Here is a 72,089-nt window from a genome sequence, read left to right as displayed (position 1 = left end):
GACCTGTTTCTGTGCACCTTTGTTACCGAATTACCCTCATACTTATGTGATACTAATGATTTCCTGGCCAAGATACATAATATTCTTTGGCATAAAGATTATCTAATGGTCACTATGGACGTGGCTTCTTTGTATACCTCCATTAAGCATCAATATGGGATACAAGCATGCAGATACTTTTTAAGAGCACGGCCCATTGAGTTCTTTGAACATACAGAAATGCTTTTGTCCATGCTACAGTTTTGTTTGACCCATAACCTTTTCATGTTTGACAATGAATGCTTTTTGAAAAAACAGGGGATGGCTATGGGTGCTTCCTTTGCTCCCACTTATGCTAATTTATATATGGGTTGGTGGGAGAAAGAGGTGGCTTGTTCTGAGGTTAACAACATTTACATGGACAAAGTGATATTGTGGGTGCGATACATTGACAATCCTTTTATCGTCTGAGATGGCTCTGATCAATCATTATTGGACTATATAAATGTACTCAATGAAAATGAGTTTAACATTCACTTTGAAACTACTTTCAGTAGAGATACTATTGAATTTTTAGATATTTTACTGGAGGTGAAACGATTAGAGACCACCATCTATCGCAAACCCACGGCGTGCAATTCTATTCTGCATGCTAATAGTGGACATCCCATGACATTAAAATGGAGTATACCTTATAGCCAATTTCTGCGGGCTCGCAGAATATGCTCTGATGACAGTAGGTATGATATGGAAATCCTGACAATGACAGAAAGATTTTTAAGTAGAGGATATCCTCTTAAAATCTTGGTTGATGCTTAGAACAGCGTCAAAGAGAAAAGCAGGGATGAGTTACTTTTTAAGAACACACCCATAGACAACGAGACCAAACAATCACCTCCTAGAATATTTTTAGAATTCAATCGACAACATGGTTCATTGAAAAACATCTTACAAAACAATTGGCATATTCTACAGAATGATCCAAATATCAGGGATATTATTGGCCAGCATCCTTCCATAACGTATCGTAAGGCTCGCTCATTAGGAGATCATTTGACTCAAAGTTTCTTCTCTATGAAAGATAACACATCTTGGTTGAGCAAAAAAAAAGTCTGGGGTTCTGGAAATGTGGCCATTGTAAGGCATGTAAATATGCACAGAACATGCTAAATTATCAAACATTTGATGGACGCCATTGTGAGATTAAGGATCGGATCACATGCAAAACTGAATATGTGGTCTATGTTGTTGAATGTGGATGTCGAAAAAAATATATAGGTAGTACCATCCATAAATTGAAGATCAGATTTTTACAACATTTTAGAGCCATCAAAAATCATGATAGAACGTGTTCTTTGTCTAAACACTTCTGGGACACGCATAATGGCGATTGTAGCACTTTAGTATTCTATGGAATCAAATTTATCAAAAACAATCCTAGGTTAGGTGACAGAACATTAGAACTTAGACAAATGGAATCCAAGATGATTTTATTACTTGGATCTGAATCTCCTTGGGGTCACAACCTTGATGCTGAATTACATGTTCATTTATGAAATACTAGAGGAATTGAATTTTAATTAGAACTTGATTACAGTGGAAAATGATATTTATTGTTGAAACAGTCAGCATCTATTGGACTATGTAGACAGTACAATGTCTGCATTTGCTATGAATGAATGGGGTCTTGAATTTTTCTTTAGGTTGCCTTGAGAAACACAGAAAAGCATATTTTGATTTTTGATTTAGATTTTTCTTCCTATACCTGTATGATATTAAGGGAAGAAAATTGTCCATTATTGTTTTTAACATGTGACGTTCACATTATTTATATAGATGTGCTTTTGATTTTTTGCACTTTATCTAGCGGCCCCCCTTTTTTTACATGTTTACATTAGGCAATTGAACAAGGGACGAAGAATCATTGTATTGCGCTCTAAATTTCATGGCATGTTCGGGTCACCAGGCACTTTGAATGACAATTGTCAATTATAAACTCTAAGACTTCAAAGTTAAAAGGCTCTCCAGTATGAGTCACAGTGTATGATGTCACCTGTGCAAGATGGCTCCAGACTAAAAACCCTTTGCTCAGTTCAGTAGTATATCTAGACTATTTATAAATATTTACAGCACGTGACACTTTATTTGTAATCGCGATTTTAGAAAATTGTGATTTTATCTATTTTCTAATTTGATTTTAAAAAATAGTTAACTGAAGTATTTAATTATATGATAATGATTATTTATATTCTCTTTGACTGTATTTAAAAATAGTTGATCAAAAATGTTGATAAAATATCTGCTGATAATGTTGAATAATACTCTGCATTTGAGTTAATTATGATATGGAATTTGAATCAATCATGATATACTGTTTGGGGCTCTTATATAATGTGGTAGAGCCATCTTGATTGGTAATAAATAGCTTCTACCTTCATTTCATTGTTTGGAACTATTATGATGATTGATGTGTGCCTTTCATTGTTAGAATCTCTATTAGTGTCCATGTCAGCATGAAATAATATACGCAAATTACTGTGAAGGCAGCATTATGCTAATAATATGAATGCTTACGTTAGCCAATTGCATGTTAAAAGATGGCCACACTATTAGTTTGCACTAGCACGGTATGGAAACAAATGATGTTTTTTAAACTATGTATATAGGATGCTGTTTTATCGGCCGAGTTTGTCCAGTAGAAGGTGTTTGCCGAGACGCATTGACATTCTTTGTAGGAGACTATGGTTTAATTACATGGAATAAAGCTGATGAAATTCACCTTTGAACATTGATTCATCCTTGTCCTCATGAGTCGGTGAAGGAATTGGTGCAGCCGTTTGGTGGGTATTGTCCCACCAGTTGTGGATTAATATATATATATATATATATATATATATGTATATATATATATATATATATCACCTCCAAAAGCCCGATACCGAACTTCATCGGCCCATGAGGGGTGGTGCGAAAACCAGCACGAGCAGACCGGCAAATAAATAAATAAGAAGAGGAAATACTTCTCGCACACTCAGGTCTCCAGGAAAAGCAGAATTCCTTTAATCACAAACACAACACGTTTCGACTGACACAGCAGCCTTGGCCACGTGATAATTACCACCAATAGACATCAACTAAATACTAACATACCATGAACATAAAAATAAGACAAAAATCACCAAATACAAAACAGACAATCCTTGTCATAGTACATATAAAGAGTAAAGGGTTATCCGACCTAAAGTATTTTTATGTATCACCTGCAATTATAATATGGCTATTTATATACACATATTAGATATTAAATACTATCAAAACAAACGAGAGGAGAATCATATTGTAAAATATTTGTTACATTGGACCATAATATATCTGATAAAATAGCATCATTTTCGGCCCCAATGAGAAATAATCAATCAATATAAATTACTCACTCACAACCACGATTTTCAACTAAAAACAGTCTGATATCAATGATAGTCCTATCATTAATTTGTGTATACAAATTAATTATGAAAGTTAACACTACTAGGACAGACAAACCATAAACTATGAATGGAGGATCTCTTTAAATCTGTACAAGGAATGTCATCACCCAATATTAACGTGCAAAATAGAGAGACCGATGTCAAACAGGGCTCAGTAGTTCTTCATCCAGCCCACCACATCTAAAAAAATATATACAAATAAGACAAATAAATATATAGAAAATACATAAACAACCCACAATGTCTTTATATCATTGATATCGGACTGTTTTTAGTTGAAAATCGTGGTTGTGAGTGAGTAATTTATATTGATTGATTATTTCTCATTGGGGCCGAAAATGATGATATTTTATCAGATATATTATGGTCCAATGTAACAAATATTTTACAATATGATTCTCCTCTCTTTTGTTTTGATAGTATTTATTATCTAATATGTGAATATAAATAGCCATATTATAATTGCAGGTGATACATAAAAATACTTTAGGTCGGATAACCCTTTACTCTTTATATGTACTATGACAAGGATTGTCTGCTTTGTATTTGGTGATTTTTGTCTTATTTTTATGTTCATGGTATGTTAGTATTTAGTTGATGTCTATTGGTGGTAATTATCACGTGACCAAGGCTGCTGTGTCAGTCGAAACGCGTTGTGTTTGTGATTAAAGGAATTCTGCTTTTCCTGGAGACCTGAGTGTGCGAGAAGTATTTCCTCTTCTTATTTATATATATATATATATATACATATTGTATTTGGTGCATTTGCATTATCACAGACTAAGGAAAATCAAGGGACTTACTTAGTACCACTTTCCTCTCTGTCCTCATGCCCCTCCTCCACCGCACTTTGTAATAACTACTTTTTTCTAAAAAATACATTTGCTTTGCAGTAAAGAAAGGAATCTTCTTAGCTTACTCAACTACAGGGTAAGGTAGAGGGGATTAGGATGGGTAGGAAGAGTACACACTTTACTAATCAATCAATTCCTCACCATCGTCATCATGTGTCTAAGGTTTGGCTAGAAGTGTGACTCACTGTGGTTGACAAATGTGGAAAGGGGAAAATTAGAACAGAAATAAATCCTTTATAGAAGACATAATTAATTATATTTATATCACTTGGCTAGAATAATGTGGCACAAACAAAGATTAGATTTTTCAAATTATTCACAAGTCTGGGACAGCACGTCAGAAAGATTAAAGGAGTGTTGAACTAGGAAGCGACTGACCCAGTGGGCACTGGGAAGAAAGGGATACACACCTTGTTCTTGCATTGCCATGCATTAAAAAGTATTTGACACATTAACTTAAGCTTAAGCAGATAGATGCACATTGCACATCCAACATTGCAGTGCTGATTCGGCCGACTTGAACCATGCAGTTGTTAGGTCATCATGGGTGGCACTGGTGAAAGGCCATAGCGAGGGAGGGAGGGGATGGTTAATGGATACTGGGATACATATTACCTGCCTTACTTGAAAAATACTATAAGTCAAGGGAATATTTTGAAATACCATCCAACCATTTGAATCAAACTTTAGATAAAAAACATTCCAAGCAAATAAAGTAGAGGAGAAGAACGCCCTTATTCAGAATAACTCCCTTGTTTCTTCAGTCCAAACAGTTATCTATTCATCATTACAAATGTGTTGTTCTAGTACTCCTATTATTCATCCTTGCCTATGGTACACACCATTTAAGCTTTACATTCTCTCATCCAGAACTAACTATTGATGAATCTGAGGGCCTTATTTATACTTTTTGGTGCAAAACTGCACTAACGCAGTTTTGCACTAAAAAGTTTTGCACCGGCTTGCACTGCTTTTTTAGCACCAGCTGGGCACCATATTTATGGAATGGTGCAAGCCGGTGCAAAGGGTAGGCTAGCTTTAAAAAGAAATCACGTTAGGCAGGTTTGAGTCAAAATAAATGATTCTAACCAGATTAGCATCATTTTTTGACACTAAGGGGCATATTTATACTCTGTTTGCACTAAATTAGCATCATTTTTTTTTAACTCTAATTCAGTGCAAAACTAACTTCATATTTATACTTTGGTGCTAGACCCGTCTAGCGCCAAATTTATGGAGTTAAAGTCATTTTTTGGAAGTGGAAACCTACCTTGCCTTAATGAGATGCAAAGTAGGCGTTCCAGTGCAAAAAATGACTCTATGGCCTCAACGCCATATTTATACTCCCATGCAAAAATGGTGCAAAGGAGGGGTCAAAAAATGGGGCAAAGCTTGCTTTGCCCCATTATTTAAAGCCTGGGTCAGGACAGGAGTTAGGGGACCTGTGGGCCTAGTTCCATGGTGGAATACCATGGAATAAGCCCACAGGTGCCCTCCCCAGGCCCCAGGGGCACCCCCACCCACACCAGAGGGACTGCGGAGGATGGGGGACCCCATCCCAGGTAAGTACAGGTAAGATTGCATTTTATTTTTGAAAGTGCCATGGGGGCCCTGAAATGGGACCCGTACATGGCACAGGGTGCAATGTCCATGCCCAGGGGACCCCTGTCCTCTGTGCTGGCCACTGGGGTGGTGGGCATGACTCCTGCCTTTTCTAAGGCAGGAGTCATGTGACATGGTAGGTTTAGCACCATAAAATGACGCTAATCTGGTTAGAGTCATTTTTTTAACTCTAACCTGCCTAAAGTCATTTTTTGGTGCTAAACCCTCTTTTTCTATACTGCCAACCCCACCCGACTAAAGTCATTTTTTTTACTCTAGCGCACCCTTTGCACCGGCTTGCACCATTCCATAAATATGGTGCCCGGCTGGTGCCCAGAAATGGTGCAAGCCGGTGCTAAACTTTTTGGTGCAAAACTGAGTTAGTGCAGTTTTGCAGCAAAAAGTATAAATAAGGGCCAATATTTTGTAAGTTTGCGCCACTTTTGAGTAAAAAAATTACATTAATGAGGCGCAAAAAAAGTATAAATCAGGGCCTTGGTGCTAGACGGGTCCTGCACCGAAGTGAAATATGGAGTTAGATTTGCACCGAATTAGAGTAAAAAAAATTACGCTAATTCGGTGCAAACAGAGTATAAATATGCTGCAGAGTATAAACATGCCCCTAAATATGGCGTTAAGGCCATAGAGTCATTTTTTGCACGATAACGCCTACCTTGCATCTCATTAAGGCTAGGTAGGTCTCCACTTCCAAAAAATTACTTTAACTCCATAAATTTGGCGCTAGAGGGGTCTAGCACCAAAGTATAAATATGGAGTTAGTTTTGCACCGAATTAGAGTAAAAAAAAATGACACTAATTCGGTGCATACAGAGTAAAAATATGCCCCGAGTTTTTTAGGAGCAATGAAAGGGTGCAAGAATTGGTCAATGAAAAACATATGGTCTTGGTTGGGTAATGCAATGGGGCCCTCCTCCTCATACTTCCAACACTGGTGCGCGGTCATCATCTGCTAGTATTGCAATCATACATACACAACATTGGAGGGTGTACAAACAATTACATGACCATGTTCAAAAACACATTTTTTTAATGATTGAGCTGAAGCAAGAAAAAGAAAGCCTTCTCACGAAACATGTGTAGAATACCTTACATAGGCATGCAATCTTCAGTACACGGGTTCTCTGAGCCTTACCACCACTCCACAAGATAAGATATATAAGGGGAGAGGAAAAGCTCACTGACAAAAATAGAAGAAAGGAAGCTACAGTCAGACTAGAACAGCCAGACAGTTTGAAGTAAAGAAACTTGAAATAAAGAAAATAAGTAAATAGGATTATGAATGGATAAGAAGAATTTATGAGACGGATAAATCGAAGTGGAGTTGGAAAAACATTAGGAAACAGGCACAGTAAAAATGTAGAAATAATTCTAAATGTGGAGTGGTAAAAGTTAGGGAAATAAATATTAATATTAATACCAGCAGCAGGACATAATGGGGCCAGTAGAGCCATCTGCCCCGGCACTTTTGGAGGGACCACCTCCAGCTACCTCACTCACCTCATCAGTCCTCTTCCTGCTCCTGGATGCTGGATGATGTAAGAAAAAAAATAGAAAAGATTAGTGGTATTTGTATAAATAACCTCTCCAAGAAGATTATTTTTCTTAAAGGAAAAGGCAAAAGTAGTAACATTTCTACATCAGAGGTTCAGAGTGCTTTTATAACAGTAATAGTAGTAGTATCATGGAACATCCTATTCCAAATTTCATAATCCTATTCCAAATTTCCTAAACTACATTTTGGAATTACTTAAAAAATCCTCCACAAAATCCTGGACATCCACAACAGCTTCATACCACACACACCCAGCACACATACCCCTCACTCACCCAACTTGACCCCCACTCAAGACCCCCCACCACACTATCCACATGGACCCCCACCACACACGAAGAAACCGAAAAAACCATGAACTCCATCCACTCCGGTTCCCCCTCCGACCCCTGTCCACACCGCATCTACAACAAAGCTAGCCCTACCATCGCCCCCATACTCCACAACATAATCAACTCCTCTTTCGACTCCGCCACCCACCCAGACCCCTGGAAGCACGTGGAAATTACCGCCCTACTAAAAAAAAAAAAAAAGCCAACCCGGAGATCCTCTCCAACTACCGCCCCATCTCCCTCCTCCCTTTCCCCACCAAGGTTGCAGAGAAATTAGTCAACACCCGCCTATCCCACTTCCTTGAAGCAACCAACACACTTGACCCCTTACAATCTGGGTTCCGCACGAACCACAGCACAGAAACCGCCCTCCTCGCATGCACTGACTACATCAGGACCAAAGTCGACAAAGGCGAGACCGTCGCACTCATCCTCCTAGACCTCTCCGCAGCCTTTGACACCGTCTGCCACCACACACTCCGCACACGCCTCCGCAACATAGGAATCCACCACAAAGCCTTAGACTGGCTCACCTCCTTCCTCACCGACCGGACCCAGAGAGTCCGCCTTCCACCCTTCCACTCCAACACTACCAAGATCACCTGCGGAGTCCCCCAAGGGTCCTCCCTCAGCCCCACACTCTTCAACATCTACATGATCTCCCTGGCCAACATCCTCCAAGCACATGGAATCACTATCCTCTCCTACGCAGCTGACACCCAACTCATCCTCTCCCTCACCCGCAACCCCACCACCGCCAAAAACAACCTACACGCCGCTCTCCTTGACACTGCCAACTGGATGGCAACTAACCACCTCAAGCTCAACTCAAACAAAACCGAGATCATCATCTTCAGCCCAAACAAAACCACATGGGACGACTCCTGTTGGCCCACCGCCCTAGGCCCTGCACCCACCCCCGCAATCCACGCACGCAACCTCAGCATCATCCTCGACCCCTCCCTCTCCATGACACAGCAAATCAACGCTCTAACCTCCTCCTGCTTCCACACACTCTGCACTCTAAAAAAATCCTTCAAATGGATCCCCCCAGAAACCAGAAAGACAGTCACCCACACACTCATCAGCAGCAGACTGGACTACGGTAACGCCCTCTACGTCGGCACCACACTCAAACTCAAACGCAAACTCCAAAGAATCCAGAATACAGCCTCGCGCCTCGTCCTTGGCCTCCCCCACCACAAACGAATCTCACCACACCTCAAATCCCTTCACTGGCTCCCCATAGACAAGAGAATCACATTCAAGATCCTCATCCACGCACACAAATCCCTCCACAACACCGGCCCAACCTACCTCAATGAAAGAGTAAACTTCCACACTCCCACACGCAACCTCCGATCAGCCGACCTCGCCCTAGACACAGTCCCCAGCATCCTGTGCACCACCACAGGAGGCAGGTCTTTCTCCTACCTCGCCCCCAAAACCTGGAACTCCCTCCCCACCGACCTTCGCAGAACCAAAGACATACTGGTCTTCAGAAAGAACCTCAAGACATGGCTGTTCGACCAGTGACCCTCCCTGGCCCCCCCTGGATTTCCCCCCCTAACGCCTTGAGACCCTCACAGGTGAGTAGCGCGCTGTACAAATTGTTTGATTGATTGATTGAATTAATGATTTCTACAGTTCTATTCACATTCTCAGTCTCTCCATGCATAGATTGGATGCATGCATGCAAAACTACTACACATCACTGGGAAATTGCTTGGCAGTTGGCACTGTATGAGCTACAAAAAATAAAGGCACACAGAAGTGAGAGAACATGCTAACTCACTAATGCTACCATTAAGTATGACTATCTTAGACAGGGCACAGGAAGAGTCCTTGCATTACTTTTTAATCAGCCCAAGCAAACACCAAAAAAAAAGTCCAATTAGGTAGTGTTGAGCATCTGTCTAGATGGTGATCACATAATATTATGTTTGTAACATAAAGTTAACTTACCTGTGTGTGAGCAGCATGATTGATATTTGGGAAGAAACTATTAGAATAGAACACAACTAATAGCAGGTCGAGCAGGTCCGTTCCACAGTCCATGATATCGGCCCACATGTGCTTAAGCTGTTGCTGGGTGCACCAGACCCCAGAGCTGTGTAGCACAGCCCAGCACACCCTCTCCCAGTGTTGTTGGCACTCCCGGAGGCCATTCCCAGACCCAGGCCTGCCACCTGCTGACAAGTTGGAGGGTAGCTGGCACTGCACGTAAAACACAAAGGAAGCTACCTCCACCTTGGAAAAAAATAGCACAGGGCTTAACCCCTTCATGTCGCCGTTGCCATTGCCCACAAGAAAGACAGCTGACGGCAGTGGTTGGGGGCCTGGTGCTGCCGCTCCCCTGCTTTGTCATGGTGCTGGGGACTTTGGTGTGAGAGATACGGAAGAAGGAATGCAAAAAAAAGAAATTAAAGCACAAAATGTAAAAAGTAAAATAGTTGCAAAAACACAAAAAAATAGGAGAAAAGTTGAAATATAAAAACACAAAGAGAAAAGGTCATAAAATTAACAGAAACTAGGGGAATATAGGTTTTAAAAGTGTGGGATGGGACAGATATAGAGGGATATAAAAGTAGGCCCCAGCACCATAACAAGCAAAAAAAACTAAATCGCTGCGCCCATGTGAATAGTGTGGTGCTGTTTGCGCGAGAATTCCAATGCGTGGATCTACTTCACGTTGCCAGTGACGTTAAATATCATACGAACAGGCGTGGCAAGAAACTCCGCCCACTAGCTGAACTCAGCATAGCAAAACAGATTTTTTTAAGACTTTGCGGAGTTCCACCTAGCAGCTACGCAAACTCTGCCCAGGCCTACTTGCACCCCCACAAGCATAGTTTTCTCATCAATAATTTTATTGCAAATGTTGCAGTGATAATATCAATGATGCCATAGAAGGTGTCATCAAGGATATAATATGTGGAGTAAATAGCTGTGTACTGCAAAGGCACGAGTTATAGTTACCTTACGGAGCAAGTTATAATTATTTGAGTTAACCATAACTATAACTGCTGACTTTCTATGGTTTTGTGAGTGTAAATTCAGAAAGTAACTATAACGTCCCTTTAACCTTTGCTTTTTCAGTGAATTTCTATGTTTTTTTTTAGCACACACATCTTAATATAACCAGCATCACACAAGGCCTTTGGCTGTGCACAGCAGGTGTTGGCCACAGGGCCTGGCCTTTGGCCATACATAATATGAGGCTGGATGAAGTGGGAGGTTTTTATTTTTTTTATTTTTCTCTGGATTCGGGGTTCCACCACGTGAATACATGGATTGGATGAAAAAAGAATTGGGCATTTTTTTGCAGACAAGGGGCTCCTAAGGTTATCTGTATCCTAACCCCTTAGGTGTTTTTGTACTCTTCCATTCCCACCACCCAGTTAATGCAACAAACAAAATGGCAGACACAACTTTTCTGTCAGGTTGTCTGACTATAAGGACCTGGCTTTCCCCCTAGAACCGTGGATCCAAGTCCGGATATGAGGATCCTCTGTGTCTCTAGATACCTATATTTTTAACCTTCAATAACTCCAAAATAATTGAACGCATTTACAATAAATTATAACCATCACAATCTGCGCACCAAGATCTAGATTCCTGCCAAGTTTGGTGTAATTCCATTCAGTCGTGTGGGCTGTAGGGATGCCTAAAGACCCTATGGAAAAATGAATGTAGAAAACATGTTTCGGGAACCCCTTTTTCTCAGCCCCTATTGATGGATCACCCAGAAACTTTCAAGACCTCAGCTGAACTGACTGAAGTAGAAGTTTGGAAAATGTCATGAACATTTGTCTAACAGTGCCAAAGTTATTTGCAAAACAAAAAGCATTCTTCCTATGGAAACTATGTCCAAACTATAACTACTTACTGTTGACACATATATATATACATTCACTTAAAAACCCAAAGGTTACAGGGATGTTATAGTAAGGCTCACATTTTAAATATACCAAATCATAGAAATTCACCAGTTTTAGAGTTATCTCAAGTAATTATAACTCATGCCCTAAAGTAACTATAACTCACACCACCGCCATGCACAATTTTTTCCTAAAAAAAACTTTACTGCAAATATTACATCGATATTATCAAGTATGTTATCAAAGATGTCATGGGTGCCGTAATTTGTGGGGTAATTAGCAGTGCATTACGAGGGCCCGAGTTATAGTTACTTGAGATATCTCTAACTAACACTGGTGAATTTCTATGGTTTAGTATGTTTAAAATGTGAGCCTAACTATAACATCCCTGTAACCTTTGCTTTTTTAAGTGAATTTCTATGTTTTTTTAAAATTCTATTTCCTAACTATAACAGCCGAGTAACCTTTGTTTATTTAAAGGAATTGCTATATATTTTTTTAACGTATAGTAGTTTACATTACTATACGTTAATCAAACCACAGCTGCGCACCGCCTTCAGCCTGCGGCCAGGGCCTGAGGCCAATCCTCTATAAGCAACCAACCTTAGACCGTGCATGGATTTCACCCATGTGCAGCAGAGGATGCCCGCAAAACCTGGCCTGCAGCCAGACCCTGCGGCCAAACCCCTAACTACCCAACCCCTTTTATAATTTTCTTTTTATTATTGATAATGCCCTTTACGGGCTATCTAGCACTTTGGGTGAAGTCTTAAGGCTTCCCTCATGGTGCCACTGCTTTAGCAAGCATGAAGCAGCTTTAACAGCAGCTCCCTGCTTGCTGTAGCATTTCATCTCTGTTCCTTGCGCACATGCAGGTGACAGAGATGACAGCTTTGGGTTTTGACAGCAGGATCTGCTTTCCCCCCGCAAATTTAACTACAGCCTTGGGGAGGTGGTGATCCCTGTGGCAGCGGGTGGGTGCGCAGTACCCCACATATCTAATTACAGCGCTGGAGAGGTGGTGTTCCCTGGAGGCCCCTCCCCCAAATTTTTAAGCAAATACCCCTGGAACTTGGCCCACCCAGGGCTTTATAATTACGAAGAGCAAGAGCCTGCGCTTCATTTAAAAATAAATTTGGGCAGATCTGCAGTTCCACCGATACAACGCTGTAAAAGAAAAAAAATGCTTCTCAGCCCTGGGGGAAGGGTCCCTTCAGGGCTCCACTACCAGAGCTAAGGGGTCAGGGTGTTTGTAGCCAAGATGGCTGACAGCACTTCAATGGGCTTCTGTTGCTAAAGTGTTGTCAGCCAATCAGATCTCAGCACGAGTTTGAGAGAGGTTGCGAATCCTTTGCATCGCTATGTATACAAAATTGTTTTTCTTTTCATTTCTCAAAAACTACTGAATGGAATTACACCAAAACAAAAAAAAGACGCTTTGTGGACCAGGTTCTAACTTTCTGCCAAATTTGGTGTAACTCCGTAAAGTAGTTTTGGCCCTATTCTTGTTCAAAATCCCTATGGGAAAATTAATAAGGAAAATGTGTTTTGGCACACCTCCTTTTTCTCGCCCCCCCCCCAAGGACAAATCATGCCAAAACCTTCCAGACAGCAGCTGACATAACTGGCAAATGTTTTTTGAAAGTTGCGTTAAGATTCGTGAAGCCTTGCCAAAGATATAGGCAAGTAAATAAACACTTTTTATATAGAGACTAGGTCCTAATTATTACTACCTAGTGGCGACCTATACATATACATATATATATATATATATATATATATATATATATATATATATATACATAGAGAGAGAGAGAGAGATAGCGATAGATATATATATACACATATGTATATATACATACATACACACATACATGAGTGTGCAACAACATCATTGTATTTATTTACCATTGCCAGTTGTTCCTCTTCTATCTATAGATTTGTTGACAGTGCCATTTAGCCTAATTCACTACATTAAACAGGAGAAGGGGAGTTAACAGGTACCTATTGTAGCTATCGCTACACGCACTTAGGAGGAAAGTTAAAAGGTGGGTTTATATGTATCAGATTGCTTAAATGTTACTTATCTTTATCCATAAGAAGAGACACGTATATGAGCCTTAAACAGATGTATCTCCTGTAGTGCAGTCTTCCTGTGGACGTCCTCTGGTCCTCTGTTTTTTATTTCTCCCTTCCCCTTTTCCCTGCCAATTGGGTTTAACTTTGACATTGTTTGGCCTTCCAGTTTGGTTGGGAAGAGGGGGCATTACGTCATGACCTCTATCTTCACTCTCCCCAAAAACGTCCAGGTGAGATTCCTGACAATGCGTTGGTTCCTCTGGAGCAAACACCTTAGGCCCTCTAAGGGTCCAGGACTGAGTTGGTACCACTTGGCAGGGCAGACTAACAGATGACAGATTCATGGTGCAGGAGCAGGGTGGCTTGAATATTTTAGGACCCTGAAACTGCAGGTGAGGCCGCCAACCTACTAGCCCTTGGAGTCACTCTGGTTCCTGGGTTGAAGAGATGCAGTTTCAGTCCTTCTCACTTCCAGGTAAGAGGGCAGCAGGCTGCAAGTCAGCACAGCAAAGAAGGAGTCCAGCAAGGTAGCAGTGTGGCAGCCCTTCAGTAGCACAGCAGTCCTACTTCCTGGCAGAGTTTCCCCAGGTCCATATGTTTACTGAAGTGATGGTATCAGAGGTCCAGTACTTATACCCAGTTGGGCCTTTGAAGTGGAGGGGGCTTTAAAGACATGCCTTTGAAGTACATAGAGTCCCTGCCCTTCCTGCCCTGGCTCAAGACTCACTACCCCGGGTTATGCAGCCCTTTGTGTGTGGACAGGACACAACATATTTATATAAAAGTGGGGCTGTGTCCAGCTCCTCCCTCCCATCCTGACCAGCATGACCCATCAAGGCCCATCTGGTCACACCTAAGCTGCCATTTTAAGTGGATGCCTAAGACAAATACATAAAGCCCAACTGTCACCCCACCCCAGACACATGGGCAGAAACAGGCAGCAGGCGATAGTAAGAAAACACCAACTTTCTAAAACTTGCATTTTCAGCATTGCAATTTAAAATCTCACTTCACCATGAGTTGTGATTCTAGCGACAAAAAACTTGGAAAATACACCTCTTCCGAATTGGAAGTGATGCTTATAAAAGTTTATAAGGCAGATCCAATGTTATCCTATGAGAGGGATAGGCCTTGCAGTAGTTAAAAACAAATTGTAATAGTTTTTCACTATCAGGACTTGCAAAACTTAAAGGTGCATTTCCATCTTTTTAAATACACTGCATCCTGCCCATGAGACTGTCTAGGGCCCACCATAGAGGTGACCTATATGTGTCATAAAGAAAGCTTTGGGTCTGGCAAAATGTTTAATTTGCCATGTTCGCATGCCTGTTTAAACTGCACACACAGGTTCTGCAGTGGCAGACATGAGACATTTTTAAAAGGCTACTTAACTGGGTGGCACAATCAGTGCTCCAGGCCCACTAGTAGCATTTAATTAACAGGGCCTCGGTAAACAGATAAATTGGATATGCCAACTGGGGATAAGCCAAAGATACTATGTTTTCGGAAAAGAACCCAAGCACTTTAGCACTGCTCAGCAGTGGTAAAGTATGCAGAACCCTAAGACCAGCACAAATGGACTAAGCAAAAACAGGAGATGTGACGGTAGAAAGAATGGGAAACCTATATCAAGGATGCCAGATCTGACACTTTTTCTCTGGAGCACAGAAGGAAGAGTGTTTAAAGTGAATCTGCAACAGATAGGCAAGTTTTGCCTCAAGCTCTCTTTGCTGTTTGAAGAATTCTTACTTCCACCTTTGTACTTCATCTCAGGACTCTCTGGTTTAGAGGAATAGTGATTAGACTGAAAAATTTAAACATTTTGATAGTGGTGTACAACACACTCAACATGTACATTCCCATGATCTGTCTCTTGTGAAAATGCAGTTCAGCTGCCCTCAAACAGGCTGTAGCACCCCTTTTAACAATTTTATTTAAAATTGGCATTTAAAATGTAAAATTGGCAACAGGATATACAGTATTAATAGCCCAGGGTGAACAAATCTCTGTATTCCTCTCATCAAGGGGCCACAATCTCTAGGTAGTCAACACTTCTATGGGAGTGTTAAACATAAGATAATGATGATCTATCACTAAACACTCACAGCTGGTTGAAACAAAAATATCTTCATCGTATGTCATCATGAGCCCGCAGGATTCTATTACTGCATTTTGAAGTGTCAAACACTGTAGAATGCATTCTTGCCACTCTCACAAATTCCAGTGGACCCTGGACTCTTGTGGTGACCTCCGTTCTCTTGACATATGTCACAAATGGGTCTAGGTCTTTTCAAGGGGAATCATCTGGTATCTCAATATTGTAATTAATGTCTTTATAGTATGGGGATTCCATACTTTAGTCTATCTTATTAATGTGTAGGAAGGGTCAGAGCATTCAATTTTGTGCAGTTGCCAATGGAGCTGCCAACAGCAGATGGGTGATGCCATTGACTGAAGAGAGTGGGAATATACCCTCCTCATCTAACTGACTTAGGATATATTTGTGGATCCATTGGTAGCATAGTGCTGGTAATGCATTTAAGTATATGTCATACCTCATTCCAGAAAGCTTTGATTTTTTATACAATCCCACCAAATGTGGTCATATGATTCTCTTTCTCCATAGCCCTTCCAGCACATTATAAGATCCCCCACACATTGCTCAGAAACATACTGGGATTAAGTATCATTATAACAATTTTATAGGAGTTGGCTTTTAAATTGTGCAGAGATACAACACTTTTCCCAGTGACACAGCGATGTCAAACAATCTAGGTTTCTAAGCCATAATCCAAAGTCATTCACATACTTTTCTCTACCTTCAGGTGTACCCCTTTTAAGAGCAACCCTAATCGTATCTCTCTTTCTATAGTGTGCTTTTTTAGAGACAGAGCCATCTTAAGATATACCCCAGGAATGCCAGAATAATCCATTTGAGACTGTGAAATCTTCTGTTTATGTTCATGAAGCCTTGGCCTTGAATTAAAGAAGCTGGGGGATGAATACGCTTGAAGACTGAATAATCCATATGTTTTTTCAGAATATGAGTGAGTGGTATCCTAAAGCAGCAGATCTCTGATATCACTAGTATTTAACTAGGAGACTGTGACAACAGTTCAAGCAGGTGGAGTTGAACTGTTAAATTAATAAAATGTCTGTTTACCTGGTGAGTGATGAGGTGTATTAGCTTGAACTTGTTTTCTGGGACTGCACACTTGATAGGGAGGTCCCTTTACTGCACCATTTTGGATGCCAAAACGTTTTTTCGATTTAGATAGAACTCTACCCCATGTCAAGAGTTACCTGGCTACCTGCTGTGTGTTAATCTATAGGTTTCTCACTCTTTGTGTTCATATAAACTGCTGAGGCCTGACGCTCCTTGCTCATACAGTGCATGATGATCCTCTGTGTACCAGACCCTGTGTTGCCTGTTTGCTGACACACTCCTGCTTTGTTATTGCCAAAGACTCTCTCCTGCTTTAATGCCTCTGCTGATTTCTCCCAGTCATTTGTTGCATTTTTCTCTATTTTCTGTCTCTTGATTGCAGTCAAGTGCAGCACCTGAGGTGCTCCTGCTCCAATTTGCTTAACGTTTGTTCCTTATTGATTATTCTTTGTGTTCCTGTTTTAAGTTTCTGTATCTGACTGCAAGCACCCTTGATCTTGGTTTATCTACCCCCCACTTGTTTTTTCCCTCTGGCCAGTGCTAAATTTGTAAGTGAATGCGCAATGGTGCCCAGAGCTCTGCTTAGAAGCTAGAGACTAGTACACTTAAATGACAGTGTTGTGATTGCCAAAGCTGTGTAGTCTTAAATTCACCTTAGGCCCCATTAATCCACTACCAGACACTCCCTACCCTGGCTTGTTCATTCTCTGATTTGTGCTTGATGGTTTGACACTTTGCCCCACTTCTTAGGTTTCATGTGCTTTTGTCTTGAGAGTTCTCTGGTTGTAGTAAGGACCCTTGTATCTCTACAAGACAGCTGGATTAAGGAAAGCAGCCCCTATGTAGGTGAGTGAGTCACTCCCACAACAGTTGGCAACTGCAAGCCCAACCCTCCTGGCTATCTAGAAGTACCTTGCCAAAACATGAACAGTAAAGGTGATTTCTGGCAGCCTTTTCTCTCATTAGAAATTAATGTCTGGTAGCCTTTTCTCTCATTAGAAATTAGGGCCATATGTACGAAAGCTTTTTCCCATAGACACAGAATGGGTAAAATCCTTTCGTACATCTGGCCCTTAGTCTCTTACACACACAGAGGTGAAGAAGAAGATGCAGAGAAGTTTTCAATATCTGTATTGAAAAGAATGCAATCTATTCTAAAATACATGAGCTGCAATGATTAGGATAATGACAAGAGACAAAATCAGGATTGTGAAAATAAGCAATGTGAATATGAACAATCCTAATGTTTTTCAATACACATGAATACACAAACTCCTCCCTAAAAGTGTATTATCTACCCTAAAGAGAGCAAGGTGTGATAAACCTAATATGCCCAAACCATGTCCATGAGAAGTGTCCCTGCCCCTGTCACCTTGGAACAAGGCCCATCTCCAGTCGACAAATCAAGCAATGTAGAGATGCAAAGGCTGAGGTTTGCTACAAAATGTTGTGCAGTGTAGATGGAATCTCCTGGACAAAACCCCCTCTAATGACCTTGGTCTCAAACAGTGTTTATATAAGGCCCATGTTATTGTTCACACAGACATCCCAACGTGGGTATGTACCTAAGCGTTAGATTAAGTGCGCAAACTTGGATCATCACTACTATAACAAAAATGCCTGACATATTCATATTCTGTAAAATAGAGGGACATGATGACAATTCAATACGTACATTACTGATAATGGCGCTTTCACAGAATCGTAACTGATTATAACGTAAAGCATTTCTTATAAATGCAGGAACTGCAAGTAATGTTAAAAAGAAAAAGGATTAATAATAAAACAGAACATGCTTATCTAGGTAAAAGGGCACAGGCTAAGCTAAACTCCTGTTCCCGAACAATCTAAAACGGATCCACAATGTGGACAGATTTCAGGGTCTTCTGCCTTGTGTGTGCTTATTTACTTAAAGCACTTTATTGGAAATTTATCTGAAACACTGCTAAAAAGAAATGCTGATATTTACTATGCATTAGTTTTTAACACTCGCAGGCTGCTTGGGCATGTGTATTTGTCATCTGGGGGAATGCTAATTGAAAGTTGAAATGTGATTTTGTGGTGTACTTACGCCTGTGAGAGCAGGTCACCACCAGCTGCCATATCTGTTGTCGATCTAGTCTTCCTCAGTAGGAGAAGAATACATAAGACTGATGCCATTGTGACCATGCAGTGGGTGTGCAGGGTGTGCACAGCGGGTAGGCCACAGGCAAGACAAAGGCACTCCAAAGGAAAGCCTGTACGCGCACCAACCGCGCACAGTGCCAGCAATGCTGCCAGTCACAATTCAGATCCCCAAGCAACCAGACACATCATGGTATACTAGAGAGCAACTGCTTGAGCTTGGTAAGGTGATGCATTGTGCTCCAGCAATAACTCCTCCTGTTGAAGTTACTACATGAATCTCTGGTGGAGTTGTAACTGCTGAATCCACTTTAAGTTGTGGACTTCTTAATCTTAGATCACTGGTGAATAACTGAGCTGAACTATATTTATTACTTCAATCAGGGGATTAGAATGCTTTGAGCCAGATTTACAACTCCCTAAAGCCATTGGAGCGTCACTTTTAGTGATGTTCCGGTGACGCTGTGCAATGCATCACATTTACTAGGTGGCGCTAAGCCACTTTTGTAGCTTAATGCCGTCTTGTAAATGTGAGCCCCTCCGACACAGTTTTCTTCATCAGAGGGGCGCGCAATGGGTGTTGCTGTGGGCGTTCCATCGCAGCACCCATTGCTTTTGATGCTGTCACAGATTTACCAGAAGCAAACAAACACAAACATTCACTTCCAGTAACAGATCTGAGGTTAATCCATCAATTCTTTTGCTCACCATGCCACCCCAATTTGGACCCAGCCATATGCAAATCATTCTTGATCCTGTTCCCCGTGGGAATAGGCCAGGTCCTCCCTGGACTGGAAACAGGCATCTTGGGACCAGTTTCAGGGTACCACCCTTTATCAGCCAAGCTAGCTTGAATCCAGTAGCATTGTGAGCCCAGGACCCACGTCTGGGCATACCCGCCGCACTTAGGGTGACGAAAGCAAACAAACGCAAATGATAGATGCTATGCTATGCCACCAGATTCGAACTAGCATGTCTGATGAAGGGTGATACCCTGAAACCGGTCCCAGGATGCGTGTTTCTGGTCAGAAAGGACCTGGCCTGGTAGTTCAGGTTGAAATGCTCCCATGGGGAATAGGGTCGAGACTGATTTGCATATGGCTGGGTCTGAACTGGAATGGCACGGCAAGCAAACAAACTGATGGATTAAACACAGATCTGCGACTGGGGGTGAATGTATGATTTGTTCTGCATTCCGTCCATCATTTGATGTTTTGCAGATTTACCAGAAGGCGTAAATCTGTGGCAGCGCCAAAAACTAACCCCACCCCAGGGACGGCGGTACCATGGCACAACAAGGAGGAATACTTTTATTCCTCTTCGTTTTCTGGCTTTTTCCATTTGTGCTGTATTCTGTAGCACACATAGAAAGAGCAAAAGGCCATAAATGGTTGTTTATGTGCAGTAAGGTGTCCCATCCTGCACAAACAATCATTCAAAAATGAAGAGTTGGTACTTCTATGTGTGCTGCATTCAGCATACATAGAAGTGTTAAATCGCCATTGTAGATTGTTTATGTGCAGGAAGGGACACCTTCCTGCACGTAAACAATCCCTCCCCTCAACGCAGACATCCTTGTTTTATGGTGAAAGGATGCCTGCATTGGCGCAGGCTGCTTAATTTAGCACTGTTTCGGGGGAAACAAAGGGGTGTGGCATATTCTTTCAAATACAGCACATCCATGCATTTCAAAAGTGTCACAGCACAGCACTGCTATTTTGGGTGCAGCACCACGCTGCACCAGTTTCTTGTAGATCTGGCGCTTTGTTTTTGACAGAATACTGGACCACAAATGACTCGGATGTTAACTTTGGTTTTGCCTGCCCACCAGGTTTCCGATCTTCAACAAACCCCATGCTAAGAGGAAGGGGTAGAGTAGGCCTAATCTATAAAGACAAGTGGGATTTTGTGCCACTATGTCTAGATGAGATTGTGGGCCATGAGATTCTGGGCTTCTCATTAGGGATAGCAAAGGCCACATATATTTGTGTATCTTGTGTATCCCCTTTGCTAGACAGATCACTTTTTAGTGACCTTTTCCTTATGATGCAGAGAATCAGCTTTACAGAAGCTTACCCTGGCTATTTGAGATCTCAGTTTAGCATGGAATAAACTCCTCAAACAGCCCAAGGACAAGCCTTGTTTTAATCCTGCCCCTTCTATTGATGTGGGCAGATCAACGGAGGAAAATGTATTAGTGCTGGAAAATAATGTTAGAGCCACCTTAGACCGGATTATCCCTATTCAAGAACTGAAACCCCCATTGAGACATTGGGCCCTGTGCTATAGCATCTTGATTAAACCATTAAAACTTACCAGCAAACAAGGCGAGATAAAATGGCAGAAGTTCTATAAAGACAAGGACAAAAAAGCTCTAAAAGATGTTTTACGAAATTACAAGAATGAAATCATGAAAGAACAAGCGGAACATTAGTCTAGTGCTGTCTCGGCTGCACCCAACATTGCAAACAAATGGCTCAACATAATGGGTTACTGTCCAATCCAGATTGCTTGAACCATGCTTTACCAGCATCATAGATATTATGTACAATCTTGTGGGTCTATTTAGGAAGAAAATGATTAAATCATCAAAGGCATTGCCATTTTCCCTTCAACCAAGGTTTCCTCAGGAGTCAGTGTCAACCAGATGGACAACATAAGTATGCAGACAACTTTGAGTAGTGTGCATAAGAAGCACACATGTGAATTAGAACACTTTGAATGCTTAACAGAGGATTAATTTTGAGCTTTGACATTGGCCACGTCCTCCAGTTCACCTGTGGATCCTGAACCTCATAAGGTCTGAAAGGATCAGGTGAAAGAACTATTTCTAATGCTCTGGCAAATTTGCTGCCAATCCTTGCAACATGGCACGGTCCAGGCAGCTTGGAAAAGGGACATTTTTACACCCTAACTAAAAAGCCATTGCTGGATCCTGCAACCCTAAGCTACTGCAGACCTATATGCCTTTTACCATAACTTGTAAAGATCTTGGAATGTTTTATTAGTAAAACATTATCTGGCTATCTGAAGTTTGACCAAATTCTTGAAGAAGAGCAATTGGGATTTCAACCAGACCATGGGTCTAAAAGAGCTTTGCTCACCACCATGGACAAACTGAGAATGTGAGCAGACAATGGTCAATCTGTGGTACTGATCCTGTTAGATCTATCTGTTGCATTCCATATGGTCAATCATATAACACTTGTGCCTAGACTGACCTTGATTGCAGTCAGCAGACATGACTGCAAAGTGGCTTCAGTCCTACCTGTTGGATAGACAGCAGGAAGTGTCAATTCCACATTTTTGCTCTTAGGTCAGGACTGTTAAACACAGTGTTCCGCAAGGGTCCTCAATTTGTCCAATACTTTTCAACATTTACATGAGTCCATTGATTTTACCTATTACATCACATAATGTCAGCCTGGTTAAGTACGCCGATGATACTTAACTGATCTTGTCGCTGAAAGGAATTCAAAGGATTACAGTTGATGCTTTCCATGAATGGATGAATGATAATATTGACTGGCTCAAATGCAACTGCTTGAAGATCAGTGGAGATAAGACAGAGTTCCTCTGCTGCTCAGCAACCAAGTCCCTGGCTCTACTTCCACCTAACGTCTGGCCAGTTCCCTCTGACGTGATCCTTGTACCATCAGAGGCTGTCAGAAACTTGGGGGTGACGTTTGACAAGAAACTGAGCCTGGAATCTCATGTAAATAAGACTACAGGGTCCTGCTTCTCCTTAATTAGAGCACTACATAGGATTCTTCCATTACTACCGCTCTCTTCTAGAGCTCTGGTGGTCTGTACTATGATCTTAAGAATGTTGGACTACTGCAATTCCTTGCTGTTAGGAGATCTAGAATGCTTGCTTACTCAGCTTCACAGAGGTTAAGCAGTGGTGGCCAAACTGGCACTGGATAGACCCATAAGGTCCTCTGTGTCCTTGGTTCAGAAGGACCTATATTGGCTACCATTGAAAAAAGTATTATTTTCAAATCTCTGTGCATTGTTCATAAATCTCTTCACAAACGTATCCCAATCCCCCTGCAAAAGAAAATGAAACAATATGCCCTTGGTAGGAACCTATGATCCTCTCCTGGTAATTTGGTCTATGTGGCTAAATTTAGAAAAAATAGAGAAGGGGGACAAGCCTTTATGACTGAAGCAACTCAACTTTTGAATCACCTCCCTGACACCTTGAGACTCTCTTCTGAATTGATGCTTTTCAGAAAGGCTTTAAAAACCTGGCTGTTCCCTAAAGTGGTTTAACACTGTAGACGATTGCTTAGTCTTGTTTCATGGTAAGGAACTTGGTATTTTCCTCCCCACATAATATAATCAGCGCCAGGATACTTGTGAGGTGGCAGTTGCATTTTACAAGTGATATAAATACATTAATAAAAAATTACTGTTTGACAAAAGTACTATCTTGTCCTACTTCTGTGCATGACTGCATTCTTTTTATGCAGGTATTGGCTCACAGATTCTGGGAGGCAAACCCCACCCTATCCCTTTTCTTGTGACACATAGGGGCATATTTATACTCTGTTTGCGCCGAATTTGCGTCGTTTTTTTCGACGCAAATTCGGCGCAAAACTAACGCCATATTTATACTTTGGCGTCAGACGCGTCTAGCGCCAAAGTATGAGGAATGAGCGTCATTTTTTTGCGTGAACGCCTTCCTTGCGTTAATGAGATGCAAGGTAGGCGTTCCCGTCTAAAAAAATGACTGCAACGCAAATGCGTCGTATTTATACTCCCGGGCAAAAATCACGCCCGGGAGTGGGCGGGGCAAAAAACCCTGCTTTTGCGCCTCTTTTTAACACCTGGGTCAGGGCAGGCGTTAAGGGACCTGTGGGCTCAAAATGAGCCCACAGCTGCCCTCCCATGCCCCCAGGGACCCCCCCTGCCACCCTTGCCCACCCCAGGAGGACACCTAAGGATGGAGGGACCCATCCCAGGGACATTCAGGTAAGTTCAGGTAAGTACAATTTTTTTTATTTATTTATTTATTTTTTTGGCATAGGGGGGCCTGATTTGTGCCCCCCTACATGCCACAATGCCCTGGCCATGGCCATTGGGCAAGGGGGGCAAGGGGGCATGACTCCTGTCTTTACTAAGACAGGAGTCATGTAAATGGCGTCTGGGCGTCGTTAAAAATGGCGCAAATCGGGTGGAGGCGATTTTTTTGCCTCAACCTGACTTGCCCCATTTTAAGACGCCCTAACGCCATTTTCCCCAACGCCGGCGCTGCCTGGTGTACGTGGTTTTTTTCCACGCACACCAGGCAGCGCCGGTCTGCTAGCGCCGGTTAACGCCATTCAATAAATACGGCGCCCGCATGGCGCTTCAGAATGGCGTTAGCCGGCGCTAATCTTTTTGGCGCAAAACTGCGATAGCGCAGTTTTGCGTCAAAAAGTATAAATATGGCCCATAATATATTCTTAAGTACCTTAATTGCGACAGTGTAGCTATTTTCTTGGGAATCTCCCTGCATTTCCAGTTGAACACATAGAAGCTGTGTGTCTAGGTACATTTTTTTGTGCTGAATCATATCGGTACAAAATCACTTCTTGTACAGTCTCCATTTTTATTTGGTTTCCAAATTATATATTTTTAGGAGTAATCTCCGTTGATAAGTTATGTTGGCCTATTGCTTTGGACAATTATGACTTGTACATGTCTGCAACTCTAATGGTAACCCGGTGTGTTTGTCAAGTTAGTTCCTTTGCCTGCTTGTACAAATTAGTGTTACTGTGCCTTCTCTGTTTTGTTCATGTGTTCACTTATTTGTTCCTGGTCAATGCCTTTGCTTCTGTATACCATCTGACTGCTTTGTACTTAACACAATTCCTACTTCAAATGTCTGAAGGTGATAAAGATGTCTTAAAGTGGATATAGTCTTATCAGTGTATTAAGGTTAAACAACTAACAAGATATTTGTCCAAACTTGAGGGGTTTTTTGTGCAAGGCTAACATGAAGTCATCACAGTCCTCAAATAGGCAATAATGCATTGTTCCTGAACTACTTCTGCCACTTCCTCATTGATTCAGAGCACTTTCTTGCTTGAATTTGTCACATCTGATAATAGAGAATGATAGATTCTAAATTTGACCCTAGTGAATTCTAAACTGTAGCTTTAGGGCAGCCAGCACGCAAAGCAAGATATCTGAGCATATTTATAGGGATCTGCCGATTTGATTCAGGATGTTCCTCTGAAAACTGTTGGATCCTTTTTGAACAATGCAAAATGTGCAAACGTCAAGTGAAAATTATTTTATATAATTAATACTTTTAATGATGCATAAAGTCGGAACCGATTAACTAATAATGTTCCACTTAACTTGAGTTTCCTATTTGACTTAGAAGAGTAAACAATGTTTTTTTATTTCTGTCACATTTTTCTGTTGGGTACCATTATTTTTAAAATGGATGCAGTCTTGTGTGTCCTACTCAGTGTGCTCCTGCTCACTTCCATCTCCAAATCAGTCTTCATTTGCAAGTCATCTCTCTTCTTTATCTGCTGAGGCACCGAGTGAACTATGTAAGTGAACTAGTAATGTAAAATATTGTTAGAAACCATATATTTTAAATACACTTTCCATTGTGTACCTAAAGTATCATTTTGAACAATGTCTGCTGGATGGGTTAGTGTAGATGTGCAAGTTCTATGAGCCATTGTATAGGAAATGTTTCATTTTGATTCATAACTCACTGGAGTGCAGTTGCTGAGAGTGCAGGTGGGAGATTTTTTCTAACCTTAAGAAATGGGTTAGTACTAAAATGTTTCAAATATCATATTGTTGTTTCTGAGTTGCCAGTGTGACCCCAACCATGATCATACAAGTCTGAGTTTGTAGAATCTATTAATAGCTTGTGTGATTTGTCTATAAAAACCTTTTAGTTCCTGTCTTTCATGAGGATTCTTTACTATTTTCTTTGCAGGTGGCTTGCCAAGCTTCTTTTTTATTCTTAAAATCGATAATTGGATGTTGTCAGTATTCTTTATGTGTTTTACACTTAGAAATGTAACTTAGATTTTGCCTAACTAGGGATAATTAGGTTTTATAATTTTCCATTTATCTGTACCTTTGTACTTGGGCCTTTGTGGCAGTACATGCATTTTTCTCTGTATCATATTTTGACTATTTTGAAATAAATTCACCTTTTGACCAATTTTTGATCCATAACTCAGGGCCTGATTATGACTTTGGTGGACGGCAAAGCCACAGGGATGAGGCTTCTGTCATACCAGTAGACTCCCCCCAGTTGTACTACAATGTTTCCACCGGGCTAACCGGGGGAAGCTTTGTATTACGACATTTCCGCTGGTCAGACCAGTAAAAACCATGCCACGGCATTGGCCTGGGCTCCCTTGAGGGAGCCCAGGCCAATGCTGTGGCACACCAACACCCTCGGAATGCACACTGTCTGCAGTGCAGACAGTGCACATTCAGAGGTTGCTGGCAGGTGTCCCACAGCACTGGCTTTCCTCCAGCCTTTTCATAGCCATGAAAAGGCTGGCAGAAAGTGGACTCCTGACCAGCACAGCACCGCCATGGCTGACCACAACTCTTACTGCCGCCACCTCATAGAGAACCGAGTTCCTGGCAGTGGCGCCGGTGCCCTGGAGTCCGACCGCCAGGGTCTTAATCTGGTAGTCGGACCGCCAGGAGTACGGCAGTTCAACCGCCACAATGAGTCTGGCATCTGAAGACCTCCAGTCTTGTGAAGAGGTCCTCAATCTTTTATGCTTTTGATATTTTATTTAGTTTAACTCTGGTAAACTATGTTTTCCTGATGAGAAGTGCAGTCTCTAACTGCTAGATTAACTGAAGATATAAGAGTTTATTTATTCAAGTGAAAACATCACAGTGGTTAAATACTGAGTTACAGGTGATTGGACCTCCTGCCCCCACCACCCAAGACAATATAGAACACCTGGGTGTATTATTATCACCATTCACTTGAATTACCCCTCTGCTAATCATGGGCAGCCCCTCCAGGGAATGTAGTACAGCTGATAGAATAATGTCCATCACATGGGTTATAACCTTTGCATCTTTATGGGCAGCAGTACTTGCTCATGACCAGTTGTATACTGGCTTCAAGAGGGAAGCTCCTGTCTCACTCCTGGTAGAATGCTAGAGTTTTTCCACAGTAAATGGCAGTACAAACCAAAATGACTGTGGCTATTCTTTACATTTTCTAAAACACTTGTGCATGTGCAGCCTCACACTTGCAGAGATATTGCTGTGCTTTCGATACCTTGCCTTGCATGCACCACATGAAAACCCTTCCCATACAGGCCACAATACATACACAAACTCTACCTGTTTATTCACCTACATTAAAGGAGCTATAACTTCAATGAGATAGGACAAGGTCTGGTCCTTGGTGGCAAAAGAACTTTTGAAAACAAACCTACACCTGCCCAAGAGCCTAGATACCATCTCAGTTGCTTAGTGTGCTGCACAATTCAATATAATATAACATAACTGTTAGAAATGGAGTCTCTGGTTGGCAGTCAGTTTGCACTCTGTTCAAGCAGGGACCCTCACTCTAATCAGGGTAAGGGAGTTACACTCCTCAGACAACCCCTGCTCATTCCCTTAGTACACAAACAGTCAGGCTTATCTCCCAAGGCAATGGGTAATGTATTTGTACCAACACACACAATAATAAGTGAAAACACTACAAAAGAGACACAGCACCAGTTTAGAAAAATAGCCAATATTTAACTTGATCAAACAAGACCTAAATAACAAAAAAAACAACATACACAAGCAAAGACATGAATTTTCAAATAAAAAGAGTCTTAATCCATAGAAATCAATAGATGTATTGTTTTTACACAAAGTATCTGGTATGCATAAAAAATAAAGCTGAACGGGTGGACGCGCGTCAGAAAAGTAAGCAATCTGCCGATTCCTGACTCGCAAGTGAGGCTGTGTGTCAATTCTTCCCCGGTCGTATAGACAAACTGTTGTTTTTCTCTCCTGCAAAAGAGCAATGCGCCGATTTCTGGACAAGTAGCCTCGGGTCCGTGCAGGTCCACTGTAAGTTTGATGCCCAGCAATGATGCGTGTGAAATCCTGATGCACAATGGCAAAGAAGCCGCGCTTTGTGGGTGATGCATCAATTTCTGCAGCCGCAAGCGGGTGTTGCGTCGATTTTTCAGCCGCTCGGCTCCGGAGTGTGGATTTCAATCTTGGTTCCACCAGCTTCTACTTTCAAGGGCCTAGGGACTGGATAGGGCACCACTTGGCAGGTTAGGGGTCTCAGCAAGACAGTCCAGGTCCTGGCAGAGGAAGTCTTTGAAGCCCTGAACTTCAAAACAGGGGGGAAGCTCAGTTCAAGCCCTTGGAGACACTTCACAAGCAGATAAACACAGCAAAGCCCAGTCTTTCTCCTCTCTAAGGTGGAAACAGCAACTGCAGGCCAACCCCAAAAGCACACTCACAGGCAAAGGGGTAGTACTCTTCCTACAGCTCTTCTCCTTGGCAGAGGTTCCTCTTGATCCAAGTAATCTAAAAATCTGGGGTTTTGGGTCCACTACTTATACCCATTTCTGCCTTTGAAGTATGCAATCTTCAGAGGAAAGTCTCTGTTGTTGGCATGATCCTGCCTTGCCGAGGAGACTCATCAGGATATGAAAGACAATCTCCAGCTCCCTTTGTGTCACTGTTTAGAGGGAATTCACAAACAGCCCAACTGTCAGGCTGACCCAGATGTGGATTCCACTGACAGGAAGAGTCACAGAATGGTTAAGCAAGAAAATGCCCATGTTCTAAAAGTGGCATTTTCAAACTGACAGTCCAAAATCCAACTTTACCAAAAGATGTATTTTTATATTGTGAGTTCAGAGACCCTGAACTCCACATCTCTACCTGCTCCCAATGGGAAACTGCACGTAAACAATATTTAAAGGTAGTCCCCATGTTAACCTTGCAATAGTGAAAAGGGAATTTGGCAGTATTTCACTATAAGGGCATGTGAAACACACCAATACATGTCATATCTTTTAAATACAGCGCACCCTGCCCATGGGGCTATCTAGGGCCTACCTTAGGGGTGCCTCACATGTAGAAAAGGGAAGGTTTGGGCCTGGCAAGTGGGTACACTTGCCAGGTCGAATTGGCAGTTTAAAACTGCACACACAGACACTACTCGTGGATGGCACAATCAGTGCTGCAGGCCCACCAGTAGCATTTGATTTAAAGGACCTTATTAGGGACCTACTAATAAATAAAATATGCCAATCATGGAAAAGCCAATTAGAGTTACAATTTACACCGAGAACACTTGCACTTTAGCACTGGTCAGCAGTGGAAAAGTGCCCAGAGTACCAAAACTAGCAAAAACAAAGTCCAGCACACAATCAAAAACACAGGAAGCCGAGGCAAAAAGATAGCGGAAACCACGTCAAAGATGCCAGCTCTATCAATAACATAACAAAATGTTATGCCAGCTTCCTCCTAGTCGAGCAGAGGTGCTCAATCAGGTATGATTAATCTTAATGGTGTTGATAAAACTGGCTATAAGACGAACAAACCATGAAAGGGAAATGGCATGGCACGGAGTGATGAAGAGTTCGAGGATAAGAGAACATTCATTTTCTGGCCCCTGTACTTTTGTGTTGCAAAATGCTCGGACCCTCTTGTCTCTTTACTGTTCATTGTTGTAGCTCATCAAACTCCACTCCTTTTATCAGTTGCCCTTTATAATGAAGTTTTACATATATGACTGAGATACAGAATTATATGACCTTATTCTATGCTTGTGGATGCTCCATTAATGAATGGTGCACAATGCCAGTAATCACCAAAAAGTCGTAAAAGAAAAAGAGTTTATCCACTATTGCGCCTCTCATCTTTTTCTGTAGTCTGATTCCACATATGGGAAAAGGAGGGAAGGTATAAGGAAAGAAAGTCAAGATAGAATGAACATTATACAGGCTATTTAGATTGATAAGAAATCACGTGTACAATATATGTAATCGAAATAAAAACATCACCACACAGTTACAAGTAGCTGATTCCACAATTTTAAAATCAAGAATACCTCTTTGAAATCAAATCAAATCAAATCAAATCAAATCATTAACATTTATAAAGCGCGCTACTCACCCGTGCGGGTCTCAAGGCGCTAGGGGGGAAAGGGGGGGTTATCGCTGCTCGAACAGCCAAGTCTTTAGGAGTCTCCGGAAAGCGGAGTGGTCCTGGGTGGTCCTGAGGCTGGTGGGGAGGGAGTTCCAGGTCTTGGCCGCCAGGAAGGAGAAAGATCTCCCACCCGCCGTGGAGCGGCGGGTGCGAGGGACGGCAGCAAGTGCGAGGCCAGCGGAGCGGAGGGGGCGGGTGGGGACGTAGAAGCTGAGGCGTCTGTTGAGGTATTCCGGTCCCTTGTTGTGGAGGGCTTTGTGTGCGTGGGTGAGAAGACGGAAGGTGATCCTTTTGCTGACTGGGAGCCAATGCAGGTGTCTCAGGTGTGCGGAGATGTGGCTGTTGCGGGGTACGTCGAGGATGAGGCGGGCCGAGGCGTTTTGGATGCGTTGCAGGCGGTTTTGGAGTTTGGCGGTGGTCCCGGCGTAGAGGGTGTTGCCGTAGTCCAGGCGACTCGTGACAAGGGCGTGGGTCACGGTTTTTCTGGTGTCGGCGGGGATCCAGCGGAAGATCTTGCGGAGCATGCGGAGAGTGAGGAAGCAGGCGGAGGACACGGCGTTGACTTGCTTGGTCATGGTGAGAAGAGGGTCCAAGATGAAGCCGAGGTTGTGGGCGTGGTCTGCGGGGGTCGGTGCGGTGCCGAGGGCCGTGGGCCACCAGGAGTCGTCCCAGGCGGACGGGGTGTTGCCGAGGATGAGGACTTCCGTTTTTTCAGAGTTCAGCTTTAGGCGGCTGAGCCTCATCCAATCTGCGACGTCCTTCATACCCTCTTGTAGGTTGGTCTTGGCGCTGGCGGGGTCCTTGGTGAGGGAGAGTACAAGTTGGGTGTCGTCGGCGTAGGAGGTGATGATGATGTCGTGCTTGCGTACGATGTCGGCGAGGGGGCTCATGTAGACATTGAAGAGTGTCGGGCTGAGCGATGAGCCTTGAGGTACGCCGCAGATGATCTTGGTGGGTTCTGAGCGAAACGGAGGGAGATAAACTCTTTGGGAGCGGTTAGCGAGGAAGGAGGCGATCCAGTCCAGGGCCTGGCCTTGGATCCCGGTGGAGCGTAGGCGGGTGATTAGGGTGCGGTGACAGACGGTGTCAAAGGCAGCCGAGAGGTCGAGGAGAATGAGGGCGACTGTTTCACCGTTGTCCATCAGGGTTCTGATGTCGTCTGTGACTGAGATGAGGGCGGTTTCCGTGCTGTGGTTGGTTCGGAATCCGGTTTGTGAAGGGTCGAGCAGGTTGTTGTCTTCCAGGAAGGTGGTCAGCTGTTTGTTGACGGTCTTTTCTATTACCTTGGCTGGGAAAGGTAGAAGACCATATCAACCATATTTCAGATTCATCAGACTAAATGTGGTCGATTAAGCCGCCTGTGCAGTAATCACAATTTGCAAATTAGAATTACTTTCCCATAAATCAAATGACGATCTTCATTAGGTTATAGAAACTATATGTTTCATGGTAAAGCAAAGGGAAATCAGACACTCATATAAAAATAAATTATGCTAATTAGAAGCACTGGGCACTGCTCATGTGTCATGAAAATTTATGGTAAACTTTGTTGTAATTTATATTGCAGTCGTGATATATGCTATGCTGCCTGTGAAGCAAACTAATTTATGTTTTTCTTTCAAAATGTCATGAGTCCTGCGTATGGAACCTATCCACCGAGGCATGGTAACGTTTCAATCTGTGCAGTTTCAAAAAGAGCTAAATCATTTGCAATGCAAATTAAGCATATTAATAATTACAAATTGATTTCCACCACGGTCTGCAATGTGCAGGACATGCTCCAACCCTGGGGTTTTCTGGTACTGTCTGCTATAGCAGAACATACTCACAGTTGATTAAAGTGAGCAACAAACATTCTGCAGTTTAATACTCCAGCTAAAATCTGGATTAGGGTGTTTCGTTAGGTCATTGATTATTAATAATAGTAAGAAAAAGCCGGAGGCAGAAGATGATATTCGGCTGAACTTGTTACAGCTGGGCTTTTAGCAGCAGCCAATAATCAGTAGAAATAAGTGGAAAAGTTTGGAGCTGGTCTTCGGTTGACAAGAATATTTGTGCATATTTGTTGTTTTGTATTTTGTGGCGGTGGGAGTCTGCTGTGATTGTGCTTTTGGGAGTGATGGAATTGTATTCTCCATCATTAGGTATATTGTGTTTTAACAGCTTTGTTTTGTGCCCTGAAATGTTTTTTATGTGTTGTCTTTTGCTTTGTTTCATGCTAGGTTATGTTGTGTGTGCTCTGTAATTATTTTAGAAATGTCAACATATGCTATATTTCTAGCCAAAGCAGCAAACCACTAAGTTGGTAAATACTGCTGCTCCAGCTCTTCAAATGTTTAAATCCCCAATATGAGTTAGCAGCCTTCCATAAATCAGCATTTCCAGTGCTCAGTTTAAGCGATACGGTCCCATGTGTCACGTTAAGCAATGGCTTAGACTCATGATTAAGAAAGCATTTTTAGCCAGATATTTTTTGCAAACGAATTGCAGTGGGAAATGTTACACAAACAAACATGGATGCCGATTCAAGAAAATGCAAAGTGCTGTGGAAGTGACATCATACACTTTTTATCTATAGTTTACATCATAGACTTGACCCCTTGCTGCTCTTTAAGTCCTGCAACGCCATACTATTTACTGCTAAGTGACCAGAGCTGGGAGCAGGGAAATAGGTGGAGCCCTGGTTTCGCTCTTTTTCCGCAGTTAACGCACTCAACTGTTGTTACAACATAAAATCCCTAAAGCGTTTAAGAAAACCAGTAAGGTAGAAACTCAGGGGCTTAACCACAATCTGCATTTTGTATTTAGCTTTTTGTAGTATAATAAAAAAAAAGCTGTTCACAAATTTATGAGAAGCATTTAAGCCTCTGCCTTTCTAGTCTTTTTCTTTGTGACATATTGAGATCTTTACCCTGACTGCAACACCCTCAAAAACGAATCAGTGGAGATAGGGACTTGAAATAAAACTCCAAATTAAATAATGTTCAATTAATTTACTTTATTTATAACAGATAAATATATAAATAAATAGGCGTTAATATAAAAATACAAATTTATTATTTCATTATAACATATCTAAATAGTTTTTTTGTATTCAAAATTGATGTAAGATTACTTTTTAACAAAATATAAATACATTACTTTTGATTATTTCTACTCGCTATGTGTAATAATTATTGATGTATAATAAAAAAAAGTTACTAATACTAGGAGTGTATTTTTTAATTTAAACTTTAGAATAATATTTTTAATTTAATATATTTAAATGTAATTCCTACTTACTAAATAAGTTAATAGTTCTGCAGCTTTCTATTTTTAGTTCTACAATAACAATTAATAAATAAAATACATTTACATTAACATTTACATACACATATTTCTTTTTCTCCAAGTTAAATAAACCTTTTTACTTTTCCTTACACTTTACCATAGGAAGAGCTCTACAGTGGTGGCAGATATCTATCTATTATAAAATATAAAGACAATTCAAAACGTTTATTAAACTTGCAAAGAAATTTAAAAAATATTGTCATGTCAAATATTAACCTGTTTAGTGCAGGCGTCGGGCAAACTACCTCCCTGTGCGGGTCACGACCAGTGGGCGACACCAGGGAGGGGTTTAAAAAATCCTCGGGGGCAGATTTTCTATCTTTAAAAAACCCAGAGAGACACAAATCTTCTGTTTTTACCCTCGCCCCCCCCATCTGCCCCTTTGTGACGACGTCACTGTTTTGTTTTCCCCATTTGAGCAGGAAGCAGCTGCAAGGCCGCTTCCTGCTCCGATGGGGAAAACTGCCCCAAACGGCCTTCCCTACGTTTGGGAAGGCCCCGTTTGAAATGGGAGACTGCGATAGAGGGCCAGGAAACCTCACTAGGCACCAGGGATTTCACCTGGGGGGTCTGCCCCCTCGGCAAACGGGCCACCCCCCGGGACATATTTTTTTAAACAAAGGTAGGTGCCTGCTGGGGGAGGCGCGATCGTATACCCCCCATGGACAATTTTTTATTTTATTTTTAAATAAAGAAATTGACAGGGGGTCGCCCGTGTATATATATATATATATATATATATATATATGTACATATATATGTATGTATATGTATATATATGTACATATATGTATGTGTATATATACATATATATATTATACATATGTATTTGCCACCAGTTGTCTTGCAGTTCCAGCTTGCATCTTCAAAGCAATGCACATACTTCAACTGATGCGTTTCAACTGTAGCTTTTAGGCAGCAATATAAAAGTCAAGTAAGGCTTGTGATTATGTTTCTGCTACAAAAGGATCAGACTTTTGTCTAGTGGCAGTTTTGGTGCCATAAAGAAGTGCAGAAGGTTTATATGCCTACTGCAAAGAGCAAATCTGTATTTTATGTAAGTATCTGAGTACACTAGTAAAGTCAGCCATTACTTGCGCTATATTACAAATTAAATGTATGTGTGGGGGGCTATAGAGAGATGAAGAGCACTTTTGCTGGGTGGTAGTGAAGGAATCCGAGGAGGAGGACATGGGAGTGGGAGCACCAATAATGATTGTTGGACTGGGCGCTAGAGGTGCTAAAGACTATGACGATTGGTATGTGACAAGGTGTTTTTAGAGTGTGTTGAAAGAACGTGCTGATTGAGGGAAGAAGCGAAGGTAAGGTGACCTCTACTGTTGCACATATCACACACACCAGCAATTTTTCGACTGTCTACGTAGGCTAGTGTTTTAGAGCAACGGTTTAGTCAGTAGCAGAGATGGCATTTCGTTGGATGACTGCTGCTCACGCCCTCACTCGGGTTATAGAGGACAGCTCTGACATAGGATCAGAGACTGAGACAGCAGATACTGAGAAAGCATCTGAGGGATAGGACAATGACGCAATCTCTGGGAGTGATTTTTCAGTCGGAGGAGTCCCATTCGAGTCATTAAGAGGGAAGTGATGAGGACAGTCCTGCTGTCCCTTCGCAAGCACAGTCTGTGCAAAGGGACAATAGCGGGTTAGCCCAACTCAGAGAGCAGGTGCAACCGCAAGCACAGAGAGAGAGTGTTCTCTTGGGAGCTCCCCAATTTAGTTCAGCCCCAAATTCCACTGCCCAAATCGAACTGTGGAGATATCAAAATTATATATCACAAAACAAACTGGTTTTGTAAGCCAGGCATCTGTGTTTTTTCTTTTTGTCCTGGGCTCGGTGGCCATATAGGGAAACATACTAAACCAAGACATTTCTGGAAACTAGACATCCGGGGAAGTCCACAGAAGCGCGACTTGTGTGGATTCCCCAAAGTTTTCTTACCCAGAATACCCTGCAAATCTAAAATGTTGAATAAAAACTCTATTTGTTCTTGCATTTCTGTCACACGAATTACAGGAATATGCTGGTATCCACACAATTCCTACCACCCAGAGATTCCTCACCTGTCCTGATAAAAACACTACCCCACATAAGTGCCTGTACCTAGTGCCTGCGTAAGGAATGAATCAAGCAAGGGTCAACAGTTGCCTCATGTAAGGACCAACATTGACCGTTGTGTGATCTATTCCTGTCGCGGGCACTAGGCCTACCCACACAAGTGAGGTACCATTTTTATCGGAAGACATTTGGGAATGCTGGGTAGTAAGACATTTTTGGCTCTTCTCAGATTCCAGAACTTTCTGTCACCGAAATGTGAGGAAAAAGTGTTTTTTTGGACAGATTTTGAGGTTTGCAAAGGATTCTGGGTAACAAAACCTGGTGAGAGCCCCACAAGTCACCCTATCTTGCATTCCCCTAGGTGTCTAGTTTTCAAACACGCACAGGTTTGGTAGGTTTCCCTAGGTGCCGGCTGAGCCAGAGGCCAAAATCTACAGCTAGGCACTTTGCAAAAAACACGACAGATTTCAATATAAAAATGTGATGTGTCCATGTTGCGTTTCCTGTCGCAAGCATTAGGCCTACCCACGCAAGTGAGATACCATTTTAATCGGGAGACTTGGGGGAACACAGAATAGCAAAACAAGTGTTATTGCCCCTTGTCTTTCTCTACATTTTCTCCTTCCAAATGTAAGACAGTGTGTAAAAAAGACTCTATTTGAGAAATGGCCTGTATTTCACCTGCTAGTATGGGCACCCCGGAATTCAGATATTTGCAAATAACCACTGCTTCTCAACACCTTATCTTATGCCCATTTTGGAAATACAAAGGTTTTCTTGATACCTATTTTTCACTCTTTATATTTCAGCAAATGAATTGCTGTATACCCGGTATAGAATGAAAACCCATTGCAAGGTGCACCTCATTTATTGGCTCTGGGTACCTAGGGATTTTGATGAACCTACAAGCCCTATATATCCTCGCAACCGGAAGAGTTCAGCACACGTAACGGTATATTGCTTTAAAAAATCTGACATTGCAGGAAAAAGTTACAGAGTAAAACGTGGAGAAAAATGGCTGTTTTTTTTAGCTCTCTTTCAATATTTTTTTAATTCAGCTGTTATTTTCTGTAGGAAAACCTTGTAGGATCTACACAAATGACCCCTTGCTGAATTCAGAATTTTGCCTACTTTTCAGAAATGTTTAGCTTTCCGGGATCCAGCATTAGTTTCACACCCATTCCTGTCACTAACTGGAAGGAGGCTGAAAGCACCAAATATAGTAAAAATGGGGTATGTCCCAGTAAAATGCCAAAATTGTGTTGAAAAATGTGGTTTTCTGATTCAAGTCTGCCTGTTCCTGACAGCTGTGAAGATGGTGATGTTAGCACCACAAATCCTTTGTTGATGCCATTTTCAGGGAAGAAACCACAGGCCTTCTTCGGCAGCCCTTTTTTCCCATTTCTTTTGAAAAAAACAAAATTTTAGCTGTATTTTGGTTAATTACTTGGTCTCCTCCAGCGGAACCCACAAACTCTGGGTACCTTTAGAATCCCTAGGATGTTGGAAAAAAAGGACACAAACTGGGGAGGCCCAGCAGCTAAGAGGTTAATCTAAGTTCATGTTTATATAGTTGTTTTAAATGTAGAAAAAGAGGCAAAATGCTACAGCACTATTAACTTAATTTTGATGCAAAACTTTAATAAATGTAAATTCCAAACCTTTTCAGAAGTTTAAATTAAAAAATATATCCACCTAAAGGAACTAAGATATTGTTGTGCAATAATAATGATTAAACCTGATGTATAGAATTAAATAAAAAATATTTATACCAGTTATTACATTGCTTTCTATTTTAATTTAATAATAATAGAAATAATTCACATACGAAATGTTTTTATTGTTTATCAATAAATTATGAATATGCATATTGTTAATTAGCATTATTTATAATTATTGTGAATATTGTAAAGTTTCTCAAAAGTGTAGGAGTAAATTACACATGGCAATTGCTCCCAAGTGTAAGTTACTTTTGTGAATAGTCCCCTTAATCTTACTTTTCAACCCATCATCATATTTGAAAGGAAACATATGGAAATGAGGGCTCAGTGTGTGTGTGCTACTTTTCTGTTGATGAAATGAGAAATCTAAATAATTGAGCAATGTGCATTTGCAATTTTGACCTTCATGCCTGCTGGAATGTATTCAAAGCTTGTGGTATATTGAGAAAATCCCTAGGTTTGTTGCTATCTTCCCTTCCAGCCCACCATCATATTTGACAGGAAACATGTGAACATGAGAGGTTGATTGTGCATGGGTGCTACTAATTATGTTGCTGAAATGAGAAATATATATAATTGATCAATGTGCATTTACAATTCGACTTTGACAATTACTGTATTTTTTTCAAAGCATGTGATAGACTGAATGTTAGTGATGTTTTATCTTATGTTTTTGCATAACACATATATGAAGCTTTATGGGTATTAGCTACAGAAATCTCAAGTGTTTTGAATTTAAATTTGAGATTCCAACCATGCCATAGCTTAGTGAAATTCTCAATGATACTATGAATTATGTAATGTGGTGTTGTATGGGTGTGTTTCCTGTTTTTGAAGGTTTTGTCTTGTAGCCTGCAATAAGCCCATCACATTTAATTAAAATGCGAAGTTAATAAAGCAGCAGAGAACAATCCACACAAGTAGGCCAAAGGAAGTTGATTATTCATGTAGAAAATTATCCATCCTTCAGACATATAATAGATATGCATAGAACTTTCTCATTAGCTTTGAGATTAAAATTTTAAGAACACCATAATGGAACACAAAAGAGGGTTTGTAGTGATTAGCTAGACCGCTGGCCACAAATAACCAGAATAACCAGAATACCATTTTATACCGTTTTAAATGTTATATAGTGCTTTTATTGTCTATGGTTGAAAACTCAATAGAATTGGCTTAGTAGTTGAAGGACTTAATAGGGTTCATTGTACTTTTGTATTGATAAATATCTATGCCCTCACGCAGCGATCAACTACCACATTCTTACTTCACCCTCACAAATATGATAGCAAAGTAAGCCTGCAATAGCTAAGATTTGTTTGTGGATTGCAGGTCAATAGTCAAAAGGAGAGTGAACTGTACTGGTATATGAATATAGGGTCCTTTATGTGTTGTCCTGAAACTCCCAAGCAGTAATTACCACTGGTGGTGTAAGTGATCACCGCTTTGGTGTTTTATTGGTTGGCCTCATCATTGAGTTTCGCACTAGGGTACTCACTTTTCTAGGTGAGTGCCACCTCCTTCTGGAACAATACCAGTGGGATCTGTGCAGTGAAATATAAAATTACCCCCTGTAACCTAACTGTGAAGTTGAATGTGAATAACAATATAGGGGTAAGATTAAAAAAGAAGTGAAGTGGCGATGTTACTCAAACGTGCTAACATCAAGCTTGATTGGTCCACCTATTTTGGCCCTTGCTGCCCTAACGGGTCCTAGGCCTTCATCAGGACCTTCATAATTGTTGTCAGATTCCCGCTGTCATCGTACAATATATGTTTGGTAAGTCTAGTGTACTTAAGCCTCTTATGTGAGATGTTTGACAGGCATGTATCAGGCCTGTAACTTTGGGAAAAAAGAATTCAGAGAAAATTAAAAGATGGGATAAAAAAGGCAATAACTAGCATGTGCACATTTCCTCATTCTTGCGTGCATTACTGTGACAACCTTTCCCACTGCGTAGCTCTAACATGTTCATGCAGTTATATCTGAGGCATGCAAGGTACACTCTAGTTATATTGTGACCTATGCATGTGTGCATATATGCATCCAGTACAACCAAATTCTGGAAGTGCACCTTATATTAACCACTTGCAACTGTGCAGGGTACTTGCAAAACAAGATTAGAATCCAGGTATGGGCTGGTGGAAAAAACGAGAAAACATGAGAGACTTTTTCTATGTGTCTCAGGGAATTGTAGGATGTGTTTTTCGATTTGTCTATATTGCATGTATGGGTAAACGTCTTCATAGTTCCATCGGATCTATGCCTGTGATTGACCATTTACATACATGTAGTTGACTCAATATTCATTTGAGGTGTGTTTTGAAACCCTAATAATTTCCCTCATGGGGTTGACTTAAAATTGGGATTATGAAAAACATGACTTGCTTTACAGACTGTGGGGCTCAATACAAGGACATGCCGACTGCCAAACTCACAGAGAGGAGACCGCCGCAGAGCTTGTGGTCTACTCCCAAGCCCATTACAAGGTTTTCACTGGGCAGAAACCGTGCAGCAGCATTGACCTAGGCTTCTCATGGAGCCGGGACCAATGCCGTTACACAGAGGGGGCCTTTGGCACCCTCGGAAGGCGCATTCCGGGGGTGCTGGGCAGGGGGGCTTCTGCACTGCGAGATGGTTGCAGCCTTGCCGTTCCAAAGTCCCTGCCATGGGAAGGTTGGTGGAAAAAAGACTTGAGTTCAGCTCAGCAGTGCTGAGCTCAGCATCGCCTTGGTTGACCACGACTCCGAATGCCGTCATGCTGCTGGGAGTCAGGTCCGACTGCCAGGGCCGTAATGTGGCTATCGGACTGCCTTGAGTGAGGAGGTCTGACTGCCCCACGAGTCTGGCGATCCTTGGACCGCCAGAGTCATAATGAGTGTTGGAAAATGGGTTATTGGTAAGGGCAGGTAGGTACCTACACCTAGCAACAAGCCACTAACCTCCACCTGGGTACAGTTAGGTCTCAGTAAATTAATCCCAGCTCAACCCTTGGTAGCTTGGCAACGAGCGTCAAGGCTTAACTTAGGAGACAAAGTGTAAAGCATTCAAATATCACAAAACAGTAATTAAATAAAACACAGGAAACAGTTTAAAAATCCAAAACCAATTTATAAAAATAGTTTATATTTTTATCTTTAAAATGACACAAAAACGATTAAAATCGTTTCAGGGGAACCGGAGATATGAATTTTTAAAGAATTATTACTTTTCTAGCGCTTAGAAACAAAAAGCGCCAATCGGGTCATCTGGTTGCACCTCGACCGGGGCAAAGTCAAACTTTCAGGCCGACCGCGATGGAGCCCTGCTCGGCTACAGGTCGCGGGAGGCCTCGGTTAAAAAGTTACCTTCTGACTTAGTCTTTATTTTGAAGTTTTTCTTCACCGGGACGAACCTGCCAGTTGAATCCGACCTCCTGGAGCCCTTGTCCGGATACGCGATGTGGGTTTCCTCGGTGGAGACTTTTACCTTCGGACTTAGTCGTTTTTTCGAGATGAAAATCCTTCGACCGGGGTAAACCTGGATCTTGATCCGACGTCCATGGAGCCCTTCTCGGATACGATGGCTGGGAGGTCCCGGTCAACTTTTTACCTTCGGACTTAGTCTCTTTTTTGGATGTTTTTCTTTACCGGGACGAACCACGAAGTCAGGCCGGGTCACGGTTGAGGCAAACCGGCTAGAATTTCCGCGGCGGGTCGGTCCCTCTCTGGAGCTTTTTTCCAAAAATTCTCAAATCTTTTCCAAACTTCTGGGGCTTCACCCAGATGTTCTTTTAAGGTTCTTTTGGGGTCCATAGCTCACCCCAAGGGTCCAGAAGTTCTGTGATGGTCCTTGGGGGGTGCGGACTTCAACTCCCAGAATGCACCTGGCGCAAACTCCTTTTTGGCCACTGGACAGTGGTCAGCTGGTCGCTTTCTTCAGGAGTTGGTGCAGGGGACTCTGGTTAGCAATTTTTCACCTGTAGCAAACAGGGAGTCCCTCCTTGAACCAGTTGAAGCCAGGCAAAGTCCTTCTTGTGGTGAAGCCCAAGTGTGCAGCTGGTGCAGTCCTTCTGAGTGCAGGTTCCAGGTGCAGGCCAGGGGTCCAGCAGGGCAGTCCTTCTTCTCCTTAAGTTCTTTCTTCTTGAAATTTGGTGGGGATCTGAGGTGTGGGGGCAGGTCTGCCAGTTTTATTCTTGCTCCTGGGTGAAAAGCAGGGGGGTCCTGATCCTCCAATCAGGTACAGGGTCGTCCCCCTGTGATGACCACTTCCTGGGAAGTGTGGCAAAAATCCATCCCAAAAGGCAACAGTCTCTAAAAATCCAACATGGCTGAATCTGATTTTTGGAGGTTACATCTGGCTGAGCCCACCCACTGGTGTGGCTAAAAATCATAAACACACCTCTCTCCTGCCCTCTCCTAATCTAATCAAGGGGGCACCTAATTGTCTGGGGTTGCAGGATGTGGGGGTGTTGCTGGGTGCTGCAAATGTCCTTCTCTGCCTTTGAAGACCAGTTTGGCAGCCCTCCCCCTTCCTGCCTCACCATCTGCTGAGGGGAGATTCTCTCCCCCAAGCACATTCCTTTGTGTGAAGCCAGGCCACTTCACCCCTCATCAAGGCAGCCTGGCAGAAGCTGCTGCAGGCTGGCCAATCAGAGCACAGCAGCAAAAACAATGCAGAGCTGAAATTGGCAACTTTTTAGGTAAAGTCTAAACTTTTTACCTGGACAAGTTATATTAAATCCAACAACTGGAAGTTGTGGGATTTATTACAACAATCAATTTGATACCAAATTCTTGGTATGTAACATTTAAGGAGACTTTAAAATGTAAAATAAAGTCTGCCCATTCTAGCCTATGAAGGCCATTTACTTCAATGAGGGAAAAACGAATTTGGCTGTTTTTACCTCACCAGGGCTTATAACTCTATTTTTATAAAGTCCCTGCTTATAGTTACATGACACCCAGCCCTAGGGGCACATAGGGCACACCTTAGGGGTGACTTATATGTAAAAATAAGGTAGTTTAAGACTTTGGAAGTACCTTTAATTCCAAAGTCGAATTTGCATATAACTTTAATTTAAAAGCAGCCAGCAAGGCAGGCTTGCTTTTAAAATGACACTGGGCACCTCAGCAGTGCACCTAGGTGTGCACCACCTATGCCGTGGTCCCTAAACCTACATGCCCTACCATATACTAGGGACTTATAGGTAGGTTAACTTAGCCAATTATAATTAGCCTAATTTGCATATCCATTTTACACAGAGCACAGGCCCTGGGACTGGTTTGCAGTACCCAGGGCACCATCAAAGTCAGGAAAACACCAGCAAAAAGAGGAAAATGGGGGCAAAATGTTATGGGGCCTCTGCAATCAGCCCTGTTTTCTCACAATGAGGCCCTGTGTTTACAGTAAATACATGTTTAATATCTGTGGATCTTCCTCATAGGAATCACGTGAGGTGAGGGTCTCATGCCATCTATAAGAAAACGTGTTCAAAGATAGATCTCATGCTCAGCATTGTGTTATTGGCACTACTATCTAAATTACTGACTAATAATTCAATGTTAGGACCTACAGAATTGTGCTGAGTTTCTCTGTGTTAAGATAATGGAGCACTGTCTATGAGATAACACGCTCCACACAACATCTAAGTAAAATGGGAGGTACCTTAATTTAAAACTCACCATAGACAAATATGATTATAATTGTGAGTTTGGTGAAAAACTGCCTCTGTACTCATCTGGAGGACTGCCACCTAGATTCAAGATAATTTTATGCTCTTGCTTTAAACGAAAGGGGATGGCATGTTTAGATCAGTAAATATGTTAAAAGACAGTCAAGGAGACATTCAAAGAGACATTTCCCCTCAAGAAGCATTTCACCATTGTGTACAGAACAACAGGAAAGTTGGTTCTGCAAGGACTAAAAGTACTTACTTGGTAAGATGCCTGTCCCCTAAGTCCTTTCCTAAAGCATCCTCACCTATCTTGGATCATGAGCACACTGTGCCGGATCAAGGTTTTTAAAGCAGCCAGTAATCTGGCCAAACAATTTAATTGATTACCGGAGCATGCTGGCGCATTCGCAGGTGAAGCAAATCTTCCATAAAAATGACCTTAATGTTCCCCCTCACCAGGATGGGTATATGTCTCTCTATAAATCTAACAGCAGAATAGAATTTAAATTTTCACCTAGACCTGTAATCTATGGTACAACAAAATTACACTAAAGTGTTTTGTTGGTAGTACTAGAACAAATTAAAAAGTGTAAATTACCTATTTAGGGACTAGTTATTTCACTTCATTAGGAATTAAGAAGCAGACGTTTTCATATTTTGCTGTTTGATAGTGTGCTTCTCACTATTTATTTCTAAAACATAATCATATGGTGAGACTCATTCAAGTGTAATCAAAAGGAAATATTGTGGTGGCCTCTGCATTCTCCTGGTCACTAAAGCTCATATCTCATGGCAAAGGCACTTGTGATCTGTAAAATGAGTGCCAGCTATGTTAAGAAAAGGGTAAGAACAAAATATAAAGATATTTTGTTGCCACAGCTATCAGCAAATTTTTGCTGGTGTTAGTTAATATGTGGTCTTTATCTATGAAAGGTGAAGCAGATGTATTGGATGACACCTCTCTACATTACTTATGAGGCATATTGTTTCACGGAGTGTCGAAGAAATTAGACCGATTACTCATTTGGCTATTCTCATGTATGCTATAGCTGTGAGTGGTGTCATGAGGAGCCTTATTGGCCATTCAAGATGTTTTTCTGACACTGGCAAACGTTATTAGGTAGCTACAGCATTCTCTGGCTTCATAGACTCTGGTGTTTGTACCCATATTTACTTTGACTTGTAGCTCTCTTTTTCCCTATGTGGTCCTCTTAGTGATTAAGTGCCAATCATGGGATATTGTCATTCAGGTCTTTTTTGAAAGTTTAGAGACTATGGATCCAGCATTGTTCCTTTTGGAAAATAATTTTCTCTGCATTTGTATCAATGTAGTCCAGTGTCTCTAGAATTACCCATTCTAGTATGTTTTCTGTGTGCTTCTCTTCAAGGAAATTATTGCTTATCCCGGTTGTTATTTTGCCACGTCTTATGTTGCTGTGATGTTCCCCTATTCGGATCTTGGTCTTCCTGCAAGTCATGCCTACATACCCTACGCGGCACAGGCAGGTTTTCATGTAGATAACATGTGTAGTGTTACAATTGGTGTGATCTTAGTCAAGTGGCATACTGAACTGTACTGAACATGTACTGCATCGCATGGGTATGTCTCATGATGGGTTGTAGGCCTGAGGAAACTGTGCTTTTGGTCACTGGGTGTTGTGTTGGTATGATATGAACCAGAAAATCTTGTATGTTCTTTCATTTTTTTCTGGGCAAGCTTTGGATTTGGCCAATCCAAATTACCTGATGTAATTATATGCCAATGTTTATTAATGGTCTTCTTCACATGATTGGATGCCGTGCAGTAAGTGGTCACCCAGGTCCAAACATCTGTTTCAAGGGATCTGTTCACTTGTTCCAAAAGTTTCTCTCTGCTTTGGTTTCTTGTGTTTTTTTATACATTTTTGTGTAATCTATCTTGGAGATTTTCTATCTTCCAGTTTCTCCATTGGATTGCGTTCCTGCTTGTTGTAATCCGAAAGGTTGCTGCAATTTTGCTGAATTCTTAGAAATTGGCTATATGGAAGATTGTCTCTTAATGCAGGTGTGGAAACTTTCAAAAGATAGCAGACTGTTTTTATCAGTTGGCTTAGAATAGGTTCTGGTCATGAGCACTGTGCCTTCTGAAAAGATGGTAACATCCAGGAATGCTAGTACAGTCCGATGTGTAGAGCAAGTGAACTTGATGAAATTATCCAGAATGTAGAGCCAGTCTAGGAATTCTTGGACTGAGTCTTCTTTTTCTTTCTGAATTATGAGTATATCATTGATGCACTGTGTACAGAGGTGTATCTCTAGTTTGTAGGGGTAAGTGTCATCGAGTATATGCATTCTTTGAAAATTGCTTGCATATGGTCTTGAAAGGCTTAGGGCAAACGTGCTACCCATTGAAGCCTTAAATTTTTGAAGAAAAAGGCTACCCTTGCATTAGGAAAATATTCTCAGCTGGGGCCAATCTGCAGGACTCTAAGACACAATGTCTCAGGGTGTTGTACTGTCAAATCTCCCAGAACAATATATTCTGGATTGTCTCAAGGGTGGCGTCTTGCAGGAGACTGGTATATGGACTCTTGATGTCTAATCATACCAAGAGGTGTAAGGCAGGGTTGTAGATTTGGTCTTAAAGGAGACTGAGCAGATCTCTGGTGTCCTTTAGGTAGTTTGGAGTACATTGTAGAATTGGGTGGAGAGAATGGTCTGCAAACTGAGATAGTGGTTCCAGAATGGGACCTCTTCCAGACACGATTGGGTGTCCTGACAGGGGTGTTTTTATGCTTTTATATAGAAATATGGTGTTTTTGGGTCCGTAGTGAGTAGGTATTCGGCGTCTTTTTTTAGAGATCTAGTTATTAATTTTTGCTTCCTTTAGCATTCTTCCTATGTGCCTTCATGTTTGGTTATAAGGTCAATGATCAGAGGTTCATAATATTGTGTGTCAGAAGGCAATTTTACAACTGAATGTGATTATCACTTTTTTAAAGGAGCTCAATATCATCTCCTTTATCCGCTGGTCTTGTTATTAAATCCTGGTTGTATTTAAGTTCTTTAAGTGCCTGTCTTTCCTTTTTGGTGATGTTCTGAAAGGGTTGAAAATCCTTATTGGTGAAGTTCTCAAGGTCTCTGAAAAGTGCATGTTCAAAATCTACGACTTCCACTGGGACAGTTACGTTTGTTGGTCAAAGGGTCAATTTGTTTGATAGGTTTGTGTTGCTTTCATTGTCAGGAGTGGGTCTGTCTTTGAAATAGGCTTTCAGTTTTACCTTTTTCAGATTGCTGACAGAAGACCAACTCTCCATCCTCACCAAAGACTTGGGTTTTGTCCTCACCCCGAATCTGCGCATATTTAAGTTACACAGTGAGGTGGCTGAATTATGAGCAATCCTCTTGGTTTTGGTCCCACTGGCCATCCTGATTCTTCCATGCCCCCTTCTCCTCGCCATTACTCCTCTTTTTTTGATCCTGATCTTCTTTTACCCTCGTCCTCTTGACCTGGCCATTCTGATCCTTCTCTCCTTGATCATCTGATTTCCAGTACATCAGTTTATGATCCTGCTGGTGCCCCAGCTTCACCTGGCCTCTCATGTCCTGGTTCTCTTAGGTATTGCCTTTTGCTGCTTGTCCTCTGAGTTTGCATCTTCCTGGTCCACCCGGCCATGTGCCTTGTCCTCATGGTCCTTCTGACACAAAACCCAATGATCTAGGCTGTCTTAGACCTGGTCATTGTTGTCCTGGTCCTCCTGGATATCCTGGTCCAGTTCCCTTAGTCTTTCTGGCTGTTCTGCACCCCCTGGTTCTTTCTCCTGGTCCTGCTACCCCAGGTCCTGGGCCCTACTCCTATGCCCATGGTCCCCTTGGCACTCCTAGGCTTGTTTTTGGTCCTTTTCGTACTGATCCTTCTAATCCTCCTTGCTCTGGTCCACCTGGTACCCTTAGCACTGCCCCCTTATCTTCCTTATCTATTCCTGTTCATATTTCCCATATTTCTCATGCTATTAATCTTCCTAGTTGTCCAAGATCCGGTCCTAATCCTACCGTTCTTTGTCCTAGTGCTTTTACACCAACTCGTCAGGGTCTTCCTTACTCTTGCTTTCCTGGGCCTGGCCAGTCTGTTCCTCATCTTCCTGGCCATCTTGTTCCTAGTCCTGTGGTCTGGACCTCCAGAGTGTGGTCATCCTGGTTGTGATGTTGCTGGTTCCGATGCTCCATTTCCTCCTCAGCCTGATACTCCGGGTCCTGGTACTCAAGGTCCTGATCCTCTTTGGTCTGATTTTCCTGATTCTCTTAGTCCTTTGCTTCCTGGTCTTCTTAAAAAAGTTTCCTTCTGGGTCTGATGTCCCTGGGCTCACCTTCTTGGCACATTTGTCCATGTTTGTGCTATTCTTGTTTTTCAGACTCCTTGTCCTTCTTGAAATTATGTGCTCATTGGACCTAATCCTTTTGGCCCTGGCCCTTATAATTTGGTTTCTCCTGGGCCTATTCCTCATAGACCTGGCTCACTAGCCATCCTAGCCTTAGCCTTGGTCTCCATGCTCCGGGTTGTCCTGGTCCTTCTTGTCATGTTGTGCTTTTACCATAAACGTTGCCTTTTGGTTATCCTAGCCTTCTTGAATCCTCCATTCTTGGATCATATGGCTCTGATCCTGTATGTTCCTCTTGGCCCTGGTCACCCTGTCTTGGTTCTCCTCACCCTGAATCTCATAGCTCTGGTACTGCAGGCCCTAGTCCATTTGGCCTCTTGTGTCCTGGCCCTCCTAGTCTTTGTATACCTGGGATGACTTGCCCTGGTCCTTACTGATCTTTTCATTGTCCTCTTAGTCCTAATGCTACTGATGCCATTGATCCTGGCCCTCTTTATCCAGGGTCTCTTTGTTAGGGTCCTTTTGAGCCTGGTAATTTTGGTCCTGTCTTCCAGGACACCACACTTCTCTCCATGTGGTATTCAATATTCTAGATGGCCTTCTTGCATCTCACCATCCTCACCTTGGTCCTACTACCTGTAATGATTGTTCAATCCCACTTGGTAATCCGAGCCTTGGTCCCCTAGGTCCTGATCTTCATGTCCCTCTTAGCTCTGTTTCCAGTCCTTCTAGTCATTATCCCTTTAGTTCACATAGTCCTCCTTCCTCTGGTCTTCTGGTTGCCATTGCCACTGGTCCCTGCCATTCTTATCCTGGTTTCCTGGTACTACTGTGCCCTAAAGCACCAATTGCCCATGGTATGTGTCCCTCCTTCTAAGGCCCAAATACCGCCTCTGCATTTTTGATTTGCTGCTCCTGTGTTGCCAGGTTTGAAAAAGTAAAGAACCACAATAACCCTTAAAAAGAATCCTAAGGCTAGCACAAGCCCTTTCATCAGAAGCTCGAAATAGCCAAGCCCTCAAACATAATCAACAATTTATTCCCATGGCTGAATAAAACATGTATGAAACATGCTATAGACCATTAGTTAGCCAAATACTCCTAGACTGAAGTACAAAATATATATGGGCCACATCCTGAAGCTCCTGAAACAGAAGTTTGATTACTTCATTTCTTATTTGAATATTAAAATAACATGAATGTTTTTATTTAACATTTATTTCACTGTTTTCTCATCTATAATACCTAATTCATACACTTACTGCTCAAACAGTTGTGCAATTGTATGTGCACCTACTTACTACTGCTTCACACATGTTGCATCCCCATTACAAGATGGCTCTACCCTACGTTTGCCAGGAGTACCTTTTTTTTCTTTATGGATGACTAAATAAAGACCTCCTTTAAGCTATTTATCCGGCTGTCAAATTGTGCATCATCTCTATTATTTAGCCTGTGGCCAACTACACAGCTGAGATTATGTACTATTTTGCCGGCCACTGGGTAAATAGCAGAGATTAAATGCAATTTGTCTGGCAGCCTGGTAAATAGCCACTTCCTTTTACAAATGGATTGTTTAACTGTCCTCCCTAGAGCATGCCTCACTTCACTATTTTGCAATGGTGAGCCGTGCTTTTAGGATTATTCAACAAACCGATGCATGCTTACAGGCATGAATCATCAACATCATGATGTTTGCAATCAAATGTGAAAGCAACATGTAAATGTTTTTAGTTGGATGACAGGGAATCTGATGGTGTCATGTTCATAATGCTGGCAAAATTGAGGCAGCCACTTTAAATGTTCCTTATATTTGCAAATATCAGACACATAATAGTTACTTTGTTGTTTTACAGAATATGTTAAAACAGATAAATCTACCTTAACCGATAAAAGGCAGAAAATGTAAGCGATAATTACATCCTTGGCAAATATGCAGACCTTTAGGAAGTGTTTTTACTAAATGTTGCCACTATTGGTATTGAAATCCAATTATTTTGCTCCCCACCATGTATAATGATGCTCTCACTTGACAGTTCTACCCCAAATTAGTCATGAAAACTGTTTTCCCAAAATTGGTCAAGTGGTGGTTTGTCAACATTAACTACAAATACCCGAAAGGTCCCTCTATATTAGAAAGAAGAGTATAATTTAAGCAGTCCCTGGGAAAACTAACATGAACAGGCACATTCAACAGTTCTAATGACATAATACATCAAATATTTAATCAGTGAGTGAGATCATGCCTAGGCCGCATAGTTTTTGTATGGAGATTGTGACTATGGGTTCTTGAAATTTTCCAAATACATTTTGAAAACTTAGCAGTTGTAGTTGACTTTTGAACAATGCTGACTGATAATTGGACATTTGCAAAGAGATTGAAACTCCATACAAGCCCACATTAAAAATGAATTATTGAAATGTGTACAGTAGTAGCTACTTAATGTGTATTCATGAACTAAAATACCACGTTGCTGTAAAGTAGGCAAGTTTACAAGCACACACAAAACTTTGAGCTACGTTTGCCGGTTTTAGAATCACAATGGCTTGTAGGAACATGTTAATACATACACTGAGAAACCTACAGGGACATCTTGCCACAAGATGATATTTTCCACAACGTAACTTCCACTCCATTTTCAAATGTTGCAATTTCTGGACTTTGTTGCACGGACGCTATCTCTACTGTGAGGAGGATTTCATTTGGGTGTTGTCACCCGACAACAGTTCGGTGCATTTATTTCTGTAAGAGTCAAAATCGAAAAGGCAACCTGTCAATGACATTGCATGGAATAGAAAGAGAGAGGCACTGGCTCTATGCTTTTGGATAGATTACTTTCACCCTAGTGAGAAAGGAGTCTCTGGAGTCCAAAAGGGCATAACATTCATTTAGATGAGATAACTCAAATTAAACTCAAACAAAACAGAGATCATCATCTTCGGCCCCAACAAGACAGCATGGAAAGACTCATGGAGGCCCACCACCCTCGGACCACCCCCAACACCCACCACCCACGCACTCAACCTTGGCATCGTTCTAGACTCATCTCTCTCCATGACCTAGCAAATCAACGCCATATCATCCTCCTGCTTCAATACCCTTCGCATGCTATGCAAGACTTTCAAATGGATTCCGTTAGAAACAAGAAGAACAGTCACCCACGCCCTCATCAGCAGCAGACTGGACTACGGCAAAGCCCTCTACACAGGGACCACAGCCAAGCTTCAAAGAAAACTCCAGCGAATTCAGAATGCGAATTCAGAATGCAGCCGCATGTCTCATCCTCAACCTCCCTCGCCACAAACACATATCCACCCACCTCAGATCCCCACACTAGCTGCCCATCAACAAAAGGATCATTTTCAAAGTCCTCGTCCATGCTCACAAAGCCCTCCACGACACTGGACCGGCCTACCTCAATGAACGAGTAAACTTCCACATACCAACTAGACAGCTCCGCTCCGCCGACCTCGCCCTTGCTACAGTCCCCTGCATACAACGCACCACCTCGGGCGACAGATCCTTCTCCCACCTCGCCGCCAAGACCTGGAACTCCCTCCCCGCCAACCTATGCAAGACCCAGGACCTCCTAACCTTCAGAAAGCACCTTCAAACATGGCTTTTTGAGCAGTAACCGGCAACTTCCCCCCCCCCCCCCTCCAGTGCCTTGAGACCCTAACGGGTGAGTAGTGCGCTTAAGAAATTATTTGATTGATTGATTGATAACTAATTAAAGGACATCTTACCCTTCAGAGAAGATTACTCTTGGCAGCCTGACCCTCGGCTTTCTGTTTAATTGAATGTCATACCACATCCTGTTTTCTAATATTGGTGAATGGCAAAAAGTACAAAATGTTTGGTCAGGAAGAGATCTCCCCCCAAACTTTTCCAATTTTTTTGTTGATAGGGCCTAAAGTCAAAAAAGCCAGTACGAGCTATTCTCACAGTCATGTAAATGACATATGCATAAACTAATCTTTTGAAAAGAAAGAGGGCCCAATGCTCAGGAAAAAGCCTGGCAACCTCTACCAATCAGCTTTCCAGACGTAATAATGCACAAGTTTAGAAATTTCAATTTTTACATACTAATATATGCACATGTATACTGTCAGGAAGTGGATTATTGGTAAGGGCAGGTAAGTACCTACACTTAGCAATAGGTCACTAACCTCCACTTAGGTCCATTTAGGTCTCAATAAATCAAACCCAGCTCAACCCTTGGTAGCTTGGGAACAAGCGACATGGCTTCACTTAGGAGACAATTGCATTTTTATATTTTTATCTTTAAAATTACACCAAAATGATTAAAATCGGATAAGGGGAACGGGTGATATAAATTTTTAAAGAATTAATGTTTTCTAACGCATAGAAGCAACTAGCGCTCAAATGGTTAAAAAAAGTCACACTGGACAGAAACAAAGTCCAGAGTTCAGGCCACCCACGAGGTAACCCACCCCGAGGTAACACTGTCACACTTACTTTCAGAAGTGTTTCTTGATTCGGGAAAGTGGTCCACAGCGGAAGCCAAGGGTTCAGATGCTCTGGTTTGCCTCTTGGGATCTGGGGCTACAACTCCCACAATGCACCTCTTCATCATATGGAGTTGCTCCAAACGTCTCCAAACTTCTGGATCTTCTTCCAGAAGTCCTTTTGGGTCCCTGAAGTGTCCACAACTTGTTCCAAGGTTCCAGAAGCTCTGAGTTGCTCCTTGGGAGTTGGTACTACAAATCCCAGAATGGACATGGTCAGAATCCTCAAATGACCACTGGATGCTGGTAAGATGGTTTCTGCTTGCAGGACTTGATGCAGGGGACATCTGGACAGCTCCTATGTACCTGTAGCAAACAGGGAGTCCCTTCTTGAAGCAGTAGAAGACAGGAAAAGTTATTTTAGTGGTGAAGCCCAAGTGTGTAGCTGGTGCAGTCCTTCAGAGTGCAGTGTCTAGGTGCAGGTCAAGGGTCCAGCAGGGCAGTCCTTCTTCTTCTTTGTCTTGTTCCTTGTAGGGATCTGAGGTGTGGGTGCAGCTCGGCCATATTCATCCTTGCTCCTGGGTGAAAAACAAAGATGTCCTGGTTCTCCAATCAGATGCAGGGTTCTTCCCCCATGATGACCCACTTCCTGGGAAGTGTGACAAAAATCAATCCTAGGGAGCAACATTTCTCAAAAATCCATTGTGACTGAAACTGATTTTTGGAGGTTACATCTGGCTGAACCAACTCACTGGTGTGGCTAAAAATCCTAAATATACCCCTCTCCTGCCCTCTCCTAATCTAATCAAGAGGGCAACTAATTGTCACGGGTGTCATGAACCAAGGCAGGTTGGGATAGCCAGAGCCACCTGTGTGTATAGAGGGAAGAGGCATGTGAAGACCGGGTGGGCAATAGAGCAGGGACACAAGGGGTCAGAGAGGTGAAGGAAGGACTTATGCTGGGCTACATACTGACGAGCCAGGCCCGGTCCATCTGGAGTGGTGCCATCATGTGTGGGACGCTGCTGTTCCACAGGATGTAGGAATCATGCATAGAGCCTGGGTACCTGGCCGTTACCTGGGAGATGTACTGGTTCACGAGACACGCCACCTGTACATTGACCGAATTAAAAGTTTTGCGGTTTCTGTACACCTGTTCATTCCTCCTGGTGGCACCAGGGAATTGTAAGTGCTATCAACGGCCCCAATCACATGTGGGACGTGTGCTACATGGTAGAACACAGTTTTGACAGTGGGCAATTCTGCACGTCGGGGGAACCGGATGTAGCTGTACATATGTTTAATCAGGGCACACAGTACATCCCTCAGGACATTACTGAACATAGGCTGTGAAATCTCAGCTGAAAGGCCTACTGTGACCTAGAAAGGAGCCTGAGGCAAGGTAGTGGAGGACTGACACCTGCTCTGCGGGAGGGATGGCATTGGGATGGCCAATGTCAGGCAACAGATCTGGCTCCAACTGGGCGACCAGTCCCATTATGGTGACACAGTTCAGGCGATGGGTCAGGATGATGTGACACTCCTCCATGGTGGCAAGGTTGACTAGGGGCCTGTACACCAGTCCATTCCTCATCCTCAACTATGCATGGTACCTTGAAACAGGAGAGAGTCAGAAAAATGTTGTGCCCCACAGATGCATGACACACAAACATTCACACACATTACACATTGGAAATGTAAAATGATAGCTGCCTGTCTGCATGCATGGAACAGGTGGAAGTGAGATCTTCCCGCCGGTGTAACAAGTCATGGCGGTAGGTGGTCACAACCGTCGTGTAACTCACCATTGGTTCATACTGTTGTCAGTGGGAGGCATGAGCCAATGATGTCCTCCGCAGCGGCCATGATTGCCATTTCATGTGTTCATGCCCACTTGACTCCTGAACCGCATGCACTGAAGACCTCCACTGCATGTGCTGCTGTGTACTGATTCTGGTAGCTAAGATGCCATGTCCTGCAGATGACAGGGCCCCAGCCTCCGCCCAGGAGGAGTTGGAGCAGCTCGTGGACGGGGTCCTGCCCCTGTATGGACAGTTGTATGGGGCAACAGAGAAGCAGGTGAGCCCATTGTCATTGTCCTGTCTGTGAGTTGTGCGCATGGGGATGGGGGCCTTGGTAGGTGGCAGTGTGAATGGAGCATGGAAATTGTGCTGTCCACTACTGTCCCAGGGATGCCACTCTACACGACTGTGTCCTTCTGTCTGTGTCACCCATTCAGGTCAGCACCCATCAGAAGAAGGGGATTTGGAGTGCCATCTCCAAGCAAGTGAGGTACCTTGGGGTCCATGTCTGGTGGAGGACCCACTGCAGAAAGCGATGGAGGAACCTGAGACGCCCGGCCCTGAAGACCAAGGAGGCCCAGCTGGGGAAATCCTCCCAATGAGGGAGGGGTGCTCGTCAGACCCTGACCCCCCTAATGGCCCGCATATTGGCAGTGGCTTACCCTGAGGTTGATGGGTGCTTGAGGGCAGCACTGCAGCCACATGGGGGTAAGTACACACTCACTTGTAACATATGGTGGCATGGTGATTCTGGGTCGGCACCATTGGGTAGCTGTGGCCTGGATGGTAGGTACAATGATGTCCACTATGGGTTGTGTCCATCTAGGCAGGATTGACATCACAGGTGTAAGTAATGCCATGCAATCAGTGGTAGCGAGGCAGATCCCTTCAATGTGGGAATTGTGTGGCCACATACTTGCTAGCGTGTTGGCCAGCACATGGCAACAGGATCTTTAGACCTGGGGTGTCAGGGCATTGTGTTTGGTCCTGGCCAAACACTGTGCCAGGGGTGTATCCATGACCTCATTCAGCTGGCAGGCACTGCATTTATAGTTGGTTGGGTGCACCAGGTGGTGACAGTGCTACTTGACAATAGCCAAGGAAACCATGCAGGATCCTGTTGGGTGTGCAGTCCTTTTTATGCCTGTCTCAATGGCCAATAGGTAGTGGGCAGGTACTGTACAGTGTGGAGGGTATGACACTCCTTATGTAGATATATGGATCAGTCAGACCATCAGCGGTTGACATGTGCATTGTTGCGGTTTTACCAATGGTGTTCCCAAGTTGTGGGATGTTCAGAGATGGCCTTAATGTATAATGGCATGGCATCAAATGTATAATGGCATGGCATCAAATGCTGATATTCTACCCTGTGTGACTATTGTACTGGCATTGGCCGATTGCACCCTGTCCCTCTCAATCTCCCTCCCTATCCTCCTCTGTATTTGTGTGCATCAGCATCATCTGGCAAAGGAGAAGAGGCACCGGCAAGTGGGGAAGCTGCAGCCTACAGGACCCAGGACACTGACATGTATAATGGCATGGCATCAAATGTACAATGGCATGGCATCAAATGCTGATATTCTACCCTGTGTGACTATTGTACTGGCATTGACCGATTGCACCCTGTCCCTCTCACTCTCCGTTCCTTTCCTCCTCTGTATTTGTGTGCATCAGCATCATCTGGCAAAGGGGAAGAGGCACCGGCAAGTGGGGAAGCTGCAGCCTATGGGACCCAGGACGCTGACACCAGCGGAGCCGAGGGGACCAGTGGGACAGAGGGCAAGGGCAGTGCCACAGCGGAGGCCAGATCGACCACTACATCTTCAGATTTCTCCTCCGATGGTGGCTACCTGACGGTGGCGGATCCATCTGGGACCACCCCAGCACCATCCTTGTCCCCCACCCCCATACCAGCACCGCCCTCTCTGTAGCTCCCCACCAGTTGCCCGCTCCCCCTCACCAAGGAGGGAGAGCATCTCCTTCACTGCAGACACCTCTGCCTCTCCCCCAGTCAGCCCTGCTGCCCTCAATGAGGAGGCTATTGACCTCCTGAGGTCCATCTCTGTGGGGCAGACAACTATAGTGAATTCCATCCAAGAACTGGCATCACAGTTGCAACATACCAATGAGTTCCTGCAAGGCATTCATGGTGCCTTGTCTGGCCTACAGAGATCGTTTCAGGCTCTGGCCTCCTCCTTGATGGCAGCCAGTGTCCCTTCTTTTTCCGTCCCCCCTCCAGCTACCTGTTACCATTTCCACATCCCTCTCCCCTCACCCATCCAAGGCACACATACTGACCCACATGCATCCACATCAACAGATACAGTACAAAAGGACAGACATAAGCACCACAGATGCCACTACTGTCATGCACACACTCAACAGACACAGGTAGACATGTCAACATCCACACCTTGCACCGTCTCCCCATCCACCTCCCCCTCACAGACGACACACCACTCACACCCCCAGTCAGCATCACATAACTCACTGATTCTCCCACATGTGCCCTCACTGCCACAGTCACAACATCTTCTGACCCCCATTCATGCACCCCATACACCACTGGCGCAGACACCATGACTGTCAACACACCCACATGCAGCACATCCACCCTACCTGCAGTCACCACCCAACATTCACTGACACTTCCCCCGCCATCTCCCTGCAACTCCTCCCCACCTCCTCCCAGTACATCTCAAGGCACACACTCACCCACCCAACAGTCCCCCAGCACACATTTCATCCACCCACGCACCTGCACCCAAGGCACATCCACGTACACAAATTACCACCATACCCACTCCCTCCATTCCCAAACGTCTTTCCATTGACCTCCCATGAATCCCCAAAAAAACGTTTCCTGTATGTTAATTGTTAATTGCACACTTTTGCAGTTTATTACATACATGCGGCACAACACAGTTGGTGTTGATCATACCTACCTAGTCCAGGCTTTCCTTTGACATATATGTATGGTAGTTGTGGGTATTGGCGTGTTTCTGTGTGTGTGTGTGTGTGTGTGTGTGTACTAACCCAGTGTGTGCTAGGCTGGAGTACTTATGGTTGGTGTCGTGGTCGCCGTCACTGGTCTGGGAGTTGCATGGTCAGGTAGAGGATTGGGAGGAGCTGCAATTCACGTGCCATTGCTCCTATGGATGTGCATGTGTTCCTGAAGGTAGGTGTTCCCTTTTATATTGTTTGTTTCCGCCAGACGTTTGGTGGCAGTGGTTCTGCCCCGGAAATCCTGGTGATGTGCAACCTCGTAATGTGGTTGTGGGATATTGCCTTACCGCCAGGCTGGAGATGGCTGCTGCCTGGCACACCAGCCGGGCCTGTGGTGGTGCGGTCGCCACCTTCACTGCGGCGGTACGCTGACCGACAAACTTGTAATAAGGGCCTTTGTGTGGCCACACTTAACACACCCAGTTCCCCACAATTAACCACATTACTTCAATTGCAGACATTTTGCTGTACTTGAAGAAGTAAGCTTCTTCAAAGCCACTTTCAGTCAATCACAATCAATTTAACATAAAACATTTATTTTTGTCACCAAAGTTGAATAGGTGAGCTAAAATGACTTTTAATGAACCTCACAATGAAATAACCACCCTTGCTAAAGAAGAAAAAAGGAAGGGAGTGGTGGACTTATTACTACTATTGCTGCACATGTAGGCTGTCATTACAAAGATGAGTGGCATTATCCGAACTACCGAGCACCACTTAATGTAACCATAGAAACAGCACAGGGAATGGCAAACGTGGGCAGTCTGCGGAAGAGGAATCCATTTTCGGCCAGATGTGGTTTGCCTGATACTTCGGACCTCAAAAACAGTGGTTTGCAAAACTCCATATGCCAAAATCGAAAAATGCTATCTTTTAAAAGTGCTGTTTCCCAAAGCTACAGAAACAGCCTGGAGTGGTGCTGAATGGGCAGGAAGTAGGGCTGGCTTTACTGATGGCGTCACCCTGTGCAACAGTCTTGTTTGGTGCTCCCCTTCCTCTGACCACCTCCTCAGATTCCCTACCACCCAGAAAATGTCCCCCTCATCTCTCCCTAGCCCCCTTTCACATATATTCATTTGTTTTAAAGCGCTTGTAAAGACTGGATTTGCTAATCTACTCAGTTATCCACACACAATATAATTCTTGGTTTTGCATTTATTTAGTGAGCATATATCAAAAAAAGATCAAAATAGAAAATATATATCTTGTAACATTAGAGTAGCAGGCACCTGCCATGAGTGCACATACATGTAAATACATTCGTAATCAAGGCACAGAATCTGTCAGCACAATGATACATCATGTATGGTGGGTATAACTCCTCTTCTAACAGGGTATAGTAGGGGGCAGTCCAATCTAGGGTGAGAGCACACTTACTAGTTGGCGTGTGTAGCGTATGGAATAGGTGATATGTTTCCCACTTCAGTGGTGGGGGGGATATGTGTACTGAGTGGGCATCTTGGTCTCAGAGGAGAGGTGACAGGGTTCACCCAGTCTGCTTAACTGGACATGGAAAGTGTACATGTAGGGCGCACCGCGCTTTGGCCAAGGCTCACCAGTAGTGTCTTGTATAAGATGATATTGGAGAGGGAATGAGTGATTCAATTGGGGGCCTCATGACACTTCAGTAATAACATAAATGAAAAAAAATCTGGAGGGGCAGATATGACGGGGAATGGAAAGGAAAGGAAAGACAAGGGGGCAGCAGGGGCAAAGGAGGCGGGCAGGGTGGTAGGAGGTAGGAAGGGGGGGCCGGCTAGTGGGTTGTGTGTAATGGTGGCAGGAGTGATTAGAGCAGGTGGGGAGCGAAACCCATGAAGGCAGGGGTAAGGGCCATAAGGCAACAGTATGCAGTCTTGCTCAGTCCCTAATTGGTTGTAGAAATGGTTCCCAAATAATTAGGAAGGGATCTAGGTTGTCTTGTAAGTTGTAGATGGTTCGTTCAAATGTTGCCATCTGGAGCATTGTCCTAAGGCATTCGTCACGGGTAGGGAGAGCCAGTAGCGCAAGATGCAAAGTTTAGCCATAGTGAGTATACAAAGTATAGCAAGCGGGCCTGTGAGCGGGTCAGCATAGAGATGTTTCCAGTCTTGTGTAGGAAGATCAGGGAGCGTGAAAATGGGACCTGGAGGGGGAGTATCTTTTGGAGTGAACTGCCCACCTCCTCCCAATATAGGACTATAGAAGGACAGTCGCAGATGACATGTATCAGGTCACAAAAGGAGACTTGACAGCGCCAGCACTGGGCATGGGGCAGGAGCCCTGCTGCCCTCCGTTTGGTTGGAGTCCGGTAGAAATCATGTAGAGTTTTGAATAAACAAAATGTCATGCGTGCCTCCCTGGCACCATGATCGTGTACCTCCAGGAGTTTCGCCCATTCCTCCAGATTGAATTCTGTTTGAAGTTTTGTTTGTCAGGAGATGCAGAGCATGTTTAAGAGGGGAAGGGAAAAGAGATGGCGTATCAGGAGCATGTGTAATCCTGACATCACCCTTTGGCATTTGCTCCACAGCTGCAGGTATGAGAATACCGGAGAAGGCGGTAGGGACCAAGGACGGGGTCCCAGCCATTGACTAAGGCAGTGCTGTAATTGCGTATAGTTCCATGCTTGACGGGGGGAGGCTATATTCTGCCTCAAGAACAGTGAAAGATTTGAGAGACCCAGTGGTGACGATCTGTCCCGGGTGTGTAATGCCTATATCTTGCCATTCCCTCCAGTCTAGTGTCTGACCTCTTATGCAAAGCAGGGCATTGACCCTTTGTCAACATATGTGTCCACACCGAGTAGGCGATGAGCGCGTTGCCAGGATTTCATCATGGCTTGTATCACCTCATGAATAGCCTGGGTTCTGGCCTCCCCGGCACCATATAGCAAGTCCATTCTATGCAAGCTGTCTAGAAGCTCGCATTCTATGTGAACCCATTGCGGTGTATCTACTGCCTCTGTCATCAAGTAACTGAGTTGCAATAAATGGAGGGACAAAGCGCAGTGTTCCATGGAGGGTGAGGCCACGGCCTCCGCAAGAGCAATGGGCCAGCAGCTAAGCGCTGGATATATGGGGTTTTGCCACACCCAGACAAATGAGCGTATACTACGATCAATGGAGCATACTGTGGGAAGTGGGATAAGGAGGGGTAGCATCCCCAGGACATAAGTGAAACGGGGGTACTGTCACCATCCGTACTGCCTTTATTCTGCCCCAAAGGGAGAGACCGAGGTGCTACCAGTTCACAAAATCCCTCTGGGTTCTTTCAATCAGTGGGACCAGGTTGTCAGCAATAATGCGGTCTAGGCCCCGGTTAAGGTATATGCCCAGGTATTTGAGTTGGGACGGTGTCCAGCAGACAGGGAAGGCCGTGACTGCCACTTTGGTGGTAGGACGTTACAGGGGTAACGCCTCACTTTTGTCCCAGTTTATCTTGTATCCTGATGACGATGCGAAGTCAGAGAGAAGGCCCTGGTGCTTTAGGAGAGAGTGTTGGGGATCCGTTAAGGTAAGCAATATGTTGTCAGTGTATAAGTATACCTTGGATGTGCCCAGGATGTCCAGGTCCTGTCGGATAGGAGGAACAGGAGCAGGGAGAGAGGACATCCTTGTTGGGTGCCTCGCCTATCAGCAAAAGTTCAGACACGAAACCCCCACAATTCACTTGCGCCGTAGGGGATTCATAGAGCCAGTGTACCTTATTGATGAAATCACCCAACTGAAAATGATGTAACACTCAGAAGAGGTACCACCACTCTATTCTGTTGAACGCCTTTTCTGTGTCAAGCGAGAGGGCCAGAGTGTATAAATGATTCCTGGAGGAGCGACCAGGCAGAAACCCCACCTGGGAATGGTGCACAAGGGAAGGGATAACCTTCCGCAGATGGTTAGCCAGGACTCCAGCCAGGATTTTAATATCTCCGTTCAAGAGAGAGAGGGGCCTGTAACTGCCACATAGTAAGGGGTTCCAGCCCTGTTTGGGTAGGACCGCTATGATAGCTCTGTTGGAGATAAGTCCAAGGGTGCCAGTCGAGGTTGCTTCCCGGAGGCCTCGTGCAGAGTATCCACCACATATGTACCTGCCCATTTATAGAATTCCACTGGGAATACGTCTTCGCCTGGTGCTTTGTGGTATGAAAGTTTGGTAATTGTCTGTACAATTTCCTCCTTGCTGATTTCACCCTGTTAGAGGTCTCTGCCTTCCTCTGTAAATGTGGGCAGACAGAGGCCTGTTAAGAATGTGGTAAGTCTTCAGGATCGTCTGCTGTTTTGGGAGTGTAAAGAGCCCGGTAGAATTCAGCAAATTTGCAGACAATGTCCTGGTGGCGGGAGGTAATATTGCCAGTGGCATTTTGTATTGCCAGGATGGCAAGTGCTGTTTCCTGTTGTCACAATTGTGCTGGCAGGAGGCGGCCTGCCTTTTACGTGTGTTCATAATGACACCTCCTCAGCCTCTGAAGAGCATGTTCAGCCTTAGATGTGTAAAGGGTGTTAAGGTCCATTTTGGCTTGTTCCAATTCCAGGGTAAGTGGGGATGGGTCAGTGGTATATGTGCGCATGTAGTTTGTGATCTGCGCTTCCAGGTCTTTTTGGTGGGAGCATTGTCTGGCATTAGTGAGGGCCGCAACCCTCATCAAATGGCTAAAGAGGGTTGCTTTCACTGCTGCCCACAACATTCTAGAGGAGGAGACAGAACCTTTATTGTTTGCGAGATATGTGGAGACGTGAGACCGTAATTGGGTTTTGCCTTGGGGGTACGGTAGCGGGAAATATTAAGTTGCCACGGTTTGCATCCCGGGAAGGTAAGACCCAGGTTCAAAGCAAGGAGAACTGGGGAGTGGTCCGAGAGTTCAGCAGGTAGAAGATCGGGAGTCACCAAGTAACGCCACTGTCCCATGGGATATCAGGAAGTAATCAATCCTGGACTGGGAGCGGTGGGCCATTGAGATGAAGGAGTATTACCTGTCGCAGGGATGGGCTAGAGGCAGGCCATCATCGGCTAGAATGTCATGTAAGAGGGCTCTGCATGCCTGGTTAGAACCATCTAAGGGGCCGTGCGATCGAGGACCGGATCGATATCAAGGTTCTAATCCCATCCCAGGAGGCAATACATAGCACCGATTTCCATGAGGAAGTGACTGAGGGAAAGAAAAAAGGACCGCTTGTTCCAAGTGGGGGCGTAGATCGAGCCTAAACATAGGACCCTGTTGGATACCTTGACTTTGGCTAAGACGTAGCAGCCTTGGGTATCTGACCATGTTTTCATGATAGTGAGGGGTAAGGTCTTTCTAATGAGAATGGCAACTCCACACTTCTGAGTTGGGCCGGACGCGGTGGTGGACAGGCAGCTGCTATGGATTAATCTTCCCACCCAGTCACAGTGCAGCATATTAGATTCAAGTTGGGACAGGTGTGTCTCCTGCAGTAGGGCAATGTCCCCCCCATGGACTGCAGATAGGCCAGTACTTTCTTTCTCTTGATATAGTGGGTGAGGCTGTGGACATTCCATGAGATGGCTATCAAGTTGGAGGGGAGACTGGTGGAGTTAGTCTGTGACATCCAGTCAATAAGACAAGTAGTCAGTAGTGAAAGTGGAGGCCCCAGTGATAGCCTATGAAATTTGAGGGTTGGAAGAGTTAGGTCGTATAAGAACGAGTAAGTTAGATTTGGGATGGGTGCCCCTGATCCTTAAGGAGGAGGGCTAATGCAGGTGACAGCAAAGCGCAAGATGGACACTCTCTAGTGTGGCTGCTGCATAGGCCGTAGTGTGCTGGGCAAGGGGCAGGGTAAAATGAGCTCTGGAGAAACGGGGGGAGACAAGGTGGTACAGGTAGGGGGAGGGTGGGAGAGGACAAGGGGAGGAGGTGACACAGAGGTAGTTCTGGAGTAAAGGGGAAAACTCCAGTGCTATTCAGAAACTGTCAACTGCGGACCTAGACTCTCATGGCCCATGCACCAGAGACCCCCCACATAGTGGAGAGGAGAGGCGGGGGGATGTTACAGTATAAACCATACCAGTATATGAGGGAAGCCGGCGGATGCTGTTTTGGTTGTGGGCGAGCACAGAGGGAGTAATGTGCAGTAAGGGGGTGAGTGGGGACAGGTCATGGATGGTATGCGTAGGAGGCGGGTCATGTATAGTGGCCCAGATGGGCACCTGTGAGGCAGGGCTCCGCCCATGGGCCAGGAGAGGGGACAAGTGTGCCTTATCTCAGCTTGGATGAGATATGTGTTGGGGCTCAGGAGGTCATCAGACATTCAGGACTATCTGCCCCATGTGACTTGATTTAGGGTCAGCAGTGGGTAGAGGGGGCGAGTGGGAGGCAAGATCTCGCCACAATAGCAGGGATATAAAGTATGTAGTGTGATTCGTCAAGCAGGGGGAACTAGGGCGGAGAGAATAGGTCCAGAAGGCGAAGGGTAGGGATTGGAGTATTAGAGGATGGAGACAAAGCCTCCAGGCTCCGTCTATGGCTGTGTCCCATAAAGCGGCTGGTTAGTAATCCACCCATCACCGGCTGAACCGTGATGGAGGTGGGTCCTGCAGTGGAGAAGGGGGTGAAAGGTGCTAGAGTGTGGTCATAGCGGCCATGGTGATGGTGCAACAGTGGGTAACAAGTAACAAACAGCATCCCAACGTGGGTGTAGGGGTACCTGTCAGAACCAACAGAAGCAATAACAAGAACATTACACAGAAGACCAAGCTCACTGAAGGCAGGAGATAGCCACAGTCTTAGGTACTCTGGGCCGTAGCACCAATTGTTGGGTTACATGATACTTATCCGGTCCAGGGAGATGGTGAGCAGGGAGACCCATCCTAGATGTCTCTGTTGTCATGTGTTTGAGATCTGGTGGGCAGGTCACTCAGTCCCCGTTGGTGTGGGCTGCAGTGGAGACCTAGATTTGTCTCTGCCATGGTCATGGATGAGGTACACCACCGCCTAGAGAGCCGTTTCCCTGCCCTCATCTGATCTGGGAGGTCGATCAGTAGGTCTGCTTCTCTTAGGGGACTGAAGCCCAGAAGGATTTCACCCCGCTGCATGGCACCGAGGATGGGAGGATGCCTCCTGCAAACGTGGAATGGTGAAGGCATCATCGGGTGAGAAATCCATGGGTTGTGGCAGCAGGCTATCTAGAAATTGCTGTAAGGCTTGAGGGTCAAGAAAGTCTTTAGAATTGCCGCCCTTTGTTATCCACATGCGTGCAGGCTCCGACAGGCCAAATTAGATGTCCAATTGTCGAAGTTGAGGACGCAGCGCAAAGAACGCTTTCCGCTTTTCATTGGTGTCCCATGACAAATCGGGGGCCAGTCTCAACTCTCGACCCTCATACATGTAGGGCCCATGAGCTTGGGCAGCAGACAGTATTTGTCGGACCTAGTTATGGCGGAGAAACAAGGTGATGAAGGGGTGAGGTCTGGCTTCCTGGTCTCCACGCATAGGGCCTAGTCGGTGTGACCTTTGCAGTTCCATCGGGGGGGAAATGTCATAGTGGGGATGTTGTTGATGAGGAAGGCTTTGACATCCATGCCCTCCGCCCCATTCCGGAATCCCAAAGAAGCGGACATTGTCTCTGCGACCCCAGGCCTCAAGATCCGCAGGTTTGTCCCTGAGATATTGTAGTTCTTGGTCTCTGTTGGGTGTGAAATTAAGTTTGTCATGCTCGTCACCTTATCCTGGGATCTGGCGATGTTGTTACAAATGTACCTGGACTCCGCTGCGAGGTCCGAGATCTTGATGGTTATGCCCACCAACCTCCTGCCGACCGCGGTGATTTCCTGAAGAATGTGTTCCACATAGATATCCACTCTGAGTATTGGCGTTGGATTCCAGTGGATCAGACAGCGGAGGTGTGGGGGTTGCTTATGTGGTCCGATGGTGTGTAAGGGCCCCTGAGAAGAGCAGCTGTCTGGCTGGTTTGCCAGATGACTTGTGCCTAGGCATGATAGTCACGTGGCAATGCTGCCGGGGAAAGGAGGACATCCTCCCTCATGTGAAAGTATGGGACTCTGGATAATGCTGAGGCAGTGTCGTGAGGTGGTGCTCCCCACTGCAGGCGGTGCAGCCGAACAGTCCGAGGGCCCCTCCCCTGTGCAGAGCCCAGGGCCCACAACTCACCCTGACTCAGGACTGCGGGTGTACGTGCTTTCCTCAGTGGGGGCTGGTGCAGTTGAGGACGGGGTCCAGTGGGCTCCCGGGCACCACGTGTGGGCCCTCAGCACCGTGCATCAATCCCTCAGTGGTCTGTAGTTGGGGGAAACATGAGGGGGAGGGGAAGGAACTCCCCCACCACTACTCCACTGACCAATGGGTTGGTCCTCCCTCTCCTCGGTGGATCGCCATGTGTTTGGTGCAGCTGCCCTGGATCAGGCTTTTAATCGAGCCCGCTGCTTCATCCAGGGCATTAGGCCCAGAGATCGTCCAGCGGTTATCCCCCCCTCCTTCGGCCATGGGAGAGGTGTTGCACACTGTGCGGGGTCTGGGGCATCTCTGGCTCCACTGTAGAGGGTAGGAGCGGTACGTGTGCTGCCCTCCTCTGGCCCTAAGGGTCCCTCCGATGACATCATGGACCTCCGGTACGCGGAGCACCTTTAACAGTGGCCATCTTCATCATCGGCCTGCCATGTCACCAAAATTTCTGTTCTGTGCAGCAGGCATATTAACTCTCTACACTACTTTATGGCAACTCAAAGCTTCCCTTGGACAAAACTCCAATCTTTCTCCCCTAGCAGGAACATTAATCACAAGAGGCCTCTTGACATTTTAAATGCTTCCTGAAGGCACATGGAACTTTTCAGCACGTGCTTTCAAATCGCAAATTTCTAAGTTATTGCTCAACACAGAGCCCCCCCAGAGGTCAACACCCCCCAATCTAGGTCAGCACCCAGTGCGGATTCACCACTCACAGTGCCCTAAAGGCGGACCTGTTACAAAGTCTCTAGCCTGGAAGAGGTAACTCTGCAGGGAAGCGCGTATGCTTGAAGGCACTTCTAGCTAATACACACACATTTAAGGATGTATTAGCGAATAAGGCGGGACACATACATTTCATGAGTTTACTGTTCCCACCTCACCTAACAACCCCCATAGAAGCATGCTGTAATTAGGATGATGAATGCACAGCCTCTGGAAATAGGGGGGATTACTGCATACAATCCAAGAACCGGTCAGTGTAGTGGAAAAAAAGTGTATCATTGAGGTGTGTAATTTTAGAAACTGTCAGAATTTTATCAGATCTGTGCGGCCTGTGAGGAAATTGTGAGATTGTGAGATTATTCCAAGGTTCTTTGCCTTTTGGAATTTAAATGACTCTGCCATCAACCTGTGGAAACATACATTTTATTTACATGATAACATCCAAATGCATCATGGGTTTGTGTTTCATAAACATAACTAGGTAGCTAGGACTGGGACAATGTCTTTCTCATGTAAACATTTTTGATTAATCTTATTCTTCTGAGGTAATAATATGTCATCAAACATGACTATCGTGGTACCCAAGCTAGCGGTTTACAAAGTACTCTTCTGTTCGAGCATGCCCCTCTTTCCTGATGTGCGACTGCTTCTAAAAGCTAAGAAAACCTGGAGACGAGTAATGTACCAAATGCATGCATCTTTCTCAATTATTTATTTTCACTGCTGCAGAGATATTTATGGTATCTCTATGTCAGAGTTTCCAATTTTAGGAATATGTCTCAGTAGAGGTTATAGACTGCAATCCCAGCATTGTAGATCATGGAGTTAGTTGAAAGCCCCTGCAAAGACATATATGTAACCAATAGGTCTCAAGTTGAATTAACTTCAAAATAGCCTACTGTTTTAATGCACCTAGTACAGAGATATATTTATGTGTGCAGTCTGCAGGTGCCAAGTTCAAATCCAGGCAGTGACAGAATAGCCTTTCATCCTTCTGAAACTGATGAAATGAGTACCATAGATATGACAATATTAAAACAGCTATTGTTGGAATCAAAAAATCCCTCACATGATGATAGATATGTACCCCTGCCTTTCGAGCACCAGCTGTGGTGATATCCGATCCTCTGTGACAATTTTTGGTCATGAGCAAATATGGATTATGCATGTGCACCATGTCCTAGGCCTGTCTCATGGAATGTGATCTGTTTAGACTGGGAGTGGCACCCAAAGCAATATTCTCAAAGGTGGAAGGCTACTGCCTTCACTAGGAGTTAAGTGGCATTAGTGTGGGTGTGGTGGTGGCAGCATACCTTGTTTTTAGCTTTTAGTGATCAATAGAGTAAACAGGCCCTTTTACCAGTGTCATTAGTAGCGCCTCCAAGTCCCCTTTGGTAACGTTTTGGTTCTGTGTGCTCATCTCACCTCTGGCCTTTATTGGATTGTGTGAAGTGCTGTAATGTATGTGTGTCTGTGGAAAGGCACAGTACATCAGAGGATAGTGTGCATAGTTGTGTGTGTGCACTGGGATACGTGTGTGCCTGTTACAAGGTGCAGTGTATCAAGAAACAGCACCCATAGTTGCTTGCACATGTTGCAATTCATGTATGACTCCTAGAAGGTGCAGTGCATCAGGAAATAGTGCTTGTATTTACAAGTATGCACATGGCTACATGTCAGCCTGTCAGCTGGTACTGCAAATAGGAGATAGCATGCAGCGATGGCGTGCAGGGATTCCTGTGCGAGGGTACAGTATATTAGAGGCTGCACATGTGTGTGCACAGTGGTGGGTGTGTGTGTTTGTGCTTTCAATGAACACAATACATGGAAGACCCTGGGTTCCATTTTGGGAGGCCCAGGGCTTGCTGAATCAGTATGGAGAAGTAGAGGTTTCCTCCATACACATGTGAGGAATGCTGCATTCCTGGGTGCTGGGAGAGACACAGACTGGAGGAGGCTAGGCTGAGAATAAGGCCAGTCTCCTATGCTGGATGAGGGGACATCACCCAGGAAAATCAAGGACAGACAACTGGTGCCTAGAGCACCATCTTCTGTCTGACCCAAGGCCAGTGGGCCCTATAAGGAAAGGAGATTGTCTGGGGGGATCAAGGTCATGTGTGGGTTCTATCCAGAGGACTCCAAATGAGACGTGTGAGATTCTGATACCTCAAGAACAACTGGGCCATCTGTTTGAGTGTGCTGTGCTACCTTTGTATGCCCAGTGAGGCCCACATAGAGGACTGGACCCCTGAACTGATTAGGCCTCTAGGTTGTGTGTGTTGTATGACCTCCTAATGCCAGGACGGGGCTGCTGCCGAAATGAAGAGTTGCCACTCTAGTGCTGTTCTGCCATGAAAGGATGGCCTTTGCCCTTGATAGGGCCCGGAGAGGGCTGCCACCTTATCAATACTTGTAAGCAAGCTAAGTATGTATGGAGGGGATCTATGAGAAGACTGAGGGCCATTGCCTTGTGTGTGCTATTAAGACCCCATACACATCAGGAGGGGGCCAGAGTCCAGGAAGAGGGCTGTCACCCAGGAAAGGATGCAGTCATAATCATCAGTGGGTTGTGACCCACAGGGTAGGACCCAAATTTCACCTATCTGAATCCAGAAGCACCCAAGACCTGCTCCCGGATGAAGAAGAAGACTTACCAGTGGTTCAGATGATAATCCTGTGGCCCCTTTAAAGGGGTTCTTACAGTTTTCATAAATAGGACTAGAGAATTAAGTTGTCCAGCAAAGATGTGAGCCTGGTACTTGCAAATCTCACGTGCATTTCAGAGTGTATACTAAATGTAATAAGCTATTGGAGCAATTCTCTTTCAAATTTTAATATTAAAAAATTGTCACAAAGTGACATTAGAAACGTCTCTCTTGTTTGCTGCTCAGCTTTGTATTTATCTTTATCAAACTGCAGGTGATGTATATACAATGCAAAGGCAAAATGCACATAATTTGTATGTCACACTTACAGAAGGTTTTATCAGCCTATTATTGGAGACTTGTCTGCAGTGCAAGAAAGACCCATTTGGTTCAGTCTCTTGTTCATAATTGATTGACTTTCTTATCGGTATCCGATTCCTTCTTGGTATTTAATGGTCCGTATTAGTTTGTTCCCCTGCCCCCCACCCCCATGATTTTGTCTTTTTCTCACCAATTCTGTTTGAAAGATTCTATCCCTTTATTACGGATATGAGAAAAATACACTTTTAGTTATGCTTGAGCAGTCCACAAGAGTGTATCACTTTGCAATCTGTCTCACTCTCCCACTCTCTACTTACTACCACACGCCCTACCCTGTGCTCATTCATTGCTCCCCCTCCCACACACTGCTTAGTTATTTTTTAAATACATATTTCTTATAATTGTTGCAAGTACGTGGGCCTGGCTTCTACAACCTATTGCCAGGCTGCTCACCACCCCATCTGTTGCTCCCTGTTTTTACTTTCCCTACGCCTGTTTTAAAAAATATATTTATACTTCTTTTGAACTATTTCTGCAAAGGCCTGCAGTTGCTCACTTTTGCTAGGCCCCTCACTTTCTTGTTCATTATCTCTGCTTGCCCCTGCATTTTTACTCCTTCTTATATTTCTGCAGGGGCCCAGAAACTGCACATTGCTCCTGGGCCCTTTGTGTCCCAGTCTGTTAGTCCACATTCCTTCCATTCCCATGTCTGTATTATCTTTCTATTGTTTTTTATTGCAAATATATACCAGATGCACACTTGTGCCAGCCAGTCACTCACACTTTTAGTACTCACACACATATTTTTAAAAATTACTCTTCTGAAATAGTTAATGGCTATGGTGGAACAGTAAGCTGAAAATGCAAAAATGGATGCCAGCGCATCATCACATATTCACACATATGAGCACTCATCAGTGGCCAACTTGGAATGTTTTTTTTCCAAATTAAAACCCCAGTCTAAGGTTGGCTGACCATGCGTGTGTACTGTCACCCACCACTAGCCATTTTGTAATAAGCTAATATCAGTGCATACAAGTATTGGGAAAGCTAATTGTTTAGAAGCAGGAAAAAGAATGTGCAAGTCAGCTTTGTACTACAAGGGAAGTGGCAGGCAGTGTTGGCAAAAGGGAAACTGTTGAGACTTATTTACACAATTTGCATTATACAACACATTCTGTTATTTAGAATCAGGGTCATAAGCACAATGAACGCAAAAAAAGTGCAGGGATTATTCGCACACCATTGTATTCTTAAAGAGAGGATCACACGCTAAATTAGGGGTAGGTGTAACCTGCATAATTGTCTGTCGCATCATTTTACGGAATTAGCCAGAAATTTCACAAGATTACATGGAATTCTATTAAATGCATTTTGTGCACATCGAGAAAGAAAAATGACGTGCTTCTATTTTGTTTTCCTAGGCATACATCTGCCTAGCCATCCCATCATATTTCCTGCTTCATACACCCCTTCCAAACCAATCCATCCTATTCTACTCCACATATCACCCTTTTTGTAATACATTTTCGCATTTGTATTAGTTTCCTACTGCCCTGTGTGTCTATTTTACATGTTTCATCCGTGGTATTCTTGTAGCCATCCCATCCAACACCATCATAGCCATGGCAGAGGCAGGGAGTGCTGCCGAGTGAAGCAGCCACAGTGATCGAAAGTGGCACATTTTTAGCGAGGTGGAGATGGAGGAGTTGTTTTTTCTGTGCAGCACTACCTCCCCTTCATGCTTACAGCAGGAGGCAGGCCCAGCCAAGGCTACGGCCTAGTTGAACATCAAATGAGGTGGGGGAGAGTACGGTCTCCCACACCCAGCAGCAAGAGACGCACAGCTGGGCTTACATCATGAACTTGGAGCAGGACCTGCTGGACCAACTGGGAGTTGAATTGGTGGGGCTAGGTACGTGATGTTTCATAAAAATACGTTTAAATATTAAACGTATTACTGTTCAGGTAGCATACATCACAGGTTAGTTTACCTGTTTATATATATACATATATAAATATGTATTTCATTTTTTAGAAATATATTTTTATTCAATGAATGTGGTGTTCATTTATCTCAGTACACCTTTGCAGCAAAGGATGTGGACAGATGTGCCTTCAGATAAAAAAAAAGGTCTTCATTTATGTATGTGGTGGTACGATATTTGAAATGGGTAGGATTAATTTCAGGGGTTTTTAATGTTGATGTGTGCCACTCCCATAAATAAATTCACTTTTTGCATTAGAGCATGCCTGCATCCACTGTCTTTATTTAGAACGAGTGGACAAGGTTTCTCTGCCCAATTTTGGTTCTGAACTGTCCATATGGTTCACAGAGTAATGGGAGATTTTGCTTCTGCCAGCTTGACATGGAGGGGTAGGCATACAAGGTTGGAAAGGATGTGGAGTGGACATCAAGTAAATCATGATACCTAAATTGTGTTTCACTGTGAGACAGATGTGTGCTTAGATGTGTTGCTACTTAATTTTCCATCTCTGCAAGGTGCAGTACACGAAGAGAGACTGACTTTGCTCATCAATAGAAACATTTTGTGAAGCAAGTGGATTGGCAATATAATTGTAGGAAGCAAACAATGTGTAAGAAAGAGAGCTGCTTTTAATCAGTAGTTTGAAGGGAGTAGTAGTATAGCATTCTGTACTTTTCATTTTCCCAACTTCCCTTGGTCTCCTTTAATGTACATTATCCCTACACATTTTCTTGTGTTTTCTATATTCCCTGTTTTCGCAGCTGACTTTCTCTATAACTTTTTGTCCCCACCCCACTTTTACAGTGACAAAAAGCCTCTCCCCTGTATCACATATCTATGCTCCATCTTGGTGCAGTGCTGTACATGTAGGAAAACTGACTTTGGCTGTAGCTTTCAGAGTGTCAAAATGTCAATCCTCTATGAAGCAAGCGGGAGAAGCAATTTACTATTTTTAGGGTTGAACTGAAGAGAAATACACGATTGCTTAGCCGCACATTAAATCATGCTATAGTAAATAAAATTCTTACTAACAAGTAATGTTTGGTAGGAGTGGCTCTGTCAGTGGAGTTTGCGGTATTTGGATACTCCACCTTACACTAATAACATGGAGTTATGGCCAAATTCTGCCAACTACCGCGTGGCAGAGCTTTTGCTCACACGTGGCTTGCCAATGGTAAGTTGGAGAGCAAGAGCGAGAATTGTCATCTTCTAGCACGATTTTCAGGCACTAGTAGGGCACCAGGTGTGATTTTCCAAACGTGGGCAGTCGCAAGTGTTCACGGTGAGAAAGCTGCCTCATGACTAGAAAATCTACCTGAATGGCAGCAAAATCTACTTGAGCGGCAGCGCCATCTGGCAAGCCACATGGTGCTGTTCATGCTGATTATTCAATAGCAGGGAAAACGCTAACTGCATAATCTCTAGAGAACCTGAGTACCGCTATATATCCAGAAAAACAATGGTTCACTACGGCATCAATCTGAACAAAAAAGCCATATGTCTTCAGTTATTAAAGACATAACAACAAAAATTGTCAAGGCAAAGAAGAAACAGGTAGG

The sequence above is a fragment of the Pleurodeles waltl genome, chromosome 1_1 (assembly GCF_031143425.1).
Source record: "Pleurodeles waltl isolate 20211129_DDA chromosome 1_1, aPleWal1.hap1.20221129, whole genome shotgun sequence".
NCBI classification, from domain to species: domain Eukaryota; kingdom Metazoa; phylum Chordata; class Amphibia; order Caudata; family Salamandridae; genus Pleurodeles; species Pleurodeles waltl.
Note: the sequence above shows the minus strand (reverse complement) of the source record.